This window comes from Antechinus flavipes, chromosome 3 (assembly GCF_016432865.1).
Source record: "Antechinus flavipes isolate AdamAnt ecotype Samford, QLD, Australia chromosome 3, AdamAnt_v2, whole genome shotgun sequence".
Taxonomy (NCBI): Eukaryota; Metazoa; Chordata; class Mammalia; order Dasyuromorphia; family Dasyuridae; genus Antechinus; species Antechinus flavipes.
Window position 1 is genome coordinate 254,778,585 of NC_067400.1, and position 72,089 is coordinate 254,850,673.

The 72,089-nt window shown below is 35.2% G+C and overlaps 1 protein-coding gene across 1 annotated transcript; it reads right to left on the reverse strand.

The window, feature by feature from the left end:
- Positions 1 to 29,373: 29,373 nt before the first annotated feature.
- Positions 29,374 to 31,706, reverse strand: OLIG1 (oligodendrocyte transcription factor 1). The gene has a single exon (XM_051984955.1). The coding sequence runs from the start codon at positions 31,581 to 31,583 to the stop codon at positions 30,855 to 30,857; it is 729 nt and encodes a 242-aa protein (XP_051840915.1). The 5' UTR covers positions 31,584 to 31,706; the 3' UTR covers positions 29,374 to 30,854.
- Between the last annotated feature and the right edge of the window lie 40,383 nt (positions 31,707 to 72,089).

Sequence of the window (72,089 nt, forward strand, 5' to 3'; positions counted from 1 at the left end):
TTTCCAGAGAGAATTGATGAACTCCAAGTAGAGACTGAAGCATATTGTTTTTAACTTTCTTTATTTTTCTTGCTTCCCCCCCAACATGACTAATATAAAAATTTGCTTTGCATGAATTCATATGTATAATGGGCTCATACTATTTGTCTTCATAATGGGTAGAGAAGGGACTAATGGAGGGAGAGAATTTGGAACTCAACAAAAATGAATGCCAAAATCAAATAAATGATTTAGAAAACAATCTCAAACTTTGATCTTCAATAATCAACCAATAACCAATTACTAAATGCCTACTGTTGCCATGTTCTGTGCTAGATGTGTGGGACACAAAAGTGAAAACTGAAAAATCTTTGCCCTCAGGGAAGTAAATTCAATCAAAAGAGAAAATGTGCAGAAAAACAAATAAATGTGTTCAGAATAAAACAAAAAAAATACAAAGTAATTTTTTTGGAAGGGGGAGAATGATGGGAACAGGAAAGTATCATATTTTTGTATGATTAAGAGGAAATGCTTGATAGATTTTGTTTAATAATGATAATAATGGTTCACTGTTTTATTTGCAAAAAAAATTTGCAGAACATGACATTTTCTCATTTGAACCTTATGACATATCTGTTGATATTACTATCTCTATTTTACATATAATGAAACAAAGACTAAGAGAGGTGAAGTGATTTATCCAGCTAGTTAATAACTGAGACAAAATTCAAACCCAGATTTTCTTAACTTCAAGTCCAGTATCCCAAATGATATAATGATGATCAGTCCACATAGTGAGAAGATCACATACTGAAAGTTGTGTTATGTAGAATGCCAGATGATAGGCATAGATAAACCTTGAATTCTTTAGGGAATGAGGTAAAAAGAGAAACTTAAAAATGAAAATTAAAAATAAAATTGGGAAAATAATTGTTTCAATTTGCATCAGAAAAACATATTTTTTTGCCATGATTTATCAAGCATTTGGAAGACATAAAGACTGAGGCAAAGATTATGACATTTCATATGTTGTAGATACATTTATAGATATATACAAAGGAAATATAAGAGTAGCCTTTATAAACTCTGGGGCTCCTGATCTCAACTCATGTTCAAAATGAATGTTGGATCTTGGATCTTCAGAGCAAGGCTACCTTTATATCTTCCCTCAATATTTTAGGCATAACACTGGGGATATCTTTCTCTACTGGCTGAACCTTATTTTCCCAAATATCAATTTTCTTTCTTTTTTTTTTTAATTTAATTTTATTTAATAATAACTTTGTATTGACAGAATCCATGCCAGGATAATTTTTACACATCATTATCCCTTGAAATCACTTATGTTTCGTTTTTTCCCCTCCTTTCCTCCTCCCCTCCCAAGATGGCAAGCAGTCCTATATATGTTAAATATGTTGCAGTATATCCTAGATACAATACACATTTGCAGAACCGAACAGTTCTCCCGCTGCACAGGGAGAATTGGATTCAGAAGGTAAAAATAACTCAGGAAGAAAATCAAAAATCAAATAGTTCACATTCATTTCCCAGTATTCCTTCTTTGGGTGTAGCTGTTTCTGTCCATCATTTATCCAATGAAACTCAGTTAAGTCTCTTTGTCATAGAAATCCACTTCCATCAGAATACATCCTCATACAATATTGTTGTCGAAGTGTATAATGATCTCCTGGTTCTGCTCATCTCACTTAGCATCAGTCCATGTAGGTCTCTCCAAGCCTCTCTGTATTCATCCTGCTGGTCATTCCTTACAGAGCAATAATATTCCATAACATTCATATACCACAATTTACCCAGCCATTCTCCAATTGATGGGCATCCATTCATTTTCCAGTTTCTAGCCACTACAAACAGGGCTGCTACAAACATTTTGGCACATATAGGTCCCTTTCCCTTTTTTAGTATCTCTTTGGGGTATAAGCCCAATAGAAACACTGCTGGATCAAAGGGTATGCACAGTTTGGTAACTTTTTGGGCATAATTCCAGATTGCTCTCCAGAATGGCTGGATTCATTCACAACTCCACCAACAATGTATCAGTGTCCCCGTTTTCCCGCATCCCCTCCAACATTCATCATTATTTTTTCCTGTCATCTTAGCCAATCTGACAGGTGTGTAGTGATATCTTAGAGTTGTCTTAATTTGCATTTCTCTGATCAATAGTGATTTGGAACACTCTTTCATGTGAGTGGTAATAGTTTCAATTTCTTCATCTGAAAATTGTCTGTTCATATCCTTTGACCATTTATCAATTGGAGAATGGCTTGATTTTTTATAAATTTGAGTCAGTTCTCTATATATTTTGGAAATGAGGCCTTTATCAGAACCTTTAATTGTAAAGATGTTTTCCCAGTTTGTTGCTTCCCTACTAATCTTGTTTGCATTCGTTCTGTTTGTACAAAGGCTTTTTAATTTGATATCATCAAAATTTTCTATTTTGTGATCAGTAATGGTCTCTAGTTCATCTTTGGTCACAAATTTCTTTCTCCTCCACAAGTCTGAGAGATAAACTATCCTATGTTCCTCTAATTTATTTATAATCTCGTTCTTTATGCCTAGGTCATGGACCCATTTTGATCTTATCTTGGTATGTGGTGTTAAGTGTGGGTCCTTGCCTAATTTCTGCCATACTAATTTCCAGTTATCCCAGCAGTTTTTATCAAATAATGAAATCTTATCCCAAAATTTAGAATCTTTGGGTTTGTCAAACACTAGATTGCTATAGTTGACTTTTCTGTCTTGTGAACCTAACCTTTTCCACTGATCAACTAATCTATTTCTAAGCCAATACCAAATGGTTTTGGTGACTGCTGCTTTATAATATAATTTTAGATCAGGTACAGCTAGACCACCTTCATTTGATTTTTTTTTCATTAATTCCCTTGAGATTCTCGACTTTTTATTGTTCCATATGAATTTTGTTGTTATTTTTTCTAGATCATTAAAATATTTTCTTGGAAGTCTGATTGGTATAGCACTAAATAAATAGATTAGTTTAGGGAGTATTGTCATCTTTATTATATTCGCTCGGCCTATCCAAGAGCACTTAATACCAAATATCAATTTTCAATGATTAGGACCCTAGTTTAACCCATTCACCTCAATCAACTTTTGTGAGGAGAGATTTACTGGTTGAGATGATATAGCTAGAAGAAAGATACAAGCTCTTCCTCCTAAAACCCAGGGGCATGGCCTTCTCTGTCTTATGCCCTAAACTTAATGGATTCCAACTTAAACAGTTTCTAGAGTATTTGGTTCTCCACCAAAGTTCACTTTCAAATGTGATACAGATAAATTCTTCCCTTTGGACTTCCTTTTATCCACTGCTATGCTGGGTTGAGCAGGTCACTTGGGACTTTATGTCATTGGGTTCAGTTTTCTACAAATTCTAGATTTTTGGTAGCTCTCTCTTCGGACTTTTTGAAGCTCACTAGGTTATCATCTAGCTTTTTGTTCAGTCTCTGATTCTCTTTCACCTATGACCGGAAAGAACAGACACAATAAGAACAGAGGCAACAGCAGGACCTTGTGCTTATGGTGTTATATTGACTTGAATGGAGAGAGCAGACTATCAGCTTCATGCGAGCTCTAGGTGAAAGGAGATCTGAGATCCCTTCTCTACCTGGAGGTCCACATCAATTTGTCTTCTTTACTGAATGCAAGAAAGAAAAAAAGACCAAATCACCCTCACAGAAAGCTTTTTTTTTAAAAATACACTTACTAATAAAAAATCCCTTTTTTCAACATTGTTCTCTGCCTATTTTTAGTTAACCACATATGCTAATTTACTGCTTGAGCATTTTGGGAAAGATAAGCTGTGTTGAAGCCTTGCTTCCAGATAGACATGTGTGATTTTGCACTGAAAGCTTTAGGAACTTTGGGAATGACAAAACAATTATCTTATTGGCTAATGAATAGGAAGTACCTCTATTGGGTATCTTTGAAAGAAGAGTGTGCACCCTCAGGTGCTAATTTTCTTCTTAAATGCAGCTCCACTTGTGATAGATGGAGAAAATCATCTTTCCCATGTTTTCCTCAGAAACAGAAATGGTTCATGTGTGACAAATATTGAAGGCACTCAACTAGCAAGCTATGCTGGTGCCTTGGAATTTTTTTGGAGCCTTTTCTGCTTTGTATTTTCTTCCCTGAATATAGGTGATAGAACAATAATCCTGAAATGTATACATACAGTCTTGGAGACAATGTATTCCTGGGTATGTTTGTCAGAGATCATTGGTAGCAGGAGGAGAATCTGCAATGGGGAGGATACCCCTGACAAGAAAATCAACTCAACCACTGGCTGTGTTATCTATCTGCCTTGAGATGGAATAGTCCAAGATGAGGTGAAATGTAAAATGGCTATTCATCAGCCTTGCAAATTATTTCATGTTCTGGTGTTTAAGTTTCAATGTCCTGGAAGATAATAGTCGTAGTTAATAATGCTGCTTAAGTTTTTCTGTCAATGCATGTTTGTAAGAGCCTTTTGTGTTAAACATTTATTTTGTGTAAAAAAAGAAGTATCTGTACCATACTTGATTTATATTATACATTGGATGCCTTTCTATTCATTTCCACTCTCATCTTGGGCATATGATAGACACGAGTCAAACCTCAGCTTCAAATAATTCTTCCTGAAGGTACTGCAATGGAAATAAAAAATAAACTTGAGGTTGCAAGAAAAGGAATGTGACTCTTTTTCTAAGTAATCTTTTCCCCACAAAACTGAATCTATTTTGGACTATGTGCACATTTCTAGAACAAAGTGGATGAATACCCTTAGCTTCCATGGGCCAAGCAATGTTTAGAGGAAAATGGAATTCAGTGGTTCTCAAAGAATGTAGTGTAAATTTTTCTAGGTGTATTATGAAATTTTAGACAGTTGGATTATTTAAGATTTAAGAAAATTTATGAATAATATTTAATGTAAATTTTACTTTTTCAGTATGTGTATTATTATAAATATGGTATTCAAAAAATAAAGAAAACTTATTTACAACAGCTCCTTTTATTGAAGTAAGTCTCCTAAATCTATAATGCTACAATTTCTGTACACTTGATTGCTCATACAAAGACACTGTGAAGATAAGAAATTTGAGAATCAATGATGTCATCAGTTAGGTTGGGGCTAAGATGGGGTAGAGATGAGACAGAGTTTGAGCAAGAATTGTTGTTGGATAGGCAGATGTTAGGACTGAGCAAGATTGATGATGGAGCAGAAAATAAAGACTGAAAGTGAAGCACAATATACATTCAGTATGGTAATCTAAGGGATCTTAAGAAACACAAGTCAAGGAAGGATCTATAGCAAAGGCAGATAGAGTTTTAGCTGATAGGCAAAAGTTAGGATCAGAGAAAACTCAAAGGATTTTTCTTAAGTCTTAAAGGACCTTGGGCATTTAAGAGAGATCCTGAGGACCTTGGACATTTAAGGCAGGAACTCTCAATGAGCCTGTGGGATAGGAGTGTTAATTCTTCTCATTGGATTGGGGCAGAACAGTCTGAAAGAGAAGGGGGAAAATCATTGATTTAACAAAGAGTCGGTGTCAGGTACTATGTTAAGTGGTTTACAAATACCTCATTTGAGCCTATCCACAACCTTTTGAGAGAGGAAAGTAAAACTGACACGATTAGTCCCTCCATTAAGCATACCTATAAAGCTCTTAAAATCTTCAGGATTTGTGGTGCAATGGAAAACATGTTGTATTTGGAATAAGAAAATCTAAATTCAAAACCTAGATCTTCTACTTACTACCTATGCAGCATCTATTATGTCATTAAACTTTTCTAGGCTTCATTCTTTAAAAATAAAATAGGAAAGCTATGCTCACAGATTGTTGTTTGTCCTTCATTTTCAAACAGGACCAATGACATCAGGAAGATGGTGTCTTGACTTGTAAGTAAATTGGATTTAAGGGAGGTAGGGCTGTGCAAAGTCATCAACCTCACTCTCCCCTTCAGTGGTCGACTGGAAATAACCCTAGGTGAAGTTAGAAACCTTGACCTTTTTAAGATAAAGTTTTTCCCAGGTCTCAGGTTGTCTGCTACAAGTGTCCTTTGAAGGCTCTCCCAGCTCTTAATCTATAATGCTTTGATACAGTGTTATGATCAGTTGTGTTTTTTTTTTTCTTCAAGAGGAAGAGTTAGCTACAATCTCTCCACATATCTGAAATGTGAGGATGCCATGCTATGCTTGTGTTGCATATTACATTACCAAGAAAGACTTTGACCTCATTTCTGGATTTCATAGCGTAAGATTTGTAGCCAGAAAATTTATTGGGCAGAGATGAAACCATTCTATTTGTTTTTTGTTTTGTCTTTGTATCCCAATTAGTTTTCATAGTTCCTTATAAATACAATTGTACTATGCTATCTGAATTTTTGTATTCATAAATTTTATCTTATCTTTTATCACCAGAAACAAAAGAGAAACAATTTACATTGAAGATAGAGAGCTGACTTTAGAGCCAAAACATCTGGGTCCAAGTTTTACCAGTAACACATCCTGTCTGTGTAATCCTGGACAAATCACTTAACCTTTCAATGTATAAGTTGAACAGAATGAGGCAACCCACATAGGTAAAGAGTTTCCTTTTCTGGGAATTTGTCCTTCATTTCCATTCCCTATTATCACTACACCAAAAAAAGCACTCAAATGCCGTAGCTCTTTATTATCTCTTAAAATCAAATACAAATTCCATTTGTCTTTAAAACCCTTCACAAGTAGATGACAACCTTCTCCTGTCCCTTGATTTATTATATGTGATTCTTTCTCATGTACTGTTTGATTCAGCTAAACTAGTGGTCTCAGTATTCCTCATCTATAATAGATATTCCATTCATCATCTCTGTTATTTTGTAACACTATCCCTTAGGCCTTGAATGCACTTCTACATCACTTCTATCTCTTAGAATCCCTGATTTTCCTCAAAACTCAGGTCAAATGATACCTCCTACATTAGGCCTTTCTTGTTGTCCCCAAATGATGCAGAAGAATGATGTCTAGTATTTCCCTGCATCATTTGTATATATTTTGTGCATAATTTGCATGTACTTATAAGTATACATACTGTCTCAACTGATAGATAGTAGCTCCTTGAGGGAAGGCATTGTTTCTTTTTTTTTTTTTTTGGGGGGGGAGGTCTTTGTGTTTAACTATATGTCAAATAGCACTTGTCATATAGTGCCTAATAAGTACTTGTTGATTGATTGAAGGATCAAAAAAATAAAAAATAAAAACAGTGTTATACAATCATAAGTAAGAAAAACAACTACCAATTTCTAAATAAATTAAATGAAGCGAACCCAAGGAGAGTTAAGCAAAACAAAAATTTTAAATGGATGGCTGCACATGATTATACATTTAATTGAGCTCTTCTGTTATTTTCAGACTGATAATGGAAAGGAAGACTTAATGTTTTAAGCTCAACAAGGTTTTAACCTCAATCAAGTAACACTAATACTGTATTTATCTTGAATTTTGTTGTCTGATGTTATCTTCGTTTATATATCTCTAGTCTTGTTTATTTGATTCTGCTTTTTTCTTTTACTTCATGTGACTTTTCATATTACTTTGCATTTTTGTTATTTAAAGCAAAATAATATGTCACTATATTAATATACTGCAATTTATTTGCTCAGTTACTGGACATATAATCTGTTTGAGGTATTTGCTTTTGCAAATAGTGCTGCTATGAAACTTTTTGTGTAGATGAGGTTTTCATTCTGTCAATAAATTACTTAGAGTATAAACCTAAAAGTGGAAATTCTAGGTCAAAAAAGATAAATATTTTTATACCTTTTATTGGGTAATTCCACATATATTTGCAAAATAATCCCAACCAATTGGTTGGAACCTATTCCTACCTCCATCAATATTGAATTATTAACATGACCATCTATATTGAAATTTGTCATCTTTTACCACCGTTACCATTTTTATAGATGAAGGATAGTAACTTAGAATTTTATAAATTTTCCTCTCTCTGAGATTATTAGTGATTTTACCAAGTGGCTTGTGATAGTTTGTGTTTCTTCTTTAGAGAATTGCTTAAATGTGTTTTTGACCATTCATTAATTGAGAAAAGCTCCTTAATTTTACAAATCTGTATAAATTCCCTATGGGTTTTAGATTACAATCTTTTCTAGAAATGTTTAATACAAGATTTCCCTACCCCAAAATCATTTATTATTATTTTTTAAAATTTGGCTGCACCTTATTTTTGCTTTTTATTTTTTTAATTTTTTCACTTTTTTCTCTTGAACAGTATTTTATTTTTCCCAATTATAAATCAAAACAATTTTTAGCATTCATCTGTACAAGATTTTGAGTTCCAAAATTTTCTCCCTCTCTCTTTCCCTCCCCTCTTCCTAAAATGGTAGGCAATTTGATTAAATTATGCATACTCTTATGTAAAATACATTTTCATATTATTCATAGGTGTGAGAGCAGAAATAGATCAAAAGGAGAAAAAATACAAAAAGAATAAGAAAAGTGAAAAAAGTATGTTTCAATCTGCATTCAAAGTTTATCAGTTCTTTATCTGGATGTGGATAGCATTTTCCTTTGTGAATTCTTTGTTCTACGATTTTTCTAATCAAAAGTGATTTAGAGCACTTCTTCATATGCCTATAGATAGCTTCGATTTTTTCATCTAAAAATTGTCTGTTCACATCATTTCACCATTTGTCAATTGGGGAATAAATTGTATTCTTGTACGTTTGACTTAATTCTTATTTGAGAAATGAACTCCTTTTCAGAGACTATTGCTATATTTTTTCCCCCTTTTGAGCCAATACTAATGATAAAATTCAAGTCATGCTCCTTGCTCAACCCTCTCATGCTTTCCTTCACTATAATCGGTTTTTCTTCTCTCTTCATGTGAAATAATCTACTCCATTATACCTCTCCTTTCCTTTTGTTTCCAAATGTACTCCTTTTTATCATATTTTTCTCATATCTTAATTTTTTCATCATTCCTTCAAATTCATTTTATACTTCTCCCTATATATATTCCTTTTAGCTGTACTACTACTATCAATGGTACAATTTTTAAGAATTACAATTTTCATTTTCCCATTTAGGGATATAAACAGTTCAGCTTTGTTGAATCCCTTATATTTTCATTTCCCTTTTTCATTTTTAGACTTCTCTTGGGTCTTGATATTGTTCTAAAAAGGAGCTCTTCCATGAGTTCTTTCTGGGCTTGAGACCATTTCTCAATTTTCTTTAGAATTTTGTTCATAAACTTTCCCAGTAAGATCAGGAGTGAAACAAGGTTGCCCACTATCACCATTATTATTCATTATTGCATTAAAAACGCTAGCCTTCGCAATAAGAGTCGAGAATGAGATTAAAGGAATCAGAGTAGGTAATGAGGAAACCAAACTATCACTCTTTGCAGATGATATGATGATATACTTAGAGAACTCCAAAGATTCTACTAAAAAGCTATTAGAAATAATTCATAAATTTAACAAAGTTGCAGGATACAAAATAAATCCACATAAATCCTCAGCACTTTATACATCACCAACAAAATCCAACAGCAAGAGATACAAAGAGAAATTCCATTCAAAATAACTGTCGATAGCATAAATTATTTGGGAATCTACCTGTCAAGGGAGACTCAAGAACTATATAAGCAAAAATACAAAACACTTTCCACACAAATAAAGTCAGATTTAAATAATTGGAAAAATATTACATGCTCTTGGATAGGCTGAGCAAATATAATAAAGATGACAATACTCCCTAAACTAATCTATTTATTTAGTGCTATACCAATCAGACTCCCAAGAAACTATTTTAATGACCTAGAAAAAATAACAACAAAATATGGAAGAACAAAAGATCGAGAATTTCAAGGGAATTAATGAAAAAAATCAAATGAATTTTGTTCATAGGGGTTTTGATATTGTTTTCCTTTCTGAGTTTGTGTCTTGGTCTTCCCTGCCACAGTAATTTTCTATAGTCAGATTGTTGTTGTTATTGTTGGCTCATCTTTTAAAACTTTTTTTGCTTTCTTTTAAATTTGAATTCTGATCCCAGGGTGAAAGGGACACCATCTCAGGCTTCAAGTGCCAGATTTTGCAGACCTTGGCTGTTTACCTGCTGCTGAACTGCTGTTGCCTCGAGATCTATAGCAGACCCTCACATCTGATGCTATGGTAAGTAGTGGGGTGGGGCGGGGGGGGTGACTGGTGCAACTGAAAACCATAAAGATCTGACAACTTAGTACTGAGCTGGGATCCTAGTGCTGATGTCTGGCATGTACTGAGGGTGGTGAGGTGTTTCTGCATTTCTCCATGGCTCCATTGAAGCACAAAGCAATCTGGCCACTGGAGGGTGCCTGTTTTCCTGGGGCTGTGCTGAAGATGATTCTTGGAGCTGGAGTTTGCTGAAGCATTTATTTGCTCTACTGCATTAGGACTCAGGATCTCCAGCAGTTTGTTGCTGGAATGCTTCCTGTTCCCCTTTTACCTAAGGGAGTCAGATCTTTCTGATCTTCCAAGTTCTTAGCCAAAAAGATTGTTTCAGCCCACCTCTTTGCTGGTTCTACTGTTACTTTTATAGAATTGTAATTGTCCATTGCTTAAATTTAATTATAAATTCATTCATTTAGAAAATATTTAATGACCACTTCCTATTTGCAGTGTATTGTTTTCAGATATGAATAGATATTAATAAAATTTTTTAAAAATGATAATTAACAAAGCCAAAATAAAACAGTCCCAATCTCAATAAATTATAGTTCAATGAGGAATAAAAATATGCAAATTTCTTCTTATAAAACAAGTACATAAGGGAAAGGAATAAATAAAGAGCTATAGAAAATCATAGGAGAAGAATATTACTTTTGACTAGAGTGATCAAAAGACATTTCATAGAAGAAATAGCATTTGAATTGGCTTTTGAACAACTGGCAAGATTTCAATAGATGGAGCCTTGATAGGGGAAGAGCACCACCCTTTCTACCTGAGGTAGATGGTAGTATGAAAAAGGCATTGAAGAAGGAAAAGAAGTCATATATTTTTAAATAGTCCAGGCTGGCTAGAGAATAGATTCTCACAAAAGAGTAATAAAAGTAAAGACTGGAAGGACAGATTGGGATCAGCATGTTAAAAGGTCCTTATGAGCCAAAGTTGATCCCATATTTGGGGCATCATGAATTAATCAGGGATTTTTATTGAAAGTTTGATATATGCCCATTTAAGTATATTAAGAGAAAATTAATATATGAAACACACCTTAAATTATTTTGAGGAACTTTCAAATTTCCATTGATTTTTACTTTTCTTTCCCGCTAAGTCAATTGGGGTTAAATGACTTGCTCAGGGTCATACAGCCAGGAAGTGTTAAGTGTCTGAGGCTAGATTTGAACTCAGGTTCTCCTGACTTCAGGGCTGGTACTCCATCACACCAACTAGCTGTCCCAAATTTCCACCAAGTCTAGCTCAGATTGATAAAATACTTTTCCTCTTCTGAAGTAAAATCTTTTTTAGGACAAACTTGGACCCTAAGAGACTTTTTCTGAAAGAGAAAATATTGTTTGAAATGGCATTGTATGACCTGGCCTTATAAATGATATAAATAACAGTTGCTTCCCTAATGAAATAGTCCCAAGACCTACAGGCGTCTGGTACTGTCTCCCGGGAATTGTGTAACTTGAATCACAAGTGATAGCTTGAGATGGAATAAAAAAAAAAAGTCCTAAATATGCTTTTTATAGTCCTTAACCTATAGGGAGTTATGAAAAAACACTCAGGCAGGGGCTTGCAGAGAAGGAAATTAGTCTTAGAGATTAAAAAAAGTTTGTTGAGGCATATTGATAGAATTGTGCACAGAATAAGATGTTAATCCTATGAATTAAAATATAAGTCATAAAGCTTGGAGTAGTCTTAAAGATCATCTAGTTTAACACCTCCTCCTCCACTCTTATTTCACATCTAGAGAAACCCTAGAATTAAAGAACCAAGATTATAAAGTTAAATAGTAAAATTGGGTCTAAAATAAGGATCTCCTGATTTCTTATCCACTTTTCTTTACACTATAGTTCATAGAAGACTAACTGGCAGAAAAAATTTAATGTTATTGAATTTGATAACTTTCTTAAACTACTGCTCATACAAATGGTATGTGCTACCTTGCTGGCATAGTGGAAGGAGTTCTGGGACTATAGTCAGAGAAATAGTTATTTCTCAGATACTTGTTAGCTGTGTAAGTCACAATTTCCATATGCCTCAGTTCCCTCAGCTATAAAATGAGAATCATAATAGTAGATATCTCCCAGGATTTTCATGAGGATCAAATTAAATAATATTTGTAAAGGGGTTAGTACACTGCCTGGAATATAGTATGTACTATATAAATATTTGTTTTCTTCCTATAGAGACAAGCCAAATCAATATGTTTCATATGATTGCCTTATAACAGAGCCATGATCCAATTGACAAAAAGATAAAAAGATATGATCTGTGTGCAAAGGGCTATAAATTCATGCATATCCTTTGACCTAAGAATAATACTATTAGGCATAAATAACAAAAGGAATTTGGAAAAAAAAAAGGAAAATGACCTACATATATAAAAATATTCACAGAAGCTTTCTTTTCAGGGTAACAACATTGGAAATTGAGGGAATGCCTATCAATTGGGGAATGGCTCAATAGACTGGTATGTGTTTGTGATGGAATATTATTGTTCAATGGGATATGGTGAGCAGGATGTTCTCAGAAAAAAACAACTATGGAAAGTCCTTTGTGAACTCAAGTAAAGTGAAAAGTACATTATACAAAGTAATAGCTGTTCTGGGATGACCAGCTGTAAATGATTTTGTTGCTCTTAGTAGTACATTCATCCACAGCTATACTGAAGGACTTATGATGAAAAATTCTATCCATAACTAGAGAAGGAACTGATTATGTCTGAATACAGATCAAAACATTCTCTTTTTCTCTATCTCTCTCTTTCTTTTTAACTTAGTTTTTCTTGAGCATTTTAATTTTCGTTATGGTGGAATATCTATGTTTTCTTTCACAACTTGACTTTTATGGAAATGTCTTTTATAACTTCACCTGTGGTTTCTTATTTATGAGTGGAGATAAGGGAGAGAATTTAGAACTCAAAAAAATTTAAAAACAAATGTAAAAATATTTTGAATATAGCTGGGGAAAAATATTAAATAAATACATAAAGCAGAAAAAAATTGAGTCAGTTTGATGTACAATAGGGCTATCAGTTTGGAAGATTAAACTAGAAAACATATGAGTGACCCTTTTTTTCTCTTACAAATTTAAATGTGGTAGGAAAAATTGTATAATCTGTGATGGAGGAAAATAGTATAATCACATAGCTCATATAAGCTGTGACATCAAAGCTATTCCTGTGAGTATTTCTACTATTCTTGGCTTAATCTGTTATGGATATATCCTGGGAGAAACTCAGAACAATTCCCTGAATATATATTCTTAGATTAGGGGCAGAATTGGTTTTTCCCTTTTGGTAAAGTCATTGATACTGAGATTATATTGATATAGTCCAGAACAATTTTCAATTTTGCATCAGGACTAATAATTCCAAACTCCTTTTCTGATTTTGTTAATGACCCCATGTGAATATCAAAGAGGCACTTTTAGGTCTTTCTAAATATTGTCCTGGGGTCTGTACTTTTGACCTACAATATAGCTGAGATAATTTTATAACAAAGATCTCAGGATATGGTATCTAATATTCTATGAGCTTTAGCCAACATGTATTCTATAGCAAAAATGATGATTAAAGTGAGGCTTCAGGGGAATGATCCAGTTTCAGAGTCAGAATGACATTAAAAGAAAAGTGACTTACTTAAGTTTATAACTTACCGAATCCCTAACAGCCCAACAGGTCTAGCATATGAAGTTGTTGATGGCAACAGTGGGGTATATATTTATGTTTTCTTCTTAATTGCTTTTTTATACATTCTAAAGTATCTAAAGCACAGAAAGTCATCTATCTTTCAAAATGTGCATTACTTTGTTATATAATTGAAGATAGAAGGATAAAAGGGCATTAGAGTTTATATAAGAGTTGCAGCATAATGATTTGTTAGATTTAGAAAGTTAGTGGGCATTTGGTCCATCCCCCCTGCCTTCAGACAGGATCATACTGCCAAAATGAAGTTAAGAGAGCCAAGACTAGTGATTGATGTCTGGTACTGACTTGACAAATGACTTTTCAAATAATCCTCACAGACTGTAAGGATGGTGACTGGAGATTATTTACTTTGAGTTCTTAAAATAAAAGGAACAACCCAAATGGACAAAAGTAGTAAGAATAGCAATCAATTGTCTGGGGAACCAAAGACACAATGGAGATCCTTAATCTAGTACTCTTTAGAGTCCCTTGAGAAGCATATGTTCACGTGATTTTTTTCTTTTAGTAACCCAATTTGCCTTCATCATATGCTATTTCATTTACTATGATGTTTAAAAAACATAAATATTTATCCCAATCTGCTGATCTCTCTCCCATTTGACACTGCAAGACCCTGAAAACATTCCCTTCAAACTACCAGCAAAGAGAAAGCCATCTTTTCCCCCCACTAAAAAATAGCAAATTGTTTTTCAGATCCATATAAATTCAAAAAGTGTACATTAGCCATTCTCTTGATCTGAAAGTTAGATAATTTGGAGTTGATTTTTTTGATAAAATTTGATAATTTTGCAAACAAAAATGTATTTCTGTAATCCATGATAATTGTTGAATGATTGTGAAGAATTTTACAAAAACTTTTATTTATTATTAAATCAACAAAAATTTATGATTTATTATGTAAAATCTTTGATAGAAAAAAATAAAAAAAGATGGCAAAACATTCCATTAAATAAGTGACTCTTTGCTATCATACCTGACCCAGCTGTTCAGCTGAGTGAAGAATCAAAGTGCTCAAAATTTACCAAGCAGCAGCAAGAAATGCTACCAAGTACTTCAAGAGAAATTACAAGCAAGAACAAAAATAAACTAGCAAACATGACTACTTGATGAAGCGTCTGAAGATCATTACAGGTTTAGCTAAACAACTTCCTTATGTTTAAGTAGGAAATTCCAAATTTGTTTGTTGGCATGGAGGGCTTCTTTCTTCTTCTTCTGATAACCCAGATCATTTCTGATCTTCTTGTTCAGTCATTTCAGTTTTGTCTGACTCTTTGTGATCCTATTTGAGGTTTTTTTTGGAAGAGATACTGGAGTGGTTTGCCATTTCTTTCTCTGGTTTATTTTTTACAAATGAAAAACTGAGGGAAACAGAATTAAGTGACTTGTGCAGATTCATAGCTAGTAATTGTCTGAAGTCATATTTTAACTTGGGTCTTCCTAATTCCACGCCTGGCACTCTATCCACTGAGATACCAGGTGCTCTTTCTGTGTTTATTATTTCATATCAATTCTCTATCTATCTATCCATCCATCCATCTATCTATCTAGTTTGTGAATATTTGTTGTCTCACTCATTAAATTCAGAGTTCATCAAAAGCAAGTATTGTCTCTCTCCCTTTTCTTTTCCCAACACTTATCACACAGTAGGCATTTGATAAATGTTTACTGATTGACCATGAATATGTATATATGTAACAAAGAAGATTCTGGAGAGAAGAGTAACTTCTACTCTCCTACTGATAATAGTTGTGTTCTGCACAGGAGGAAAATCAGTTTGTGATAATTATAAAGCTGAAAGAGACAGTTAAAGGTCATCCATTTTAAACCTGCACCTCCAACCATGTAAACCTACCTATACTATATTTAAATATCCTTTCCTGTATATGTGATTCCACAGGCTTTCTCAGCATCTTATTTCTTTGTATTGTTGTTGTTCAGTCTATTAGTCATGTTTGACTCTTTGAAACTCCATTTACAAGGTTTTCTTGGCAAAGATACTCAGTTGGTTTACTATTTTCTTCTTCAGAGGATTAAGGCAAATAATAGAGATGAAGTGATGTGGCTGGGTTCATATAGCTAATAAGTGTCTGAAGTTGAATTTGAACTCAGGTCTTCCTAACTCCAAGATTACCTCTGTATCCACTGTGCCACCTGGCTGTCTTCTTAATCTATTCCTAGACATCACTGTATAAAGACATGATCCTTGCTTTTTTGCTTGGCCATTGGGCAAGACAACTAACATCCATACCATTGGTTTACCATTTTTTAGAAAGTGTTTATCATGAGTAGTTTTGACATTTTGGAAGCCATGGTTTGACCTAGCATTACTAATTGGGTCCTGATTGATTCAAAATGAATGCAAATAGTAATTTTGGCTTGAGGGTCTTTCCCTTCCAGATTCATTCATTCACTTATTTATTTAGATTTTTTTTTGGACTAGGTGAAAGAGGAGATTCTTTGTCTCATTTGCTACCTAACCTTAATCACCGAATGGGTGCAGTCTCAGTCAAACTGACAAACTGTGAATGTCTTAATTTAAAAAGGCTAAGGTCTCTGCTTCATCCTGGACCATCTCCAGCTCTCTTGATCTATATCTTGCCACTGGACCCAGATGGCTCTGGAGGGGAAAGTGAGTCAGGTGACTTTGCACAGCTTCCCCTCACTCAAATCCAATTCACTCGTATGTTATGGCATCATCTCCCTGATGTCATGGTCCTTCTCGAGAACAAAGGATAAAGAACAACAAATCATACTGTAATAACTATAACAAGCCATGTTCAGGTGCAACTGTATTCTTCACTAATAGTATTCCTGACTAAAAACATATGAGGGAAGTAAGGGAAGGGAAAATATTTATCTTTGTGCTAAGCAATTTATAGATATTATCTTATTTGATTCCCACAACAACTTATACCCATTTTATAGTTGAAGACACTGAAGCATTTGAAAATTAAGTGATATGCCCAGTATCACACAACTAGTAAGGAATTTGAACTCAGGTCTTCCTTCCTTTAGAACTAGTCTTCTATCCCCTCTTGCACCTAGCTACCTCTATGAGTTAACTGTTATTACTTTTCAAGACATTCTATTGCACTTCAAAAAGATCAATCATTGCAACAAAGTTGCTCCTACATCTAGCAATGGCTTGTATATAATACTAGATTGTGTAAAATTTATGGCCATCAATTTTCAAATAGATCATTAGTTTTCAAATATAACACATTTCAATGAAGTTTTAAGGGAAAGATTTAAAGAAAATTACCATTAGACTTAATGCACCCAACAAACTCCCTAATGATTAGAGCTCTCTATAAGTGATATGGTTACTTTGAGAAATAGTGGGTTTCCCCTAAAAAGAATTCTTCAAGCACAGCCTAGAGAACCCCTTATCAGATAAACCATGAGAAATTTCATTTCTGATATTATTTGAATTAGATGGTCTCTGAGTCCCATTCAAACTCGGATTTTTGTGTATTTATGCAGCACTGTGAATTTATCACGAAAGAGAAGTTTTATAAATCTTCAAGATATTATATAAAATGGAAAACAATTAGCAATATCAACATAGATGAATTACGTTCCCAATGTTTTGTCCTCCAAATAAAATGTTTTTGAAGAAAAAAAAGTCATGAAATCCTCTTTAAAAACTCATTCCTTCAAATCCTACTAAATTTCATTCACTCACTCTTAGATGTAAAGGATGATTGAATCCATGATTTCATTCACCCCAGACTGCTGTTTATGCAAATGGCCACAAACTGACTGATATTGTTGTGCTCCTCCGAGCTGGGACTTTGCTGTCAGAAAATGACATAAAGTAAGCTTGTTGCTTCTGCTGCCAAAAGAGTTGAAAGATGGCAGCTTCTCAAAAATGCTATTGTTTGCTAGTCAATTGGCAGGGAGAGAAAAGCCCTATGAATTGTAGCCATTCTAACTTCTGTGGAAATTCTGAAAGATCATGCATGAACTAAGCAAGGTGGCAGTTGGCTCTTTATGACAATAGAAAAGCTTCATGAAAATTACATATAAATGCTAAAGGGAGATGGGTATTTTAGAATATAGCTTTTTTTTTTCCATCGAGTGAAGGCTGACTCAATGCTATTGGATGTTGTCCTGTGTCCTACTGTTATATTATAAGAGAGGACAGAGACTATTAAGTATGAATCATCACTACTCTAATTCTCAGTGTGATGATGCATTTTAATTTAAACAAATAATATTCTAAGCCACGGTGTTAGGGAGGGAAAAAAAGGAAGGAAAGATGGAAGGGAGGGAAGATGGGCAGAAGAGAAGAAATAAAGGAGTAAAGTAAGGAGGAAAAGGGATCTTATTTGGTTATGTTGTTAGAAGGCACATTTTCTTAAAGCTAGAAGATGTGAAATTAGAAGTCAAGAATGGAATGATTGCTTACTTGTCTTTATCTCATCAGATTTGTCCTTGGAGATCAACTATATCATCCGTTTTCTTTTGCACTTAGTACAACTGATCTTGGGTCTCAAAGTGAGAATTTTTCACTTTGGAGATCTTGTGGTTTCATGTCATATACCTGTTGTGTAAATGTCTTTTTGATGAAGTAAACAATTCTTTCCACAATGTTCTTTGAGTCTATAATTATTTCTAGGAATACTGATGTAGATTTCCAGCAGAATGACTGAATGAGAAGTTATATTTAATCTCAGCTCTTTGACATTATCTCAAAACAAAAAGAAATGTGCAAGGTATAGTAAAAGAACATAAAAGCATTTATTACAGAAGTAAAAGTACTAGAAAGTACTTGTAGAGGAGGAGAATAATCATTCAATAATCAATTCAGACTTCCAAAAAGAGAATGTAATGACCACAATAACCCTCAGAGTGGTTCAAAAGCCAAATGAAAGAAATGAAAAAAGAAATAAGGAATGAAATTAAAGTTCTTAATGAAAACTCTTTAAAAGAATTGGTAGTTTTGAACAGAATCTCAAAAAATTAAAAAAAAACAGCTTATGAAGAAAAATGGAGAACTAAAAAGTGAGTGATGATAATCAAAAATGACAATCACTCAAAGTTGTTCTTAAAACAATAAAACAATGTTGTTACTGTATACAATATCTTGTTGGTTCTGCTCATTTCATTCTTTATTATTTCATTCAAGTCTATCCATATTTTTCCAGAACATTAAGCACATAATTTTTTATAGCATAGTAGTATAATAGTTAGCATATATGTGCTACTTTAAAGTTTACAATACATTTTCAAATATTACCTTATTTGATACAAGAATGATTAGAGCAAAGAAAAATATAAAGTAGAAGTAGAAGATAAAGGAAGTTTCTATAATTAAAAACCATAAAAGCTGTAGACAGGGCTTGAAGAACCAGTCTAAAATCAATAGCATGAAAAGCCTGAATACCGATTTTATGTAAATATCAAAATAAAATGCCTCGAAGTACTGGAACTATAGGGTAAAATAGAGATTAGTATTATTGTGAGTATGCTATTTATGCTAAATCTTTTGGACAATTTCCTTTTTTATCTTCTACTTAGTAAAGTAACACTCACTATAAATGGAGTGAAACAAACAACTCCTGGATTTCAAATCTAAAGTATGATTTTATTACTTTGCAAGATAAAAGACTGTGAACAGTTAGAACAGTACATCATGATCGATAGTATCAAAAGCTAAATAAAACATCACCATCACCATTACACATTGCTTTAATCTGTCTAATAATCTTCAAGTAGTTACATACTATATTAATTCAACTCTATTTGAACTGGGCAAACCTAGCCACCAGTAGAAAATTTCAAAGCACATTTTCTGCCTGGAGACTAAAAGTAGCTGTAGGTAAAGCAGGAGCTTTCTGGAAGGTAGCAAGTTCAGTGAAAATCCTGTTAATTGTTTAAAAACTATACTTTTCTATAGATTCTACTTTATTCCCTCCTTCTGGAAAGTCACAAAGAAACTATGAAAAGTGACACAAAAACATAAAAGAATAAAAACTCCAATAGTCCCAATTTATCATCATATGATAATAATAAATCTGAATTCAGCATTTATGAACTGAATCTATCTTGTTTGTTACATGACGCCTTAGAATATAACTTAAAGGGCAGAGGCTATATGATATATCTACTTATTTCTTAGTGCATTATTAGAATTTGTATGATATTAAATAGTACATATAATTTATGTATTTTAATCAACAACAACCATTAGTGAGGAGTTTTGATTAATTTTATTTCATGCCATGTTTGGACCTTTCTTACCCTCCACGCTTAGTGAGACAGCACTCTATATGGAGTGAAACATCTCCTAAATTTCACTCAGTCATTATGATAGTATGACAATTTTTTATATAGGAAATGATAGAGAGAAAGAAAATTTCAAATATGTTGCTTTTTCTCAAAACAATGTGCTCTTCTTTTGAATTTAAAAATGCTTTTTAAAATATTTGCTGCCCTATTAATTTCAATTTTTCTCCTTACCCTTCATCTTTCCACTCAGATGGTTTGAAATTTCTTTGCATTTATCATTCTTTTCTGACATGACTTCAACTTAAAAAAAAAACAAACCACACAACACTCCACTATTCCCTAAGGTCTTAACCATGCATAGAAGCTTCTTGAGAACAGATTGGAAGAACCTTTTTAATAGTCTCAATATAAGGATCTATACCCCACTCATTTTCTAGGAATCCTACCTCTTGCGGAAGCTTCTTGAAGCAGGGCAAATAGTCTGTGATATCTTCTCTTTCCATCCTCAAGGGGAATGGGGAGCCTGAGTCCTCTTTTTCATCTTCTACTGCTAGGGCAACACCTCTTGGAAAGGATTCAAGAAAAAAAAAGTCACTCACATATGAAAAATTGTCAACAACAAAGTATCCCACAATGCTGAATGAATTCAAATGTCAAATAAGTTCAAATCGTTAGACATCAAAAGACTGAAACAGGAAAAGGAGAGTTATATTCTTTCATATAACACTGCTTTTCTTTTCATTTATGTGGCTTTAGTTTGCAAACTCTACTTTCTCTTTTTTGAAAAGAACATGAAAGTTTATTCCTGAAATCCCAATGACAAACATGTAATCACCAGAGAATTACTCACAGGATTTTCCTCTCCCCTTGTTCTTCTTGCTACTGATCCCAGCTTTCCCAGGGGAAATGGGAGTCTACAAGAAAACAATTCAGGAAAGTTAGAGCAATGGCTGCTTTAGCTGATGTGGAAGACATGAACTTTGTAACTGGTGAAAGAGTGGCAAAATCCAGTGGAGTAACTCTTCATAATTATCAACCCTCTTCTTCCCTCCCCCATCAATTAGCACATTGGATTTGTAATCAATAGGTCTAATTTCAAATGTTGACTCTGTTACTTATTATCTGTGTGGTCTTAGAAAGTCATTTAACTTCTTTAGGTTTCAGTTTCTTTATTTATGTAACCCATCATTTGGCTGAGCTCCAAAAGACTTGACCATCACCTAATACATATACTAAGGTTGGCCTATGGGAATACAAACAACCTTTCATCTCACACAGATGCCACTCTGGAAGTCTTGGGAGTAGGTTTGTATTAAGAGAATGATGGTCAGCAGAAACTGATTATGTTTGCTAAAAGAGGACATTGAGACATAGAAACTTGCTATTTTATTTTATAAGCTTTGCATTCTTAGCGGATGTGGAACATCACTGAAAAGTTAAAGTATATAGAATTAAATTGCAAATGTGGCCTGATAATAAACCACTAACATCTTGACCAGTGCCAAGTTTGAAGCTAATTGTCAGTTATCATTGACACAAACTAACAATCAATTCACCATTCACTACCTGGCAAAGAAGATTAGTGTGGACACAGATTATCTGCCTAATTTTTCTGGGATGTCTGGAGCAATGGTTGATGAAGGATTATAAGAAATGATATAAGTCAGGGAGCCAGATAGTTATGGTAAAAGACTCAAGTTTTATTTCCAAAAAAGCACTTAGCATTAAAACAATGGCAGAAGGTGGAACCATACAAGTGAGTGCTGCATTGGTCAGTCAATGATCCCATGAATGGTGCTAAGAAACAGTTGTACTGCTCAACAGATGTAACTCTATGGCCATGAAGATATTTTATATGACAAAAGAAACCCTAAAGCTAGTAATAATCACATTTTACTGGTTCAAGACAGCAACAAATATTAAGAGGGAGAAATTTGTTTTATTCAAAAAAATGTGTCACTAACTCAAGCAGTGCATACAGATAATCTGAGCATTATCAAACCTTTGGAGTTGATTTTTATCTATTTTTTTCTTGGAAGGGTATTGTAACAACAAGAGTTATATTTTAGCAGTAACTACTTATTTCACTAAGTATGCGTAACCATATTCTGCCAAGAGCCAGAAAGCATTCAAGGTTACAAAAGAATTGTGGAAGTATTTTCCAATGTATGGATTCTTGGTTAAAATCCATTCTGACCAAGGCAGCAACTTTGAGAGCAAACTACCCCAAAACATGGTTGACTTTGCAAACATGACATCTAGAACTGCCTTTTATCTACAAGAATGCCCAGAGCCTGTGTGTTTCAACCATACATTATTGAATGTATTAGAAGCACTGAAACCAGAGCAAAGAGCTCAGTGAATCAACATGTGCCATTTCTAGTACAAGTGTACAACTTTACCATGAATGATGTGACAAGTTTTACATTATATTTGCTGATGTTCAGTTGAGAATTATGCCTACAAATCGACTTGTGCTTTGAAGTATCAGAGGATAAAAAGCATAAAAATTCTCATAACAGTACATTTCAGCTGGGAAAGAGAGACTGAAAGATGCCTACCAGATAGCCATGTCTTCAGCTCAAAAGAATAATGCAAACAATGGTATGATGTTTGAGCTCATTGTCAAGCCCCATAACGAGTAGACAGAGTAATGAGAAACTAAATGTACAGGAGACATCCAAGAGAGCAGACAGGTATAGAAAACAATTCCATGCTTAGAGTTGGAGACTAGACAACTTGGAGTTGCCTGGACAATTCCAGACACTGGAAAAGACTGTTTAAAAATAGTTGCTGTGACCACTTATTGCCCATAAGAGAAATAACTAAATTCCCTTATTCTACACACACGCACACACACACACACACACCCAAATATGTGAGTTGTGTCTATTTTTGTGTATACATATGTGTGTGTGTGGGAGTGCTGGACATTTACTGCTATAAAAGCAAAAACTAACAAAAACTATCTTCCTCCAGTCACTGGCCCAGAAAATAATATTTTTAGTGAAGAACACATTGTGTCCTGGGCTCAATTCCAGCAAGGACTTCATTCATAGAGAGACACTTAACAAAGCATGGCAACACAAATTACCAGATTACATACTTTATAAATTCAGGTTAAGAAATGTATTTGTGTTTGTTTGCACATTATCTCTCATTAAAATATAAGCTCCTTGAGGGCAGCAAATGTCTTTTGTCTCTTTTTCTATTAGCCCAATGCTTAGTACATAGTAGCCACTTAACAAATCTTGATTGATTGTTTGAATGCAGGACTGTGATGAGGATTTTTATTAGCTAATACCATCAACTACTTCAGATATAGGGTCAGATAAACAAATCAGAATTACACCTATCTGAATGAGCTTCATCCAGATTAACTATCATGCTATAGGTGAAATTGAAGAAATGGTTATACATGAAGCCAGATGACAGTACTAATATTACTCATGTGGTGTGTGCCTTGCACGTAATTGTGTGTTTATACTCCATATTCTGTTATGTTGTTATCATTATGTTGCTGTTTGTGGCTAACAGTGTAACACTGTTATACAAGTATTATATTTCTGTATTGTAAGTTATGAATTGAATTGCTCTTTTTATTTTTATACACACTAATGCCTCAGTGCATTCTGTTGTTTTATACGCCCACTAATATCACATTACTAGTTTGCATTACTTTGCTTTTTTGTATTCTTGGAATATGCACAGAATTGAGTGATATCTGTGTGTAGTTTTCATATGATTCATGAAAGCTGATATTGATAGAAACCAGCACTAATCTTTCCCATAACATGTAACAGAGAGTATAAAAACAACTCAGGACATGCAGAGGCCAATGTAACCAATGTCATGATAAGAGCCATAGGAACAAAGGTGGTATTATCTAGGAATATTCAATACAAATCTCAGCAACCTCCATGGTAGGTATGTGGAAAGCCATTGAAAGATTATATCAATATTTAGTTATTATTCTCATTAGAAAACCTGACCACTATTCACTTGATTAAAGACAAATAAAATGAAATTTGGAGTAGAATCTAGAAAACAAAAATACATCAAATCCTTTATACAAAGTAAACAAAAATTAAAAGCAAAAATCAAAACATTACAGTATCATGAGGAATCAAAGAAATGTAAAGAAGGAAATAGTAATTCAAACTCAATAGCTAAAGAATGAGGATATGAAAATTTTCTGATTGTCTATATGGTCAAAAGAAGACTGATGCAATCAAATGAGAAACAGAAAACTTGTTTACTATCAACATGCTGTAAAAGAGAATAGTGAATGAAACTCTTAACTTCTTCCAAAAACTAGAAAGCTACAGATCCAAATAAGATTCATGTTTATTGATTCAAATGTGTCACACTCATTCCATAGAGTTTCACAGGCACATGAAATTCCAGGAAAACATTTTAGCAGCTCTCTTTCTGTTGCAAGCCAGATCGTTGTTTGTTTTTTTTTTTTTTAAACTAACAATCACTTTTAGTGTTAATAGTTACATTTGGTTATTTAAATGTACAGTTGATACACAAATAATAAAACAAGAATTTTTACATATATTTATATATTAGTTATATTTCAGGAATACAACTCATCATTTGTGGAAAAATACAAATTAAAAACAAAAACAAAAAATCCACCTCTAAAACTCAGTACACATGAAGATTGAAGAAGGGGAAGAGAGAAACATGTACAATGAGCTCTTCTCATTTTCTTCTTCCTTTTCTACTTCTCTTTTCTTCTTCTTAAACCTCTATTATGTCACATGAACCATGGTTTTCAGAATTGCTTGTAAAACCTCAAAACTCAGAATTGTACTGTCTTGGTGAACTGCAAATACTGTTTTCTTTTGCGGCAGAAAAAAAGTTTTGTTCCTTAAATGTAATTTGATATTCTTCTTTTTTACTTTTTGGTGCAGCTTCCCTGAAGTCTTTATGTTTGCTGTCCACTTCTTTGAGTTGTTCACCAGGAGAACTATACGATATTATGTTGCCTCAATCTATAGGTTGTTCTGGTGAATTGCTAATGATTGTAAGACCAGAACCATTGCCATGTGGGGAACTAGTGCCTTTGGCTTCTGGTGGGTATCTGGGAAAAGTGTACTATGTGACTTCCATTTGAAACACATTTTTATCTGTTTCATCAAAATCAGAAACATGCATAAATATCTCTAGTGATCCCAGCATTCTTAACAGAAAGCACCACATACTTATTACCATAAGATGAGGACATCAGCAATCTCTTCAAATATAGATCAATTGTGTTTCATTATTAGATATCATTTTGGACTTTCTGTAAGTATAGATTTTTTAGTGCCTTTACATTAAGTTGTAATGCAATACTAATACATAATAACCACTTATAACTTCAATCCATTGCATTAGGGTACAACTTGATGTTCAGCACCATTTGCACTAAAGCATATCATAGAGGGGGAGGGAGAAAACTGGCTTTTCTAATTTGTTCCTTTACATCCTGCCTTCCTACAGTAGTGAAACACCTGCCAAGTGATGATTATAAGCAGGGCCACTCTCCCACCCTGTGCTACTCCATCTATTTCTCAGATTCACAAGAGCAGTTATACAACAGTGGCCAGGATGCCAGCCTAATCAAAAATTTCCCTGAAATCCAATTGGCCAGAATTTCAGTATTCCAGTCATATCTTCACGGCAGTCATGAGGCACATAGATTGTCCACTGAATATCGCTTGGGTTGGCATTCACTTACTCTGTTGTTTCTATACATCCAACCCTTGCAATGACATGATTGGGCTTTGAGGGCATGGTAGTTATTATTATATTTTTTCCATGAAGCTTTCATAATAACAACTACTATTTATGTATCACTTTCAATTTGCTATGTGCTTTATATATATCATCCTATTTTTCCCTCATGATAGCATTTTGAGAAGTATGAGCAATCTTCCATTCATAGGTGTGATCTTACACACCATACTTGAAGGTATAATACTATTCTCAGCAACACCTACTGCATTTTAATCTTCCAAAAATATCATATGACTCTTGGGCACATTGCCTTACACTAGGCACTGTACTGGGAGCTACAACTGTTAGCTATGAATACAGCATGCAATTATTTTGTATATATTTGGTTGGACATAATTTTTGAATATCTACATTGATATTATTTTAGAATATAAGATCTTAAGAAAATAAGAGTTCTAATGAATGGATCAGCTTTTATTGCTTTGTAACAGACTATTATGTATAAGTTTTAAATATTTTCATTTTAAGTAAACTTTTATCAACACCTTTTGTTTTTAGATCATCATATTTCTCAATGATTCCTTCTTCCATTCTTCTCCCTTACATTGAGCCATTCTTTACAACATAGAATTTAGAGGGGGGAAAAAGCAGTTCAATAAAACTAGCCAAATAATTTCAAACATCTGCTCTTATCTGCTAAATTCATAGCACTACACCTGCAAAGAATGGAAGAACTTACTTTCTCATTATATCTCTTCTTTGGATCATCTTTGGTCATAATTTTACAGCATCAATTTTTAATTATTTACAATAAAGTTGTTGTGTCATTGTACTATTCATTTGCTTAGTTATGCTTATTTTATATCAGTCATAACATCCCGTGCTATTCTAAATTCATTAATTATTTCTTACAGAGTAATAGTTATGTTTGTTGTTGTTTAGTCATATCAGACCTCTTGGGGGTTTTCTTGGAAAAGACATTGGAGTAATTTGCCAGTTCCTTCTCCAGCTCATTTTACAGATGAGTAATTGAGGCAATAGGGTTAAGTGACTTGCCCAGGGTCACACAGCTACTAGGTATTTGAGGTCAGATTCAAACTCAGAAAGATGAATCTTCCTGGCTTCAGGTCCATGCTATCCACTTTGCCTTCTAGCTGGCCCCAAATAGTCATAATATCATAGATTTAAAGCAGGAAGGGATCTTAAAGACCAAAAAAATCTAATCCCATTAGTTTAGAGAAGAGGAAATTGAGGCATAAAGAGTGATTTGACATAACTAGTATGAATCCAAAGAGAGGATTTGAACTCATCTTCTTCACTATAGATCTAGTATCAGCTCCACTATACTACTCTGCCTCAATTTTACTACATAGTGTACTATACAACTTGTCTTGCTACTCCCTATTAAGCAGTTAATAAACCACAGAATAACAGGATTTCTGTTGAAACTAATAGCTTATCTGGGTCAGTCTGTACCTGAAAAAATAATCTCCTCAACAACATACCCAATAAATGGTCATCCAGTTTTTACCTCAATTTCTCTAATGAAGTATAACTAACTTCATACCAAGGCATCCCATTATACTTTGGAATAGTTCTAATCATAAGAAACTGGTTCCTTGCATTGTCTAAATTATCCTAAATGTAACTTCTTCCCATTGTTTCAAGTTTTTCACTCCAGGTCTCATCTGGGATTTAGCCATAGAAATTTAAGTGCTTTCCTGGAGGCTCAAATATAAATAAAGCTAATCCAGAAGGAATCACTTGCCTCCTTCTTCAGGCTTCTGACTTAGGGACCAACCACCATGGGCAATAGAGAGGCAGGCAAACTATGTCCAACTAAAACAGTGCTGTATCTTTAATGAATTATCTCTCGATATGGCTAAGTAAACTTCTTTTATTATCAGATGTTCTATGTCATTCTTACTTTCATTCCAGTCTTAAACTGAAGCTACCAGATCAGCCTGAGTCAGATGTGGCCTATTATGGGGACCAAACCAGTCTAATTTTTCTTTCAAATAAATGACAGATTTCCAAATATTTGAAGATTGTGGTCATGCCTGTCTTTCACCCCACTCCCACCCCTATCCCTACCATGTGAATCTTCTCTTCTCCAGGCTGAACACCCCCAGTTTCTTAAAATGATCTTTAAAACTATTTGGTTATGCTTTAATTTAATCCTATCTATCTTTGTCTAACATAATCTTTAGTTGTCTTGAGTGTGATGAGATTTGTATTTTTCTAGTCAATAACATTGTAAATATAGTTCCAGTGTTTGAGGCAATTAGAAGTATGGTTCTATCTTCTCCCCTTTTCCTTTATAAAGTTCAAGTTGGTTGCAGCGATATAACATCTCGCTGTACAACACCTATCATCTTATTAGTTCAGACAGGAACTATGTCATTCATTTTTTGTATCTCCATTGTTTTCAATTCAATTATTTCAGCAGTCAATAAATGTTTATTGTATACAATAAATTGTAGGAGATAGTTCATTTCTAATTTCATGTAAAACTAATTGTTAGAAATTTGTTTATTTCCCAGTTTGAGCTTTCTTCAGTTATTGAGGTCAGTTTCTTGAACTCTATGCTGGGCTATTGTTTATTTTAATTTTTAAGGGCTGAAGAGACATAATGACATTTTTAAAAAAATCAGTAATTTCTGTTGACAGAGTGATTAGAGTGCAAAAATCTAAAGAGATTATGAAATGGAATGGTTTAGCATTTTTTTCCCCTTTTTTTCTTTCTTTCTCATTTAGTCAGGAAGATGGTTCTTAGAATGAAGGGGAAGTAAATCTGATACCTGTTCCCCATTCTTAACCCTTTCCAATCTGTAAAGCTCATATTGCCCTTTATAATTGGCCCACTGAGAAACAACTTTAGAAAGAATAATCACTTAGTAGCATGACTTAGTAATATCACATGGATAACCTGCTATGTGATCCAAGTCACTTCATTATATCTCAACGCTCTGTACTTTTGGGAATTGACAATAAAATGTTAACTTTAACATATGTCAAACCATACAATTAACTATTTTTGAGACTGATAGAATAATTTCTCTTTCTCTTTAAATATATTAATGAAAAACAAATATTATAATTCACTGAGACACCAGCCAAAACTGGTTATGAAAGCTATAGAAAAGAGCATCACAAATTAGCTCTAGAGATAATAAATGTCCACTTAGATAGAGCAGATCTAGTATATAATTTGATAATTAGTTTACTTTATAACCTATTTTCCAGGTGAAAAACATTTGAGGGATGGCTGCCTTCTCAAAATTAAGCAATGATTTAACAGAACTGGTGGGATGAGAACTTCTTAGCCCTAGATTTCCATCGGATTGTCAAATTCTCGCCTGAAACGTAATTAACCAAACAAATAAACAAAATTGTCATCTGCTTTTTGAAATTCAAAGACTTACATATTTTTTTAAATACCAATTCCGTATTTCTTCAGAGAGTCAGAAAAAATCTTTAAATACAAACAAGTCAAGTAATTGTTTATTTTTTCTTATTTCTTTATTGTGATGATTCGATAGTACAAGAGGGAAAGAAGGTTAGTTTTAAAATGGGTTTTTAACAACAAAATCCTCCACATTAAAAATCCAAGTCAGTTCCTGAATTTAAAACCAAACCAAACCAAACCAATATACTTAATGCCCATTACAAATCAAGATCTGAAATCTATGTATTCTAATATGGGGTGAATAGGAGGAAACAGGACTGTTTATTTATTAAAACTTGTTAGAATCCAGTGTCCAGAACGGACCTACAGGAAAACTGCACTGATAGTTTTATTAATTAAAGGATCAACTTAACTATTTGCTTCCAGGCACTTTCAAGTTGTTGATGTTTTAATGAAATAAAAGTTAATCGAGTTGGTTTTTTCCTGTTAAGTCAGTGTGAGAGGCTTGTACCTATTTTCGGTAATCTAAGGAAACAGTTGCTTGAAGGGAGGGCATTATCTGGATGTATACCAAAGTCAAATGCTCGTTAGGCTAACTTGAAAAACTGGCGAAAGTGGAAGGCTCTTCGTTTCCATTCCTAAAAGGATGAATAGCGACGATCGGGGGGAAAATAAAACAAACAAAAAAGAAATTACACTTAAAAACCCACGAAATTCCCTGAAAAAATAACAAGCTAGCCTCAAAAGAAGGTAAACATCGTCTTGGACCAGCATTTCCAACAAGATTTGGATTTTTGAATGTAGTAATCTAGTTTGCTCACCCCTAGCGCTCTGCAGAGGGTGAAGCGAGCCCAAACGCTGCCTAACCCACTGTGTTCACAAGTAGCATTCTGTAATTAATCAGTCTTCACTAAGGGATCTTCCACAAACTCGAAGGATTTCTCTTTCCGATCCTCGTACTCACACTCCCCTCCGAGAGTCTGTCCAAAGCTAGAGAAAAGTAGACACAAAGGAGGGGAAAAAACCCCACCCCTTGACATCCCCTCTCGTAACATAAATGCCCGGGAACAGCTTATTGGAGATGAGGAAAGGGTTGCTTTCTTCCAAACAAAACAAGAGAAACGAACAATCCCGACATTTAGTGATGGAAAGAAAGGGACAAGAAATAGTCGGCTAGATCTATACTTGTAGGGCAGAAAGGGATAGAGAGGGAAAGGGGTCAAGAGAGTAAGGAGACAGAAAGAAGAGATCAAGCTGAACGCTTTATTTTAATCCACCCTCTTGCAAGTGGGAAATCTACCTGGTAAAGATCCACCCGAATTCAAAAAAACTATTTCTTCACTCATCACGTCCCCATAACTGTGCTTGGAGGGAGTCTCCACCTTTCTCATCCCCCTATATCCCCAGCAACGAGAGTCCTTTCACACCTCCTTTCACCTTCGCGTTCTTTTCTTGCTGTAAGTGGCTCCGAAGAGCCGGGATTGGAGAAGAGATGAGAATGATGTTGGTAGAACTATCTGTGGGGCAATGGTGACGGAGTGACAGACTAGGGAGGGAAAGGGGGGAGTCTCTTCACTTGGAGAACTGTGTCTGTACCGTAGCTAGCCCGAGGCCTGAAGGAATTAAATGCGGGAACTTGCAGATGGCACAAGTGCAGAGACCCGGACTGCCAGGAAGAGGAAACTGACCACACGGCGGCTCCTCCAGCGACAGGTACTTGCTGGAGTGTAACGTCTCCGGGTGGTTCACGCCCCCTGGGGCTAGCAGCACCGATCCCGGGGCGGCGAACAGGGGCAAGCCGGCGAGAAGCAGTCGTGGCCCGGGCCCACTCATCTCGCCCAGGATCCGCCGCAGTTCTTGCAAGGAGCTGCCCAGAAGAAGGATGTAGTTTCTGGCGAGGAGCAGCGTGGCGATTTTGGAGAGCTTCCTCCCCGGGGAACTTTGGCAATGGGCGGCAGAATAGGGCATTATGACCTCCCTCAGAGCGTCCATGGCCAGGTTGAGATCTTGCATCCTTTTCCTCTCCCGGCTGTTGATTTTCCTCCTCAGCTGCTGCTGTTCTTCCTTCAATTCCGTCTTGCCGCTGCTACTGTTCCAGTTCTCGCCACAGCCGCTGCCACCCTTGACATTTTTTCCCACGCCCTGCTGCAGCTGCTCCAGAGGCGGTTCCAGCTTCTCGTGCACTTGCTTGGGAAGGAAAGTAGCAGTAGCAGAGGACGAGGACAACTGCTGTCTATAGCCCACCAATTCATATGGGGAAGCCCCGAGCTGCACATCCCCCGGCCGTTGTTGCCTCAACATCTTAGGCAGAACTGCTTTCAAACGAGCCTAGAAACCTTCATAGTAAAAAGGGAGTAGAGGGGACGTAGGAGAGGGGGTGGTAATGTATGCGTGTGTGCGCGTGGCTGTGTGTGTGTGTGTGTGTGTGTGTGTGTGTGTGTGTGTGTACTCGCGTTTTTGCTCGAGGGGGGATTTTCCAAGCTGCTGGCAGAGGTGACAACGAATCCACACTTCAAAAGCTTCCGGAGTGTTTTGCGAACCTTCCCTGCTCCCAAGATCTGGTTGCGGGAGCTGCTGCTTGAGGATGCTGGGAGAAGGGCATAGAAGGAAGAAGTGTACTGACCAGAGGTCCTTTAAATCCAGCTCTTGAACTTGGGAAAAAGAAAAGAACCAACTGGGTCGAGAGCCCAGGCTGAGGCAAGCACTCATTGGCTGGGGCGCACACGTAGCTAGCTGCGGGTTGGAAGGGCGAGACTGAGCGGGTGGGGGTGGGGTAGAGGTGATTTTTGGCACCGCTGAAATAGTTTATTGTTAAGAAACTGTGTGATTCTCTCTGCCGGGGTTCAGGCAATCACGCGACATGATTCTCCAGGAAGGAGAAAGAAGAAGGCCTTTCCCCCTTCTTCCCCCCTCCCCCATGGAGTCGGGGTGTTAAAGTAGACATGATTTCCTTGTTGGAATTAGAAATCCAATGCTTCTACCCAACTCCCTTCCTCCCTCCTCCCGTTGCCTGCCAAGAGGCCAAAAAAAAAAAAAAAAAAAAAAAGGCTTATTTCTAAACAAGATTTCTAATCCTTGATATTTAATATGGTACCTTTTTTTTGTCTCCACTTCTATTTCTTTCTTTCTTTCTTTCATTCATTTTAAAATAAAGTATTGTAGACTTTTACAAATGCAAGAGTGACTTGGAGCTCTAGTACAACCTCTTCATTTTGGGGGGAAATATTTCATAAATGGGGAAAGGGTACAATTACATGAGTTTTTCTAGACGTGTGTTTTGTATATTCATGTTCTATAGTTACTTAACTTTGCCACTGTTACATCTAAGCTGGGATGTACCCCAAAATTGTCCATTTACAGGATTAAAAAAAAACACCTACAAACCCAAACTCCTAATATACACATAGGAAAGAAAAAAAAGCAACTGGAAATATAAAAACCAGCTAGTTAATAAGATATACTTGATGAGAAATATAAACACTCTGCCCTTTAAGCATTATATCATTTGATAGCATTCTAAAAGTACTGTAGTCTTTTATAACTACAGACTTGCCCATTGTGTTTGAGAATTATATTGTTGCTGTAGAAAGTCAAAAAGAAGGAAAGAATACACTGCTTTGCCAGATTTGTATGTATCCTTGACTCCAAAAACTAAGAGAAGGAAGATAAATTTTCTTCACATTTATGTTCTTTGAGTCTGAAATAGCCTCCTTGACATTAAAATACTTTTGATGACTAGCAAAAGGGGCATGTTAGAAATTACACAAGATTTGCAATTTCAGAAGTTATCCAGGATATCTAGAACCTCCTTGAAAAGCTGAACTTCACCAAGCTTTTTTTTTTAAGTTTTTCGAGACTTATAAAACATTTCCTACATCATCTCCTGTGAAAGTCTGCTTTTTCTCCATTCCTGCCCTCCAATGGGCAGATAAGCCTAATAGCCCTGGGAATAGCAGCTCCCAGAGTTCCTGCCCAATCATATTTCCCACCCAATTCCAGCCCAGTTACAGAAATCATTGTCCAGGAAAGCAACTTTTGGGGAAATATGACCTGCTGACTTCTCCTTCAGGTTCTGCAACTTACTTCCTGATCATCTTCTCCCATCCCCAACTCCCAATCATCAACTGCAGTTTGTTTGATAAAGTTCTTGGTGCCATCAGAGGGTTCAACATTAAAAAATGAATGTAAAAATGAATATGATTTTATTCATGGAAATGTCATAAAGACAATACATCTGCTTTGCTGCTTTGTGCAATGGGTCTTGCACAAGAAATCTCCTCTACCTATTGTCTCACCCTATAAAAATGTGAGCTCATGAGGGGGGCATGGCTTCCAGGAATAGGGAAAGAGGTAATAGTTCCACTGCACTCTGAACTTTTCAGATCTCATCTGTGTTCTCTTTTGGGTACCACAATTGCAGAAATGTATTAATAAACTAGAATGTCCAGTGCATGGCAACCACTATGGTAAGGGGTCTTGAGTATGTGTCATATGAGAAGTGACTGAAATAACTGGACATGTTTAGTTTGGAGAAAAGAAGGTTCAGTGGAGACACAGCAACTGACTTTAAATATTTCCATGTTGTAATGTGGAAGAAGGTACATTTAAACCTGATATCAAGAAAAACTTCCTAACAACTTGAACCGTTCAAAAGTGGAATAGCCTGCAGGAGAAAAGGTAGATTCCCACTTCTTGGAGCTCTTCTAACAGAATCTAGACAATCATTTGTTGTGGAGAAGATTCTTTTTGCACTGGCATTGAATTAGATTCTGATGAGATCTCTTTAAGCTCTCCAATTCTGTAATTTTGTGATTCTTTAAGAGCAAAGATGGTCTTGCTTTTCTATTTATAACCCCAGTGCTTAGTACTGTGCTTTACATAAAATAATTTCTTAAGAAATGCCCATTTGTTCATTTATCTCATTTAATGTTCAGGAAAGTTGGGTGAGAAGGCACTAATGTTTTGTTATTTTAGTTTATACATCATGAAATTGATACTTAGAGAGGTTTAACAGCTTGCTCAAAATCATACATCTAGGATGTTTCAGAGTGAATTTAAATCCAACTCTTTCAAAGCCTTGCACTCTTTTCACTATACCCCGGGCACCTTGAGTTTTCCACTATTGTGAGAGTTTAAGAGATGCAATATTTATATGAATAACTGCTAGGCCTTCTTAATCACTCCTGCCATCAACCTTCCCATTCTCTATTCTGTTCATACAATGTCCTCTTTCCAATTTCCAATTAACAAAAGTAAACTACCTCCAGCTACCCTGATGTCTTTATTCTCTACCCTATATTATATTTAACTATGTTCATGTTGTATTCTTTTGTGTATTCCCTTAGGGCAAGGATCATTCCATGTTTATGTTCATGTCACTAAAAAGGTTTTGACCTCCAATGATAAAGACTGAAAGCCATCCATAGTAGGCAGTTAGGTGATGCTGTGGATGAGGTGCCCAGCATATGATTAGAAAAACATGAATTGTAATTTGGCTTACTACTAATATCAGCTATTAGGATACCGGGAAAATCACTTTCCCTGGGCAAAACTCTATTTGCCTAAATGTTTTCAAAATTTTTCAAATCAGGGATAATAATAGCACCTACTTCACAGGGTGGTGGTGAGGAACATATGAAATAATAATTGTGAAGTGCCTGACACATAGTAAGTGCTACATAAATGTTAGCTATTATTATTTATTATTCATACTTACTCATCTTGTGAGATTCTTGTAGTCACCTTCTACAATGTTACTTCTAAGAATCCAACTAAGTTTCTGGAGGCCTCCCTTGACTTATTTTACCATCAAAGAATAACATTGGATCCCTCTGTCCATCTACACACATTTCTCATGTGAGGAATAAACTTCCTTTCCCCATCACATAGTAATTTCCTTTATGACCTCTTTTCTGTTCTTTGAAGTGGTGCATTGTTAAATGTTGCTGATTTTTATAGCTACTATGCACACTTTCATTGTTTGTTCATGATATTAATTTTTAATTCATTGGAGACTATTATATTCTATATCACTGTCATACAGTAACATCAGTAGACTGTTGGTATTAAAAATATGGACCTTTATTTTCATGGGAAGCTTGGAGTCATTAAAAGAGGTTTGCCATTTCCTGAAGGTAATTCTATCAGCTCTTCCTTTTGTCCATCACTTAACTGTACTGTCCCAGATACATACATAACATAAATACAGGCATATTTCATTTTATTATATTTTGCAGATTTTGGGCTTTTTACTAATTGAAGATGTGTGGCAACGTCATATTGAACAAGTCTATTAGCATCAATTTCTAATAGCGTGTGCTCATATTGCATCTCTGTGTCACAGTTTGATAATTCTTAAATATTTCAAACTTTTTCATTAATATTACATCTGTTATGATGATCTGTGATCAACGATCTTTTATGTTACTATTGCAATTGTTTGGGATGCCTTGAACCAGGCCCATATAAAATGATGAACTTAATTGTTAAATGTGTGTGTTCTGACTGCTTCACTGATCAGCTGTTCGTATATTTCTTCCTTTTCCCAGGCCTCCTTATTGCCTGAGCAAAACAATATTGAAATTAGGCCAATTAATTACCCTCCAAAGGCCTCTAAGTATTCAAGTGAAAGGAAGAGTCAATTGATACAGCAAATGTAATTGTCTTACTTTAAGAAATCACCATAGCCATTTTGATCTTTAGCAATCATTACTCTGATCAGTTAGCAGCCATTAACACTGAGTATGGTGAAACAGCCTGCAAGTAGGCATTTTGTTCCACCATATGAAACTCTTTTCCATAATAAACAAAACATAAGTAGAGTGGTATGCTATTCTTTATGTCTTCATTTCATTATAAAATGGTAAGTATGTGGTCCATTGTTGAATATTACTTATTGAATTATTTTGTTGACTATCCACATGGAGGATGCCTTGAATTCATATCGATATGACTCATAAACATTTTGTATAGATGGGGGAATTGGGAAAGACATCAGTAGTTACAAATGTTCTATTAATCATCTTTTAAGAAAATTAATATTATAAGGTCAGATTTCCTCCTTCCCCCATTTTTGATATTATCCCCTCCATCAAATATTTTATGGATTTCCTAACATCCTCAAAGTTGTGTTGCCTCCTACATAGATCTCTCCTATATACATTTGGTCCAAATCCAACTTCCTTTTCCATATTTATTTTCTTTGGGGATATTTTTTATTTCACCTATTAGCATATATAGGAAGTTAGGGTCCAAGTGAGATGGTTCCACTGTCCTTGCTGAGAAAAGAGTTTGGTATAAGTAGTTTTTATGGATCTTTTAAATTTTCTCTTATGTTTGTTGTCTTCTTTATATTTTAATTTTGTTATGGCTTTGTTTAGTTGGATTTATTGTCAAACTTTCCTTAAACAAGTTCTTCTTTTATTCTCTTTGGGTTTATGAGAGGATACTACTCATAGATGATTATCATTCTTCTTTATAAGACATTACAAATAATTTTATATTCTCACCCACTGTTGCCTTTGGCAGCCATCTCTTTTAGTCTGTTCAGTTAAGTAAGATTTTTTTCTGATCAAGATACTTCTGGAGCTTTTTAGAGTTTTCTTAGTTTAAATTAGTTAAATGTCTCTATAAAGTTATTATAGTTAGTTTCCTTCTTTCCTCCTTCTCTCCTCCCTCCCTCCCTCCCTTCCTCCTTCCTTCCTTCTTTCCTACCTCCCTCTTTCTTTCCTCCTTTCTTCCCTTCCTCCTTCCCTCCCTTCTTCCCTACCTCCTTCTTTCTTTCCTCCTTCCCTCCTTCCTTCCTTCCTCCTTCCTTCCTTCCTTCTTTCTTTCCTCCTTCCTTCCTTCCTTCCTTCCTTCCTTCCTTCCTTCCTTCCTTCCTTCCTTCCTTCCTTCCTTCCTTCCTTCCTTCCTTCCTTCCTTCTTCCTTCCTTCCTTCCTTCTTTCCCTTCCTTCCTCCCTTTATCCCTCCCTTCTTCCCTCTCTTCCTCCCTCTCTTTTCATGTCATCAATGCTTATTGAACCTCAGTCAATGAATCCCTTTCCTCCCATTGGGTGTAGAGGAGAGGGAACTAGGTAGAGATCTTCCTCACTTGAATTCCTACAGGGCAAGTGTAATGGTCAAAGAAATGTTCTGGAGAATGTAGACATTCGAGATGAAGTAACTAATATTTATTGAATGCTTACAATACATTGGACACAATTAAGGAAGCAGCACATAAACATTTCAAGCAGTCAGGATAGAACTCATAATCATTCTACCCAAACTCTCCCCTTTTTCTTAATTTCATTATTTTTGTCAGATGCACTATCATCTAATCTCAGGTTCATAATGTTAGCATTATCTTTAACTCTCAACTCTTCCTCATACCACATATCCAATCAATTTCTAGTTCTTTTTCTATTTTCATAATCTCTCTTGTATCTGATCCTTTCTCACTATTCATATAGTTATATTATTTTAGTTCGGGCTTTCATCACTTGTCACCTAGATTATTGCAGCAGACTTTTAATGGTTCTTCCAACCTCAATTCTCTCAACACTGGGCATCCATTCCACTGTTGCCAAAGTAATTTTCCTTAAAGGCAAATCTAATCATATGATTCTACTTAATCAACTCCAGTAGCTTTTCATTGCCTTTAGAATAAAGAATGAAATCCTCAGTGGAAACCCTTTTCACTCTCACCTACCTTTTTAGCCTTCTCAGATATTATTCCCTCTCTCCAGTATTGTAATTCAGTAGCCTGGATTTTCTGTTTCTCACACATGATATTCTACTTCCCATCTCTCTTTGATTTGGTTTAGAATATTTTCCCTTCTAACTTCCACCTCACAGTCTCTTCCTTTATGGGGTAGCTCATATACCATCTCATGTATGAAGTCCTGGACTGTTTTTTTTATTCAACCATTTAATTCAATAAATATTTATTAAGCACCTATTGTGTGCCAGGCATTATGCTAAATACATACTTTACAAATATCTCATATGATTTTCACAACAATCTTGTGAGATAGGTACAACCACATAAGTCCTACATATAAAAACAAAAACAGACCCTGCTCTCAAAGAAATTCCATTTTACTAAATATTCTTCTTCTCAAGGAAAACAATACAATTACTATTACCATTGCTACAGGAGAGATGACAATTGATTGTCCTGTGGCTTTATTCACTGTCATTTTAATAGCCTAGACCACTCTTTTCCTCAGTCACCATGATTTAATACATCATCTCAACTATTAATATTCTCCTTCACAAATAGCCTCAAATTTAAGTATTTTGTATTTTTTATTCACAATGTTTATCCAAAAAATATTCAGTCCTATTTTATTTTTCCAAATACATGTAAAGATAGTTTTATTTACTCATCTTTGCAAAACCTTGTGCTTCAAATTTTTCTCCTTCCTTCTCATCCTTCCTCCCAAGACAATAAGCAATTTGATATAGATTAACATGCAATTCTTCTAAACATATTTCTATATTTGTCGTGCTGCACTAGAAAAATCATATCAAAAGGGAAAAAGCCAAAAAAGGAAAAAAAATCAAGCAAACAAACAACAACAAAAGTGAAAATGCTTTGATCCACATTTGGTCTCCATAATTCTCTCTCTGGATATGGATGGTCCTTTCTATCCCAAGTCTATTGGAATTGTCTTGAATCAATAACATTGTTTAGAAGACCCAAGATCATCACAGTTCACAATATGTTTATGCTGTATGTACTTATCATATATTTTCTCCTGAATCAGGATGCAATCTCCTTAGGAGTAAAGATTGCTTCATTTTTTGTATTTGTAATTCCATTGCCCAGTATACTGCCTGGAACATAGGTACTCAATAAATGCTTGTTGATGGATTGAGGGACTGCATGCCTGAAAGTTAGTACATAGTCTACCAGTAATCAAGGAAGAGCACTGAATAACTAGATTTTTTTTTTTCCCAACAGAGCTTGGCTATACAGGCAGGCACAGGGGCAGAGGAAGCATTTGATGGAATTGATACAGCCCTGGCAGAGGCTGCTTATGTGAAATAGAAGATGGAATGGGTCCAGAGTACTGGGGAGGCCAAAGTTGGATGAATTGAGCTAGGAATTGAGTGAGGGGAGGGGATTCACTATCTGAGAGAATTGGATGAGAGTGCATCTGAGGAAGTTTGAAACAAACTCTTTTGAGGGAGGGGGTAAAGCATAACCCAGATGGCAGCAAATTCTGGATGGGAGAGTGGAGCCAAGGTAAGAGAACAACAGAGGCAGGAGGTCTCTCCTGTATATGCCCTGTGCTTCCAGGGAACATACAGTGTGACAGCTGACAGGAGTTAAAGACCAGTCTGTGGCTACTGACAGAGATGCTCCATGTGCCTTGTTTAGCAGTAAGCAGCTGCTGGGCCTTCATGTACTAGACGCATTGCTTCTCAGTTACTCACATCCACCATAACAACCACTGTTGTTTTTGCCTAAAGGCTGTTGTGTGCCTAGTCGTGGCTGCTTTTCACCCTAAAGGAGATGTCCTGTCGCTTTTCCTTTTTTTTCCCCCCCAAAGAAACTTAAAGTACTTCCTCTTTCCGCCCTCCCTCCAGCTTTGGCCAAGGAACTTTGAACTTTTAAGATTAAAGAGAATGGAAGACTTGTAGCATTGGTAAGGGAGTGGTGGTGAGTGGGGGAGGGTGATTTTAGTGCCTTAATTATATTTGCCATGCACCTTAGGTTTAAAGCACAAAAATAAGGACTGAAAGTCTCTGAAAAGGCCAAACAGTTCTAACATCCTTCCTCCACCCTTCCCTCTCTCTATTTAGATTGTAATGGAATAATTCACTTAAAAAAACACTCTTTGCTTTCTTCTAAGAAAGTTAACATTCTTTAGAAGTCTTAAGTTATCCAATAGACATTAAATTTTATTACACCACTTGGAAATAGAAGCAGCAATATGAAATATTTTATTCAAATTAAGTTTGTCCTGGGTCCTTCAAATAACATTTCTGACTGCCCTAAGGATAGACTGATGGGAGATGAAGGGTACTATATGTCTTAGCTTTATGTCTATGAGAATTTCACTTTTAGAGCTATAGAGAAGCAGGTGGATATTTTATTGAAAGGAAGAAGACTCATTCATCAAATTTTAGAGCTTGACAGAACCCTAGCCTTTTTCTAAGAGGAAGAATAGCAAGATGCCCTTGCTTCTTAGTACCCTTAGTCTACATTTGGATGGAAATAAACCCTTAATTGATAGCTCTGTGCCCTACCAGTTACTGATTTTCAATTGTGTGGACATCTTTTCATATTTCAAATCAGACTTACAAATGATACAAAGAGAATGAAAATTTATTTTGAGAAAATTAGAAAGTATGCTGATTTCATTCTTTTCCAAAAGGTAAGGAAACTATGTATGTTAGATGTGGGGCTATTTGAAAGCTACCATCTAGTCTTTATTTCTACAATATATAAAAGAAAATCAAGAGTTTTTCTCCATTCCTAATTAAAGGACAACAATCATAGAATCACACATTTAGAGTGGGAGGGAACTTATGGTTATCTGAAAGATCCCTCATTTTATAGCTGAAACCAAAGCTTTGGGAGGTTATGACTTGCCCAAGGTCACAATGCAAGTGGTACTGTTGGAATTGGCCCAATGACCCCAAAGACAGTATTTTCTCTACTTTGTTGTAAACATGACCATTATATTCTAAAATTTATGCATGGCAGTTGGGTCATTTTAATAAACACTGTGTGTGTATTGTATATGTATTTAGAACAAGAGCTTGGATTAAGATCAGGGTAATAGTACAGTTTAACATATGGCTTGATTTTTTTGTATTCTAAGCAAAGTTCTTACATTTGTTCCTCTTCTAGGCATTCCCAGCTAGGATGCTACATATCACCTCTCTTAATATCATTGCTGCTTTATGAAAATTTGTTTTTGAATATAGCTCTTTGCTGACTCTACTTCCAAGTGTATACTAATTTAAGAAAACATAAAAGTGATTTTTGTGATTAGTATTTTTCAAGAAAGAATTATGTGATTTTATTTTCTAAGGAGATAGGAGATAATTTAATTCACAGCAAAAGTAAATGCCAGGTTGGTATGCAAAGAAAGAGAATGAAAATATGTACAGGCATTTCAGTGAAGTTAAATGTTTTCTTTTATTTAAAAATCCAGAAACAAAGTTCAAATATTAGTACATACTTGATGTCTCAAGAGCTGATTTTCTGTAGAACAAAAATATTTTTTGAGACTCCCTGAAGTCAGAAGCTGAAGCCAAATGCCCCCAAAGCTTACACTGATACAATAAAAAGAGACAATTTGCTTGGAAGGCTGTGGCTAATTTATAACACAATGTCCAATGTCATGGTTAGTTTTGTTGCAAAAAATTTGGCAGTTTAGCTCAGTCTCAGTCAACCTGAAAAGATGTGAGCGAGTCTGGCTTATGCATCTTTTGCTTACTGGATGTTCCAAACGGTTTAAACAAGCCCTTTCATAGAGACCCACAGCCAAGTGTGCTCAGAGAAATGAGGGGGCAAAACAAAGGTAGCTCTGAAGTCATTTCCCTGTGCTGAGTCCAGCCATCCGGTTTCACTATTTCTCTATTGAATGGGCAAAATGCGACAGGAAGAACTGGAATGAAAGAGAACAAACAGGCCGAATGTACTAGGGGAGAGAATGGAAAGAGACGGGGGCAGTGAGCTGCTCAACTTTCATTCTCCGTTTTCAGAAAGGAATGAATGATGAATTCTAGAAACCCGAAAGGTAATAAAATATGGGTCACTGAAGCACTGTGGCCAAGTCCCTAAAACACCTGCAAAGGCAGGGGGTTCTCTAAGTCAAAGCACCCCCTCCGTTTGGCCAGTTAAGCACCCTGTTGTAGACACAGAAGGGGACTGTTCATAATCTCACCTGTTGTTTTCCCTTTTGGCTTGAGGTTCTTAGCCATTTTTAATAGTTCGTGGCTGGAGCTGACTCCAGATTAGACCACCAGCAGGAAAGAAAAAGGCAATAGGAAGACTTTCCAGAGAGCAGTTAAGGAGAGAAAGCTTTCCCAACTCATTCCCTTTTCCCCCCACAGGCAAGTGTTGTAGAAATATAACAGATAATTGAGAGTTGTCAGCTGGGAATATTGCACCATATTATTCTCAAGCCTTGCCCTGATCGTTTCTTAGAGATGAGAGCAGGGAGCTAATGGCTCACATTTTAGCAACACACTTTCTCAGTTGGTGGGTGATTTCTTTAGGAAGATTGCCATGAAGTGAAGTTACATCATCAGTTACTTATTGAGTTCTTGTAGTTTACAGATACTGAATGAAATGCTGAGGAAGAAGAGGAAGGGCTCAACTTCAGAGAAGGAGCTAGAGACATACCTCAACTCCATTTCTTTTAGGGTAGGTCCAGAAGTGTGGTTTCATTAATGTAGGGAGCTCACAGTCTGGGAATTCCCATGGACAATGTAGATCAGCAAGTTTTAGAGACTTGACTAGGAGTATTGAGATATTAAAAACTTATCCTGGATCATATAATTATTATGTGCCAGGGGCTTGACTTGAGCCCAGGGATAGACTCCAATTCTGACTTTCTATTCATTATACCTCATCAGCTTCCCACTTGACATTTCTCGTTTATGTTGAGTTGGACTACATGGCTGTTGAGGTTCATTCCAACTCTCAAATTCTGTGATGCTGTAATCCTTACTCTTACTTAAATTCCTAGTAGAGAGTCAGCAACTGCCCTTATCCTCTCTCTATAATTGAGAAGGAAAGAAGGGAAAGGAAAACACAAAAATGATGTACTTAGTTGTTTTTTAGGGTTACTCAAACAATAACTGATATTTGCATAATTATTTAACTATGTAAAACTTATTTTTACATAAACTATAAAACAATTTTGTATTAACTATCACATCACATCCTTACAATAAACAAGTGAAGTGAGCACTGCAAATATTGTTATTTTTGATAAATCCATGAAATTTACAGTTGGAAGGTATCTTAGAGATCCAACCTGACCATTTTCTGTTTTTTTTCCCCCCTGAGGTAATTAGAGTTAAGTGACTTGCCCAAGACCACACAGCCAGGAAGTTTTAAGTGTCTGAAGACAAATTTGAACTCAGGTCCTCCTGACTTCAGGACTGGTGCTCTATCTATACCAATTAGCTGTCCCAACCTGAATATTTTACAAATGATAAAACTTACATAGGTAATACATAGCAGAATATGGAGTTATTTTGGCTTAAAATTATTATTTTTTATTTTTTTTATTTAATAATAACTTTGTATTGACAGAATCCATGCCAGGATAATTTTTACACAGCATTATCCCTTGCAATCACTTATGTTTCGTTTTTTCCCCTCCCTCCCTCCTCCCCCCCCCCAAGATGGCAAGCAGTCCTATATATGTTAAATATGTAGCAGTATATCCTAGATACAATACATATTTGCAGAACCGAACAGTTCTCCCACTGCACAGGGAGAGTTGAATTCAGAAGGTAAAAATAACTCGGGAAGAAAATCAAAAATCAAATAGTTCACATTCATTTCCCAGTATTCCTTCTTTGGGTGTAGCTGCTTCTGTCCATCATTTATCCAATGAAACTCAGTTAAGTCTCTTTGTCAGAGAAATCCACTTCCATCAGAATACATCCTCATACAATATCGTTGTCGAAGTGTATAATGATCTCCTGGTTCTGCTCATCTCACTTAGCATCAGTCCATGTAGGTCTCTCCAAGCCTCTCTGTATTCATCCTGCTGGTCATTCCTTACAGAGCAATAATATTCCATAACATTCATATACCACAATTTACCCAGCCATTCTCCAATTGATGGGCATCCATTCATTTTCCAGTTTCTAGCCACTACAAACAGGGCTGCTACAAACATTTTGGCACATACAGGTCCCTTTCCCTTTTTTAGTATCTCTTTGGGGTATAAGCCCAATAGAAACACTGCTGGATCAAAGGGTATGCACAGTTTGATAACTTTTTGGGCATAATTCCAGATCGCTCTCCAGAATGGCTGGATTCATTCACAACTCCACCAACAATGCATCAGTGAGGGAGCTCATTTTTAAAAAATTATATTAGCAGCTATGATAGCGCAGGATTTCTTAAACTTTTTCCACTCATGACTCCTTTTTGTCCAAAAATCTCTGAGCATATAGGTCAAGCATTTATAGATAATAAACCATAATTTTGGAACTCCATACATTCAGTTATAAGAATCTATATGTGTTTTGACCCACAGTTTAAGAAGCTGGGATGTAGAGGATGGATTATAGAAGGAGAGACTCGAAAAAGATAGACCCATTAAAATTATTTCAGTGATCCAAGTGAGAAGTGATGAGGGCTTAAGTAGACTGGACACCATCTGAGTGGAGATGTGTGTTCTTATTGGAGACAGAAATGGATTTGAAAGTAGTTAAGACTTGGCATGCCTTTGGATATACTAGTAAAGGGATGGAAAAAAATCAAGAATGATTCCAAGGTTAACTGGAAAGTGGGTGCTGATACCCTCAATAAAAATATGGAAGCTTAGTAATAGAAAAAGCAAGCATTTTGGAGTCCAAGACTTTGGACTCTGATGTTTATGAATTGTATGGCTTTAGGCCACTTCCTTCATTTCTCTGAGCATTTATCCTTAACTGTAAAATGAAGGGCTTTGACAAGATTATCTCTAAAGTCCCTTTCAAGTTGAAATCTATAGTTCTGTGAAGATGAAGGGCAAATTTATGGGGCTGAACACATTAAATTTGACATGAAAAAGTAACATAGCAGGACAGAGTATTAGGCTGAATCTAATAAGGTGATATTCAATAGGGATCTTGATCATGGATCAGAAACAAATCAACATTATAAGTATAAGTTGGGGGAATCATAGTTAAACAGTGATGGTTCTAGAAGAGATTTTAGTGGTTTACAAACCTGTTATGAGTCAGAATATGATGCAGCAGTCAAAAAAGCTAATAGGATTGTTGGCTAAATACTGAGCCATAGTTTCCTTGAATAGAGAAATGATGGTCTCATAATATTCTCTATCCTTGTCAGACCTTTTTGGAGTATTATGTTCAATTCTGGGCACCAAAGTTTAATATGGACATTGATATGATGGAGATGTGACTGATATGATGCACCTTAAGTTCATGTAATATGAGGAAAAGGTAAAGGAGCTGCATGTTTAGTCTGGAGGAAAAAAAATTCAAAGGGATATTATCTTTATCTTTCTTCAAGTATTGGAAAAGGTGTCATTTGAAAGATTGATTAGACTAGTTCTGTTGGGGCACAGAAGAAAAAACAAAGCTCAGAATAACCCAGATAGCAGAAATAGGATCAGAACAATGAACTTGTGGACCTTGCAAAAAGTTAACTTTAAGCTTGTTGTCAGGAAACATTTATTAAAATTACTAAATTTGAACTGTCCAAAAAGTGGAATGGATTCGCTTCAAGAAGTAATGAGTTCTTCTTCCTTGGGCATCTCTAAGCTGAGAACAGACAACCACTTGTTAGGTATGTTAATGTAGGAGGTTCTTTTATGCATAGCTTGACTAAATAGAGGCTGATCTTCTAACTCTCAAATTCTGTGATATGTTGATGGCACACCAGGTGGAAATCCATAAAAGACAAAAGTGGGGCTAGATAGATGGATCTGGAAGTCATCTGCATGGATATAATAAATAAGTTAGATCACTGAGAGAATGCAGGAAAAAAAGGGTTCTATGACAGAACTTTTGGGGAAATCATGCTTGGAGAAAGACAATAGAGGAAAGTGTAAGATGATCCAGCAAAGGAAAATTTAGAAGTGATCAGAAAGGTAGGAAGATAATCAGAAAAATTTCATAGTACAGATACCAGGCCAAGATAAGGATGGCCAAGACTGTCAAATGGTGCAAATGGGTGACTTAGTTTGGAAAATGGGAAAAAAGTCATTTCATTTAGAAATTAAAATTTAGTTGGTGATAGAAAGAGAAGGGGAAACCAAGATGGTGGAGTCCAGGCTAGGACTCAACTGAACTTTCCCAATACTCCCTTCCAAACAACTTTAAAATAACACCTCAAATCAAATTTTGAAGTAGCAAGGCCAATAAAAGTCTAGATAAGCCCAAGGTAAGTTAGACAGTTCACAGGAGAGGTCTATGACACCAGAATGGGTATAGGCCTGGAGCATGGCAGGAATACTGCTTCAGAAACTCTCAGCCCAGGGATGGTAAAGAGGGTCAGATAGCTAATTTGAAAGAAATTACTAGTCATCTTTTGATGGTTCTGGGTGCAGCTAGCTCTGATTGGCAAGTCTATTGGCCATATGGAGCTCTGAATCATAGTACCAGGGTATAGAGGAGCACTTTTGGTTGGTTACAAGGGAATGGAGACCTGATTATAATTCCAGAGCCAAGAGGAGGACTAGTCCTTGTAGCTGTAGGGGAGGAAGGGCCTTTCTGGGTAAACACTGGAGCACAAATTAGGAAAGCAATGACAACTCTCTCAGGATAACATCACTCTGGAAGCACCAAGAACTTGCATACCCCCCAAATTATCTTTGAAAACAGCAGCAAGAAGCTTGTCATAGAGCCTCTCTACTTTCAGGAGGGCATAGCCCAACTTTAACATAAAGTTCAAAGTGAAGAAATAGGCTGGGATAATGAGCAAACAACTATAAAAAAAAGAAAAGAATTTGACTGTAAAAATCTACTACAGTGGAAGAAAAGGCCAAAATAGAAATTCAGAAGAAGACAATAATGTGGGAAAATAGCTACAGGAGAAGCCTTAAAGAAACATGTGAATTGGACCTCAAACCAGCAAGAATTCCTGGATGAGATAAAGAAAGAGATGAGAATGATAGAGGAAATATTAGGGAAAGAAATGAGAGTGCTACAAAAAGATTTATGAATAGATAATAAATAGCTGGGTGAAAGAAACACAAAAATACTGAAAAAAATACCTTAAAATAGAGTTGATCTAATGGTAAAATAAGGCCCAAAAAATTCATTGAAGAAAATAACTTCTTAAAAAAGCAGAATTGGAAAATAAAAAAAAGAGGCACAAACAATCCCTTAAAATCTAAAATTGAGCAAAGTGGAAGTTAATGACTCCATGAAACTTCAAGAAACGACAAAACAAACTCAAAATAGAAGAAAACTGTGATATACCTCATTTGAAAAATAATTAACATGAAAAATAGATAGAAGAGAAATAATTTAAAAATTGTTGAATTACATAAAAACCATGATAAAAAAAGTTTAAACATTATATTTCAAGAAAGTATGAAGAAGAACTGCCCCAAGATCTTAGATCCAGAGGATAAAACAAAAGTTGAAAGAATCTCTCAATTTCTTCCTTAAAAAGATTTCAAAAATTAAAAATCCCAGGATTTGATAGCTAAATTTCAAAGCTCCAAGTTCAAAGAGAAAATATTGTAAGCAACCAGGAAAAAAAAATCCCACAATTCATATATCATTAAGCCACAATCAGGATCACATAAGATTTAGCAGATACCACATTAAAGGAGGGGCGAACTTGGAATATGATACTCTAGAAGGCAAAGGAGTTAATATTACAACCAATTCTATGAGAACTAAGTGTTAAGAATCAATTTGACTGTTATTGGTTTGAAAGAATTTTTTTGAAATTAGTTAAAGTTGACATTTTCTAAGAACCAGGACTGGAGCATGTGGGAGAGAAGTGATCACAATCTCATCAGTCAATCCTACCTGTAACTGTTGTCATGTGATAAGTATATGTTTGTGGCCTTATCTGCCATTAATGGCGAGTTATTCTTACAAATAAAATGTGTTAATTTTTATATACATAATATACTTGATAAAAATTGTATGAGAAGTGTTCCAGGAAATGTTTTGGAAAGCAAAATAATTTTGTAAAATGACAATTTTCATACACAATTAGCCTTTCTAGGTGATATGAATGTTATACTATATAAATATTACCCAATAATGTCTGCTCAGATTTCCTAGTGTTTGAATATTTTCTATAATCTACAATTTCTTGAAAATGCTACTAAATCTAGTATTTCTTATTAATTAATGTTTTTAGATATCCATAATAATGAGTAAAGTGTATGAAAAATTTTGTATTTTAAAAAAGATAAAGGAAATCAGTCAGCTCATTATCATATTTTAAAATGAACATCACAACATATAATAATAATAAGCCATATATTCATCATCATAATTTTTGCAGAAAACTTTTTATAGAAATTTGTATAAATTTATACATTTTAAAAATAACTAACATAGAAAATGATTCACTATTTATTATGATCAGATATTATGATTTTAAAATATGTAAATAAAATGTTATGACAAAAATAGAATAACTTATGATTTCAAGAATTTCTGAAAATTTCCAGGAATTTTGATTTCTCATTTCCAAATCCTAAAGATTTGGAATGACTGACATCCAAATGTCACCCAAAAATTATGGGTGCATGATTCTTAGGTGGATATTCCTTATCTTGATGTAGCGTTGGTGGTGGGATTTAAAGAGATCAGCAACTATTGAGTCTCTCAGTGGGCGCTGGCTGGTAGCAAGAAGAATTTTCTAAATTGGAGGGGATGAACACTGATAGGAAGGTGAACTCAAGCCCTGACATAAGCAGCCAGAATCTTTAGCACCTACCTTTTAAGGTTGTTATAAGACTCACATAAAATAATAGATTTTGGTGGAGTTTTTTGTTTTTAGCTCTCCATATGGTGCCTTATTTTTGGTAGGTGTGATGTATGTGTTGATTCCCTTTTTGGAATTACCTGAGTCATGTCAGGTGGCAGTTCATGTCCTTATCAATTAGAGTAGACCAGCTAGGGACAATGGCACTGTGGCTATCAGCACCAACAAAAGGGGAGGAGTCAGGCTGGAGCAATGTCAGTATCTGAAACATCCCTATCAAATATGGCAAGGCAAGAGATAGAGAAATTTCTATTCTCTTTCCAGATAGTGACCAACTTGAGCAAATCTTGAAGGTTGGAAAACAGAGTGTTTGGTGATAGTGAGAATAGTCATTTAATTGTAGTGAAAGGTTCCTAGATAAGACAATAATAAATTAGGATGCTAGAACAGAGTCTTTCTTATCAGAAAATTCCTAGTTGTTGGTATCATTGAGTTACATCTAAACATTATCACATGTAGAATATTTGTCATTCCTAAAAACAATTCTAAGGATTGTCACAGTATTTAGTTTGGTTCTTCTTCTTCATTAATTATTCAAAAGTTTTTTAGAAGCAAACTTGGAATATACTTTTGCCCTGCATGCTCAAATATCATAGCAAACTTTGTGCAAGAAGATTTTGCGTGACTGACTGAGCATGTCTGTAGTCAGTCTTTCTTTTCTTTTTTTAATTAAGTTTTTTATTTTTAAAACATATGCATAGATAATTTTCAACATTCACCCTTGTAAAACTGGTATTGCAAAATTTTTTTCTCCCGTCTTTCCATCCCAGCTCCTCTCCTAGGTTGTAAGTAATCTAATATATGTTAAACATGTACAATTCTTCTAAGCATATTTACACAATTATCATACTGAGCAAGAAAAGTCAGATCAAAAAGGAAAAAAAAATGATAAAGAAAACAAAATGTAAGCAAACAACAACAAAAAAATGAAAATACTATGCTATGATCCACATTCAATCCCTACAGTCCTCTCTCTGAGGGCAGATGCCTTTCTTCATCACAAGGCTATAGGAACTGGTCTGAATCATTTTGTTATTGAAAAGAACCATGTCCATCAGAATTGATCATGTAATTTTGCTATTGGTGTGCACAGTGTTCGCATGATTCTACTCACTTCACTCAGCATCGGTTCACATAAGTTTCTCCACACCTTTCTGAAATCATCCTGTGATAAGAAACGATCATTTCTTATGGAACAATACTATTCCATAATATTCATATACCACAACTTATTCAGCCACTCTCCAACTAACTAATAGGCATCCACTCAGTCCAGTTGCTTGTCACTAATAAAAGGGCCGCTACAAAGATTTTTGCACATGTGGTCTTTTACCCTTTTTTAATGATCTCTTTGGGATACAGACCCAGTAGAGACATTGCTGGATAAAAGGGTATACACAATTTGATAGCCCTTTGGGCATAGTTTCACATTGCTCTTCAGAATGGTTGAATCAGTTCATAACTCCACCAACAATATTTTAGTGTCCCAGTTTTCCCACATCTGTTCCAACATTCATCATTATCTTTTCCTGTCTGTCATCTTAGCCCATTTGAGATGAATGTGAGCATCTCAGAGTTGTCTTAATTTTTATGTCTCTGATCAATAGTGATTTAGAGCATTTTAAAATATGATTAGAAATGGTTTTAATTTCTTCATCTGAAAATTGTCTGTTCATATCCTTTGACCACTTATTAAATGGAGAATAGCTTGTATTTTTATAAATTTGATGTAATTATCTCTATATTTTATTCAGTCAGTCTTTGACTCTGACATAAAGACTGAATTCTAAACCAAGTGTAGCCTTACTTGTATGCAACACATCTTTTAAAAAGTGGTTGTCACATTTCTCATCTCATTTTGTGCTGATAACATGCTTGTGAGTGGGTAGGAGAGATGGTTAGAGTCCTACATTTCTAAGATGTAAAAACTGAAGATCAGAGAGATTTAATGATTTGTTCAAGATCACACAATTAACTAATAGCAGTGCTAGAATTGGAACACGAGACTCTTTACTCCAAAGTACAATGTTTTTTTTTTTTTTCCTCTCCCACCCTCCTACAAAACACAGAAATAGGACTCAATACATGCCCACAGGCCTACTTTGACAGCTCCCTCACCAATTGTACGAATTACTTTCCTTCTCTGAGGATTAGTGTCTTTATTTAGGAGACTGGACTAGTTGATAATGCAGAAATCTTCATTTTTTTTCCCTCTCATCCCCAGTCTTCTCTCCTGTTGATATGAATAAAAAATCATGAATACGGACACCTAATGAGGGGAGAAAAGTTTGTTAGGAATTTCCCTCAAAGGCCTTAGGGAAGACCATCTTGGTTAACAGTTAATGTCTTTCTAGGCTGTAACCCATTTTATCCAGTGGCTTATATAAATCCAAATAATCTTAGAATTTCCCAGGGTTAAGTTTTGTTTCCCATTAGTTTTCTTCCAATGGAGGGCAAGGGATGCAGCTGTGACACCTGGTATTACTTCCCACATTCAAACAGAGACTAAGGTCGGGGCTGATTTCATGCTTTTTTCTCCAGTCTCTGACCTTAACTTCACTATAATATAGCAGCTGCCAAGAGGAGGAGGAAGGAATCATGATTATTAATAATAAATATAATATCAATAACATTTATGATTAACAGAGCTTGACTTAGAAAACATAAAATTGCAGGTACATAGGATTTTTGTGGAGTGAATATTTCATTTACTAAAGAGTAGTAGGAATGTGGTTATATTCTCCATATTCCTATGGACCCTATCCGAGTACAAAGTTGATAAATGAATGATGAATTCGTAACCTCTTTTAACAAAGGCAAGAATTGAGCTCATTATCATCATAAATGTTTAGTCTTAAATTACAGATAAGAAAAGAGTTATAGGAACAGGAAATGTTAACAATAGGATGTTATTAATATGATAGTACCATAAAAATGCATCTCTATCCACATAGGGTAGTATGACATACTGTCCCCTACTGGCCACTTTGAATTTTGCCATTATCATTTTGCTTAGAACTCACAAATCTCTTCTCAGCCCACCTTCTCTTTATTCTCCACTTCATGATGCATAATATGAACTAATGCAACTTAAACATGAGCAGTGGTATTAGGACTAAAATATGGAAGCAACCATTACTTTCCAACACTTCGATTCAAATTAAAAACAGGGAATAATAAACATGAAAATAAAATAAAAACAATTCCTTTCTTCAAGGAATTTACAATACCCAGGACCACAAATATTCTTTCTTTAGAAGATGAAAAACTCTGAGTAATCAAGACTCTGCTTCTTTTCTCCAAAACCTGGAATCATCTATGAAGCAAGAAATTTAGATTCAGTTTAGTTCTAGTCAATAAATGCTGCCTTCTGTATACAATAGCTGGGCTGGTTCCTTGTTTTCTTTCCATTCAAAAATGGAAATTCTAGTAGAACAGGGAGACCTCATTTCTCCTCAAGTGAGGAGGGCCTCATTTTTCTAGTTCTTTAATATTCCCTGGGTACCATGACTGTGATTCATGATTACACACTCCTTCTGACTGGTCACCAAGCTAAACAAAATGGAATTATTCCACCAGCTATGTCCTGGGTAGTGCATGTTATATAGTACAAGATATTATTCATTTAAGATTATCCCTTTTGTACCTTCTGCTCAATATGGCCACACACTGCACCCATTCCCCAACCCACATCCCTACACACTCTAACTTCTTCCTGGCCTGACTTGACTCTTCTGTCATGGGATGCTATTTAACAAACCTAAAACTGAGCAAATTATCTCCTTATCATATCCACACTTCCCCTCACAAAACTTCTCAAATTCTGTAAAGGAACATCACTATTCTTTCAGTCATCCAGGTTCTCTATCTTGATGTTGAGAATCAATTAAATTAAATTTAAAATAAATCAATTGCAAAAGTCTATTTGTTCTACTTCCACAATATTCTCTGATCCCTCTGCTTATTTCTTCCCATAGAGTCTTAAGTCTAATTCAGGCACTTAGCATTTGCCCAAACTTTTATGGCAGAATTTTATCCCCACTCTTTTCTCCAATCCATATTCCACATAGTTGCTAAAATAATTGCCCCTGTGCAAAGGTCTGACCATGTCCCATCTCTACTCTGGGACTTATTCTTATCCTTAACCCTTTGGTGATTTTTCTTTGGGGTATAGCTTATTGCCTCTTGCTTTCAGGCATTTGCACATCTTCTCCCCAGTGCCTGAGGCCATTAACTCCTCAGTTCCACATTCAGAATGTTTATGGGGCACTTCCTTCATTGATGTCTTGAAATGTTAATGTCTTCTCTCCCTCTCTCTGGGGTATTTCTCTCTCTCTCTCTCTCTCTCTCTCTCTCTCTCTCTCTCTCTCTCCCTCTCCCCCCTCACCTCAACTTTTCTTACCTTGTATTATTTTGATCTATGTACATTTTGTATTCCTCTGGAATATAGGGACATAAGGTCAGAAATGGTTTCATTTTGATCTCTGTATTCCTGATAGATAGTGACTTGCATATTACGTTCAATGCATTGAACACAGCACTGAGAATTGTGAGCTACTCCAGTATTTTGGTGTGGTACTCAGGTAGAGTAGTAGATAGAGTAGTGGATTTGGAGTCAGAAAGCCAATGTCCATATCTATAAGATGAGAGTGATAATAGTGTTTATGTGCCATGGTGGTTGTAAAGATCAAGTTAAGTGCTTTGCAAAATTTAAAGTTCTACATAAATACTATCATATTTTATAAATTATTAAAACTGTTAATATAATGAAAAATTCCATTGAAACAGATCAAATCTGTTATCCTTTTGATTCTTGTCTATATTTCTTGTTAAATGTTTGGTGGGAAAGGGCACGATCTCTTTAGAAACTATATCTCTTATAAGCCTGCAGAATATTGTAACAAGCAGTATGAAGGGAGGTGCTGACCATTGAGACCTGTGTCAGTGCCAAAGAGTAGGAGCCAGGAGCAAATGTTGGAACACTAAGGCAATATCTATGTGACTGGGCTTTGCAGGAGCTGCACAAAACAGTTTCTGGGAACCATTCAGCCAGCTGAGAACAGGGCTAGTGATTCCACACTTCTTTGTCCTTTCTCTTTCCCACACTCCCTTCTCAGCAAAGCTGTGTTTATCCCCCGATCTCCATTTCCTAAGAGTTTGCAGCAAAAGAAAGGCACCAAGGGTAGAATGAGAGAGACACAGATAGATGAGAGAGACAGAATAAACACATCTTAGCTGTCTGCATGAGATAAACAAATAAGAATTATTTCTTCATTTTTTCCAAAACTGGGAGAAAAACTTAAGCCAGGACCTTCCCAGGCAATGATTTTAGCAGCTTTGAAGGGAGACTATCACGTATGACTACTAGCACCTTGGACATTTCCTCTTCTGTTTTCCCATGTATAAAAGAAAATCATTTCTTTGGAAGGATGGAATTAAGTGAGTGACTAGAAAGAACATCACCTTCAAGGAACTGTTAAGAGTTAAGAACTGTTGAGAAAGAGTATAAGCACTCACTGGAGATGGGTCAGAGAAGGCAGAGAATAGCCTTTCACAGCAGCATAACATCTCCCCATTCCTCATCCCTACATATATCACTGTTTTAATGGGAATTACGTTGACATGGGCTGCCCATCCCAATAGTGTCCTTCTGGAACTATTGGCAAGGTAGATGTTAGGCTATAGGAGCATTTGGAAACTCCTTGAAGTGGAGAATTGAAAGCTAATACTGCTGATTGAATTGGACAATGCCCTTTTGAAAGATGAGTGACTTTTTAAAAAAAGAGATATTTCGCTGCAGATTATATCTACAGAAAACAAACAGCCTCTGAGGAGCAATGCCACATACCATGTTTCCCCAGGTGAATATAGCCAGACTCACAAGGTATTTGGAACAGCTGTGGATAATTGACAGTCCATGCCCAGATGAGACCCAGAATTATGCACACTATAAGCACTCAAATATTCAAAGCACTGAGTGTATCTGTATGGGGAGGGGGAAAAGTGGGAAAACAAGAAGATAAGGAGGAAAGAAAATTTTTTCTTTCTTATTGGAAGGGATCTTTGTTGTGTGTTGCTTTCATGGAATTAAATATAAACAATTCCCCCAACTTTTTTTTTTCTTAAAGCATAAGATTCTAGTTATGGAAGGTTTATGGACTAAAGTTACCATATATTTTTTAAATTCCCAAATATAATAGATGCTCTATATTTATAGGAAACATTTATCTTTATGGCTATTCTTAAACAAAATTGTAAAGCAAATAAAAGGAGTTCATCTTTCCATTATCTAGCTTCCATTTTCACCTGCTCTGGACAGCATCCCTGCTGTTCATCTTTCTGGGGTTTTCATACTCTCTCCCTTCCATCCTGTCAAAATATATGCCTGGTAGAGAGTCTAAACTGGCATCACAATGATATAGAATGTGTCCTGGCTCAGAAGTCAGAGATTTCCTGATTTCCTGGGACTTAGATCATCTAGTATGGGATTGTGGGATTGTGTGGTCCTCAGACTCCTAGGGGTTCCCTAGACTCTTTCAGAGGGATCCCCAAGGATAAAACTACTTTTATAATAATACAACGACATTATTTATCCACTCCAACTACATATCTGTGTGAGGCTAGATATTCTTCATAAATTTCAATCAAAACAACATATGTCAACAGATTAAACAGTTATTAGAAAACAGCTTTTGATTTCTATTAAGCCAGACATTAAAATGATTTCCAAAAATATGTAAAACAATGCCACTCTTCTCATTTTTTTGTTATGAAAATATAGTTGTTTTCATAAAAATTGTTATTTGCATTAATGTATAATTCAGTTTTATTTTTAAAAAGAAATGTATATTTTAAAATTTGATTAGTTTTAATTCTCAATAGAGTAAATATTGAGAGATATAGCTAATGTAAACAAAAAGTTTTTGCAAGGATCCTCAGTAATTTCTAAGAATGATAAGTCTTGAGGCCAAAATTTGAAAACCCCTGATCTAGTTCAACCTCCTTGTTCTATGGATGGAGAAATGGATTCCCAGTGCAACTGTGACTAGTCCTGGTCCAACAGGTAGTAAGTTGTAGGGGTGGGATTTCAACTCAAAGTGTCTGAATAAATATACAATGTTTTCTCCCAACCTCATATGCAAAACCCTCCACAATTTAGTCTCTAGCTACCTTTCCAGTCTCATATCCTTCTATTGTCCTTCTTGCATCCAGTGCTTTGAAAATGAAAATCGAATCTTTCAGAAGCCAGTGTGATTTTTTTATAGAGATATAATTTCTGAGTATTTTAATCATTTTTAAAAATAAGGCTAGCTTGTTATTAGTAAAAGAGATCAGTGGGATTCTCAAATGCCAAAGACAATCATGGTAAAAGGTTCACAATTTATATACCTGTGAAAGACAGGTATTCTGGAGCACAGCACCTTCTCTGATAAGGGTACACCATGCTGGGAAGTCCTGTGCCAGTTTCTCCCATGTCATGACATCAAGATTAGGAGAGTTATCTGGAGAGGGGATGGGGGTAAAGAGGGGAAAAATTAGAACAAAAGGTTTGGTAATTGTCAACGCTGTAAAATTACCCATGCATATAACTTGTAAATAAAAACCTATAATTAAAAAAAAGAGATTGTGAAATAAATTTGAGACAACTTAAAAAAAAGATTAGGAGAGTTAATTTAATGTCCTTCAAGAGGCTGAACTTTAAAATGAGGACTATAGAATAAGGGGAAATTCTGGATTTCCCCAAATCATTGGTTATTAATAATAATTTATTTTACCAAGTTGCAAAATGTTATATAACAATTTGAAATATATGTGACCATATTACAGAGCCAAGCATCTTGAACCTAACATCAGGAAGATCGGAGTTCAAATTGACCTTAAATACTTACTAGCTATGTGGGTCACCTCACTTTTGTCTGCCTCAATTAAGTCTTCTGTAAAATGGGGATAATAATATCTTCCATGATTATTGTGAGGATTAAATGAGATAACATTGGTAAAATGCTTTACAAACTTTAAAGTGCTATGTAAATGTGATTGTTATCACCATTATTCTTATGGTTATCTATTTTGTTCCAGTGGCTATGAAGATGCATGGAGCAAGTGCTGTGAAGTACTTAGAGCTGGGTCAGACATCAGAGATGCCAAGGTCATCCACTGCATGCTGGGCCATCAGCAGTCATTCTGACTTTTGGATGTCACTGGACTTGGATGACTGGAAGAGAGAGTGAGGCTGATGACTTTGTGTAACTCTACCTCACTTAAATCCAATTCATGCATGAGTTAAGACATTATCCTGCTGTGTCACTGGTCCCCTTTAAAAAGGAAGGACAAATAACACAACAATATATTCTCCTCATTATAATTCTGGTAAGTATAAGGAATTTAAAAACTGAAAAGCCAGCTGTTTACATTACTTCACTTAATTTTGAGGAAATTCTCTTAACTATTTTTTTCAACATCAAAAGCTTGCTTTGTAATTTTTAACAAGGAAAGTGGACCAGGAGCTTAATGAAAAATATCAGAGATCTTCTATACAACTTTCTTATATTTATTCATTGCAGTTTATAGATTTTGTTATTATTATGCTCAGATGTCAATTTAAACTTGTAATATATTGGAATTTGGAAAAAATCAATCAATCAATCAATAAGCATTTATTAAGCACTTTGTACATACTGGGCACTGTGCCAGATATTGAAGAAACAAAAATAAAACAAAATACTTTCTATGGCAGGGAGAGGAGGGAGAAGGGAGGAAACAATAAACAAATATATGGGGTACTCTAAAAGTTTTAGGAGAGCTTTAAGCTTTTAAAGCTTAAGTCTAATTAAATTATTATAGCAACAAACACTAAGATTTTTGGGATATCCTGTAAAAGTAGATACTGAAAACATAAGAAGTAAAATATAAAGTAATTGGATGAGGGGCAGAGATTACTAGTTTTGGGAAATTCCTAGGAAATTCAGAAAGGACTTGGGACAGCAAATAATTCTTGAACCAAGACTTAAAAGAGGCCAGACATTATAGAAATGGCATCAAACAATATTGGAATATGGTATTTTTGCTCTATACTATATGGGGTACTCGATACATTATTCTTTTTTTCTAGATGCAGAGAACATATCAGCAAACAAATCCATAATACTTAATAATACTGATTTCTCATTTTATGGATTATTCAAGCATTTTTCCTTTAATTGCCTCTCTCTTCCTGACTTTGACTATCTATTTGACTACCACAACACCAGTCTGTTTCCTTATTTTTAGCTGCTAATTATTGGGGGAGATGAATTTTCATAGTTTTTTGGGTTTACAGTAGGGCTATAATTAGAAACTCTGATGCTTGGGTCAAGTAGAAGAATGTATACCCCAAATCGCTTTGCAGGTAGGTTGGGAGATACTGGAAAGAGTCCTTAGATTTTCAGTTACAAAGCTCTCTTAAAGGGAATGAGTCCAGGACTCTGCCTTGTGGAGTGGAAAGAGGGACCTTAGGGTAGCTAGGTATAATCCTGGTACAGAGCAATTCAATTGATGCCAGACATCTTGGAAGCTGGGTTGAGTCCTCTTGGCACAGCATAGTTTGCAAAGAGAGGGATGGAAGTGTGAGTGGATGGTGATGAAATGATAGCAGGAACAGCAACAATATAAAAACTTCCTAAGCTACCCTTCAACACAAAAAACCCAAAACATATAAACAAAAAAAACCCCAAAGCACCTCCCCCAAACACTGATTTGCTTCTGTTGCCATCTCTCAAGTATTTAAGAGTGCTGTCCCTCTTTAGAATGTGACCATGGAACCTATTCCCTTTTTTGTACCCCTTAATTTCTGTATTGGGTGATCAGCATATCTCTAATTATAAGTGGCCTCTCCCTTCTTTCATTGTCATTATTCTGTATCTCCCTTTGTTAATTTCTATTGTGTGTGTGTATGTGTGTGTGTGTGTGTGTGTGTGTGTTTGCATGTGTACATATACAATACATGCACACATATATGTAATTAGTTGCAGACTTGGCTTCTAGTCCCAGATTCACCACTAATTAATGAGCTGTGCAAACTTAGGCAAGTCAAGCCATCTATATGGACCTAAATTTTATCTGTAAAATGAAGAGTTTAAATTCAATGATTTTTGCCAGCTCTGATTCTATGGCACATTAATTGGCTTGCTTCTACTTATATCAAATAATTTGTGATTTCACTGATGTGGGTATTCCCTTCACTGACACAAATTGGAACCTCTCCATGCCTCAGTAGATGATTTAATGAGCTGTTGTGTTGTTGGGTTTTTTTTTTTTTAATCATTACCTAATGGCCAATAGTGTGAGGATGAACTTTTCTAAATCTCGCTGGGATGGTCCCAGGATAACAGATACAAAGTCTAGATCTACACTTAAAGCTTTCTATTTTGCTAGAAAGTGCCATGACTTTCATCCCATAAACAAAGTCATCAATGAGGGATTTTAATTGAAAAAAAAATTATTGGCTTAAAGAGCAGGAGGAAACCTTAGAGATCATTTAATCCAAGCCCCTCATTTTACAAATGGGGGAAACTGAGTTCTAGATAAGCTATATATCCTGTCCAGGTTCACAAAGGTTTTCTGATTTCAAACCCAGTCCTCTTTCCATTGTACCACAGCTGTCTTCCAAGGTGTAAATAACTGGTAATATGTTACTAATCCCAGAGGTATTTGTATTTTGACAAGAGACAAAATAATGAAGTTCTCTCTAATTGTGGAATTTCAGGCAACAACAGAGCCCAGAATAGAGAAGGTATCATTAGGAAAGGGGTTATCTGTGCTCTTGATATCACATCATGGGGGATGGGGAGAGAAAGGGAAAGAGATTCTCCTACGTAAAACTAAGTTGAGATTCCTACTTATTTGTATTATTTTTCTCCACTAAGACCACCTCCCTTTATTAAAGAATAATGATTGAAAAACTTTTTTTTAAACAAATAACGTGCTCCTTAGAAATAAGGTGAATAACTACAAAATATGTGGGTATATTTTAGCAACTTTACCTCTTTTAGGTAGTGGAGTAGAGTGTTAAAGAGGTACCACGACGGAAAAAGACATGGAACTAGGAGGTTTGAAAGCCTGGATCCAGCCTGGGTGCTCTGGTTTCATCCAATTTTCAATCCCTCTTACTTTTTCTCCTTTTTCTGCTATATGCTTCATACCATAATTATATAGTACAGTAAGTTAATAAAACTGAATAGTATGATATAGTTGCTTTGGGATATATGATGAAATCAGTTCTGGAAAAAAAAATCTTCTCTACAGAGAACCTTAATGGATAGAATACTAACCCTGAAGTTAGGAGAATCTGAGTTCAAACCCAGCTTCAGATATTTACCAGCTGTGTGAATCTATGTAAGTCACTTAACCTCAAGTACCTCAAAAAACAAAATAAAACAACAAAACTTGTAGGAAAAAAGAGAACCTATGACCCACCTTTCCATTTAGCTACAACTTCTTTATGATTTCTGGTTTAATTTACAGTGAGAATATCAATGTTCATGTGACTCAATTTTTCTCATAGTATATAAAGTCACGGAACATAGAACATATATTTTACTTCTACTCCGTGACAGTTAAATTTTAAATGGTGTGATTCTTAGAATCCTCTGCTCCACTTTTTATCATGTGGCCAGCATCATTTCAACAATGGTAGGAGACCATAAAAAACTGAGTCATTTGATACTTGGTTGTTGTTGTTTTTTTGTTTTGGTAAATTGTCATGGCTTAAAGAATTCATCACCTGGCCAACCTACTAGTGATCATCCTCCAACATATATAGTAACTTAGTCCCTGGAGATCTATTTACAGCTTTTGTAGCTACAAAGAATCTGCAAGAGAGTTTGCTCCTAGTATAGCCTTAAAAAACATTGGGCTAGTATCATGTTTGGTGAGACATAGAATTTTTTTTCATCACTTTTCAAAAATATAATTTCAGAAAATTTCATTTGGTTATCTATTTTTTTCTGAAATATTATTTCAGAAAATATTTGACCACCTATTTTGCTTTACATTGTTTGTGATCACTTCCCTTCCTCTAAAAAAGTACTATATAGAAAACAATTACAGCTTCTATATCAACATCTGTTGCAGAGGATAAAAGAAAGAGAAAAAATATGAAGAACTTGAAAGAATCCTTCCAATTTAGTCAACTTTAACAGTCATTGACTTTCATGTGAAAGTGGACACAAGGAAAGATGGTGAATAATATTTTGAAAAACAAGATTTAGGATTAAAAAATGAGGAGACATAGAGGTTTGTAGACTATTCAAAAGCCATATATTTGAACATTATGAGTATTATCTTCAGGAAGAATTGAAAGATGCTGGGAATATCTTAACTGGGATGAACTGGTTATTAATATAAATATTTATTTCCAAATTTTTAAAGTTATGGAATAAAACAAGAATTTCTACAATATAGTACAATAAAAAGATGAGACAACAAATCTACTATGTACAACTTGCTATTCTTTTAAAATATATAACAAATTATTATGTAAATTTCTTTCTTTTATTCCCTTCCTCATTATTTCTTATAATAATGTAATATTTCCTCACAAACATATACCACAACTTGTTCAGTCATTCTGCAATTGATGGACATCTATTCATGCAATTGCTAGATCTTTGACACACAAAGAAAGTTACTATAAACATTTTAGAACATATTGATGTTTTCCTTTTTCCCTAAGCATCTTTGGAACTAGACCAAGTAGTGATATTTCTAGATCAAAGGGTATATATAGTTTAATAACTTTTTGGGCATAATTCCAGATCACTCCCAAAATAGTTGGGTCATTTTACAATGCTGCCAAAAATAAATCAGTTTCCCAATCTTTTCCATATCCTGTCCGATATTTGTTACTTTCCCTTTCTGGTAGATATAAATGATATATAAAGATGGCTTTAGTCTGCATTTTTCTAATCAATTACGACACAGAACTCTTTTATGTAATCATAAATTTATCAATTGGGAAAAGACTCAAATTCTTCCAGATTTCACACAAGCTCTTTATATATTTTAGATACAAGACCTTTGATAAATTGTCTACAAAATTTCCCCTAATTTTCCAAGTTAGCTTCCTATATGTAATCAGATCATCAACAAGTCAGAACAAATCTTCTTAAACTGTGGATCACAACCCCATATGGGGTCATGTAACTGCATGTGGGAGTTGCAAAAAATTTGGTGTCAGAAAAGGTGTCAAATATTCAGCCAAGATTTAATTCTTTATGTAAAAGTAAACAAGTGCATCCATCTCATTAGTATGCAGACTTGCTTTTTGTCTCTAATAAATGATAAAAATTATTTGTATATCAAAGAATTATTTTAAATAAATTTCTTTTTGGTTTATTATCAGTATATGTCTGTTTTCCATACCTATTTCATATACCTATATTCCCAGGGTTATAGTAAAAAATTTTAGGATGAAAAGTTTAAGAAGCCATGACTCAGAACAAAGGCAAAAACTCCAAATAAATATGAAAAAAGGATAAAAATAGGAAGATTGATCTGACCTATTCAAATACTTTGTTCATTTTTTTAAAAAAAGGATATGGTTAAAATTAAAGACATAGTCTCTGACTATCAATGCAAGAAATTCAACCAATTTAGTAGCCACAAGGAATCCAAAATAACCTAATATAAACTGTTTCAGCTTAAATTGTTTATTTATTAGCCAAGCAAAAACATAGGGCAGGCAAAGACAATACTAGTTTAGAGTACAAATTGGTTGTATTCTATTATAAAATATTATACAGAGGATGGTCAAGAGATTAAGCATAGTATTACTTCGGAAAATAGCAAAAAGTCATAAAAGAGGAAAAATAAGACTGCAGTAAGTTTGAGATGAGTTTCAAATTTTCCTAAGGGTGAAAGTGATGAAATCAGAAAGAACTCCTGGATTAGAAAGAAATCAGAAAGAACAGAAGACATTCATGCTCTAATCTTTTATACTGTTAGTCACCTCTTTTCCTAGATATTCTTTCCTTCCTTGGCTCTTGTTCTTTCCTGGTTCTTCTATTTGTCTAAGCCCTCCTTTTTTTTTTTTTTTTTCTTTTTTTTTTGAATCATTGCCTCTCTCCCCAGATCAAAACATAGCTATCCATTAAACTCCTCTTATGGATTCTCTGATCTTTCTCTATATTCTTTTTTAGCGTTCTCCTCTATTCCCATAGGATCAATTATCATCTCTATGTAGATAGTTCCTAGATTGAAATGGAGTACTCTGCCCCACTATCCTCACAGATTGTATCTTCCTCTCAGGATTTTAGGGGTGCCCAAGAGGAGTTGGAAACTTATCTAATCTTATTGGCTCAAGCTCCCAATAAAGTTGTGTTTCCTTCATTGGTTTTTTTTTAATTTTTTTTTTTTACTGATATTTTGTTTCTTATATTACCATAATATCCCATGTTTCCCTCCCTTCCCCTCTGCCTGAGAGTCATGCCATATAACAAATAGGTTTTTGGTTTTTTAGAGAGGAAAAAAAGTTCACTTAAAGTTATAAGGGTTAGATTTATATTTTCCTCCATCTATCTCTAAAATTGTTTTTTTTCTTTCAAGTAATGATTTTCTCCATCTTCTGCTATAAACACAGTATTGTATTTCTTTCTTTTCCTTTAATTTTTTAAAAGGTGGACCTGTTCCCACTGCCTCTCTTCCTCCTAGTCCTGATCCTCACGTCTCATTTGTTATCTCTTTTTCTTTCGAATTTTGTTTTTTAGTTCCTTTTTCTTTCTTGCCTTTATCTGGTTATATGTTTTTTTTTCTCTCTTTTTTCCTCCTAATTAGGTAAATAGACTTACTTCCCCTTGCTTTCCTCCCTTTCAGCTAGTCCTATTCATAGTTTAATTTCATTTTTGCTTCCATTTTCTTTCTTTTAAAAATAATAATACCTTTTTTATTTTTCAAAATACATTCAAAGATAATTTTTCATTTTTCACCCTTGCAAAACCTTGTGTTCCAAATTTTTCTCCTTTCCTCCCCATTTCCTATCCCCTTAGACACCAGGTAATCCAATATAGGTTAAACATGTGCAATTCTTCTAAACATGTTTCCACATTTATCATGCTGCATGAGAAAAATCAGATCAAAAGGGGAAAAATAAGAAAAAAAAACAAGCAAGCAAACAACAACAAAGGTAAAAATACTATGTTGTCATCCATTCCTTTCTCATAGACCTCTCTCCAGATGTAGATGTTTTGCCTCTCTTTTCAAAAAATATTTCTCTTACTCTCTTCATTGTCCATCTTTTGTTGTTGTTGTTGTTGTTGATTCTAAAGTGTCATTCTCTGATTCATAAACCCTATAATCATCTGGTCTCTCTCTTTACTCTGTATTCTTTATACAACCAAAACATCCAAGATAGACATTTTAGGCTTCTTTTTCTAGGTGCTTTCTGGGGCAGCTTTATAGAGTTTACTTTGTGAACTCTCCTTTTCCTATTGTGCCTTACTTTCAATATAATGCCAATTATTGCAGGTATCAGAGAGAACACTGCTTCAAGACAGAGCACCTTCCCTGCTTCCTCCAACTGATCTGTACCCTCTTTTGTTGATTTTTACCTTACTACATTTGCCTGGAAATCTTTCTGGTGTCTCCTACAACTGCCAATCTCTCTCAAAAGTTTCAACTACCCTCCTCTTAGGACAAGTAGACTTTTCAAACATCAAATCCTCATGGCTTCATTCAGTGTAAAGTCCTATACTCCCTTCTTTCATAAGAGAATTCATTAGTATAAATCTCTCCTATTTTTGAAGTAAGATTTCCTTTCTTTCTCCCAACCTTTTCAGCCCTTCCCTCCTTCTCACTAAGTCCCCTATAGGCTCTTCTTTTTTCTGAGATCACAAAAGTCACCTTCCTATTTTTGCTAGTCCTTATATAATGCATTGCTTACTCTTCTCTATCTCACTGCTATCTTTCCCAACTTCCATATACATTGCCACGTTATAATTGATGTGAATGATGTAGATACCAAATGATGGTAGGCACCAAAAATTGGGATTTGGAAGAATTCACAATGGCTATTCTCTTTCACAAAAGGTAGATTTATTTAAGGAAGAAGTTACAGACAAAATGAAGGGATAAAATAGACACCCAGATAGATAACCCTGGATTACATCCTGAGCTCCATTTTTCTTTAGAACACATTATTCCATTCCCTCCTCCTGTTTCTAATGGGTGCAGAATAGTCTTGCATTATTCAAATGTCCTTTCATTTGAATTGAAGGTCTTTCTCCTAATGACTTGCAGAATTTATTGTTTCTGAATTGAATTGATAAATTTAATCATTTACAGCATTGCCTCTCACTGGATGTCATCAGTGGAGTCAGACCCAAGAGTAGGGATCCAACCATGAGAAAGAAAGAAGTCAATTAAATTCTTTTGAAGGCACCATCATTTCTACTTCCATAGCTGCAGGTAGTTAACAGAACAGAATCAGTTATTGAATGTTTACATATTTACATATTTAAATTGAATGTCATTTTGACTCTCTTAGAAGCAGAGTCCTCACCTGAGATGTTAAGCTTATATGCCAGTCGTGCATTATATATATATATATCCAGCCCTAACTTCTTTAATTCCAACATGTCCTTATTAATATGCCCAATTTTCTGCTGGATTTCTTCACCTGGATGTTCCATAAATATGTCAGATTCAAAATGACCAACCCCATAAGCCAACTTCTCTTCCACACTTCCCCATTTTTACTTTCAATCACACAGGTGCACAATTTTGAAATTATTCTTCATATTTTCCTCTTTCTTATTCACTAGAATCAATTAGTTGTCAAGTTTTGTCCAGTCTACTTCCAAAACATGTCTTTCAATCTTCTTCTTCCCTCTATTTATGTGGCCCTCATCTTAGTTAAGTTTCTTATTATGTCTCACCCAGAATAGTCACTTGTAGATTTCTAAGAGCCCTCTGCTTTCAGTTTCTCCCTTCCAATTAACCAGCATTTGAGCAGAACATGAGAAAAATTGTCCTTCCTGCTTTCAGTAGACCATGTGTAAGCACTTGGGCTCATTGAAAACGACTAGATGCTTCCTACTTTGTTTTGGATCAGCACTGAAATGACTTAGCACTTTGGCATGATATGACAAATTTTGGGTGGTTCTTTGCCCCATAAGAGTAGGATGATGGAGTGCTTTATTATGTAAAAAGAAGAGATACATTCTGATTCATTATCTTTCTTTAGCTCTCCCATGTGGGAAGTCAGTGAGCACTTATTAAGTGTCTACTATATACCAGGGACTGTACTACATGTTGGGAATACAAAGAAAGGGAAAATACAGCCTCTGATCTCAAGAACCTCAATCTAAGTGAGAAAACAACAAACAACTACGAATGAGCAAAATATACACATATAGAATAAACTGGGGGAAGTCTCAGAGGGAAGACACTAAGATTAAGGTGGAAAAGACTTCTTACAGAAGGTTGAACTTTAATTGAGTCTAGATTACCTGTGAGAAGGTAGAGGATCACCCACATCTAACAGATATGATATCCAATTTGTAACTCTCCATTGTAATAATTAGCTCATTTTCAATCTCGTTCTTCTCAGGTCATTTTGATCCCTGTCTCTTCAATTTTAGGGAGTTTATTTTAGATGAAAAATTCTGAATTAGATCAAAACTGCTTTGAATATCCAGTTAGGGAAATTCCTAACAATGAGATAGGAAATGGTTCTCTGCCTAATCTTACATTTAAATCAATCTTTAGTTAATCCTTGAAGTTTTTGTGATTGAGGCAAAATTCAGTTCACTGGGAAACATTTAGGAAACAAAACAGTAGCTTATATAAAGTCTACGAATAGACAGGTATCTAAGCAGTTGGGAAGGAATTGACATTTTCTTGAGACTTCCCTTAGGGTTTTTCTATTCTGAGATGCTTATAAAGCAGCCAACATTTTAGATCTCTGCCTTCTCTGCAACTCAGTCCTCCCTTTGCTTCTTACAGATGTAGTGAAACTACCATACTTGTTTCCATCTCCAGAATCTAGAACCTGAGAATCTCTGTCTCCCATTCCTAAGATGGTTTCTTCTTTTTGTACAAATAACCAAGGGCATGAGACACCAAGTCTCCCATTCAATGGCTTTGATTGATTATACAGGCTCTGTTCATACTCAAACAAAAAGCATTCTTATCTTAAGGTATGAGTTAATAAAAAGTTTGATTTCTAAAATCCTTTTCTGCATAATACTTGGGACCTCCATCTCCACCCCAAATGGGCAACTTCAGACAGGTTACTTCAGATTCACAGTGGTTTGTGAATCCATAGTCACTCAAAACTACAATTCATAAGACTCATTGAAGGGTTGTAAGTCAAAATTCTGATGGTTAAAAACACTTAATGAAATTTTAACGAATTTACATTACATAGTAATATGTAATAGATATATTATAAATCATAAACATATTTAATATACAATTAAATTATAAATGATAAACAGAATTATAATATATAGTATATAATGACAATGTAGTAGAATATTCCATACTATGCTAATATAATTATATAATATAGTAATGAAAATGTTCTTTCCCCCATTAGCCTAGGTCAATGTATCCCATACACATGCCATCACTAGGAAGAGTGGACACACCTATTGTATACAAATATAGGGAACATATGAGATCCAAAGACCCATAAGAAACATGAGTCATCTTTGATTCCTCAATTTTACCATTTGTACACAATTTATTGCTGAGGTATTTTAGTTTAACCTTCCTAACATCTCTCAAATATGTCCCTTTCTTTCCTCTGATAATACTAGCATCCTGGTGTAGGATCTCATAACTTTACACCTGGACTATTGCAATAGCTTGTTGTATGGTCTTCTTGTTTTGTCTCTTCCCATTCCAGTTCATCCTCCACTCAGTTGCTAAAATGATCTTCCTAAAGTGAAGATCTGACTAGGTTAACCCCCTCACCCTGACACTAAATAAGCTCCAGAGGCTCCCTTTCACCTCCAGAATCACACATAAAATCTTCTATCTGGCATTTGAATTACCTCCATAATCTGTACATATGTACAACAACAACAACAACAAGAGAATGTGATCATTACTTATTCTGTAAGGTTTAACTCATACTTCTGATGCTCCAGGTGCACTAATGTTAGACAAGGAGTAAGAGAAAGAGATGAAATTTGAACCTATGCTTTCTTACTCAAACCTCTTTTTAAATGGAAAATGTTCCCTTTTTAACAATGAGAATAATAACATGCCTAACCTCATAAGATAATGATTTTTCATTACTAAAGGCCGATAGGCAGGACTATAAATGATGTTGTAGTAGGGCTACTTAAACTTTTCCTATTCGTGACTCCTTTTTGCCAGAGAAATTTTTACATGACCCTGAGTATACAGAGATATAAAATAGGTATGTAAATAAAACATTTACTGATTATAAATCACAATTTCATGACCCCCACATTCAGTTACATGACCCCATATGGAAGCTGGGTCGTTGAGGAGACATGGACTTAAGGTAGGGGTTTTACCCAAGTCTAAGATTTTGTGATTCCATTTTCTCTTTCTTTTCAGTTTAGGAAAAGGAGACTGTTATTGACATGTGCTTTTGTCATCAAGTTTAAATTCATATGCATATAATGCATTGGTAACAATTAGTGTCTAATCTGACATTCATTCATTTTGAAATGTACACAGTACACAATTGTGATGATATGCCATCCACATAACAACATAATAAAATGTAAGAATGACATCTTAATACCTTAAATGATTTTTTAAAGTGAATTTTATAACGATCATTATGACCATAGTTTCAATGTAAAGAATTTAGATTTTGTTCCTAAAAGCAGATAGCAGTATTATAAAATCATTTGATTGTAGTCAGAAGACCTGGGTTCAAATTTTCTCTCTGTCACTATCTACTTAAGTTCTGGCAACTCATGTCTTCTCGTTGGCCTTGCCCATAAAATGAGACAGCTGGACTAGATCATCTTTAAGGTCACTTTCAGTTCTAAATCCTATAAGACACAAAAATACAAGTGACAAGTGTCTTTGGCTATTCAGGAAAGTGCTACTTTGATCATTTGGAGGTCTTGGATTTCCTAATATTAATTTCCCAAAATTGGAATGTTACCTGGTAAGATATTTTACCCGTTACAGAAAGATTTTTTTTTCAGAAAGTAAACTATAGACATTAGATGATATATATTTTCTTTTTTTTTAAAAATAATCTTCAAATAATAAATGGAATGGAGACAAAACTTGACTTCTTCCTCTTAATTTTATTTTTTTGCCTTGCCTTGTCTGTCTACATTGAAATTTTTTTTAAAAAAGGAAACCTGAAGCTGATAGAGTAAATCAGATTTAGTTTGTCTTATTCCTAATTCATTCTACCTCCAATGTTGGGAGTTAAATTGAGTGCCAAATAATCCCAGTCAGTTGAAAAGTTGATCTGCCTTTCCATATGAACCATTTGTTGTTTCCAAAATACAGTGCCCTTTGTGGTGGAAAAATCCCAATATGTATATGTGCAAATCGGCTCTGACACAGATTTATTTTTGAAGAGCAATGAAACTATGGTCCAGCAGTTGCAGGTGACAATCCTAACAAGTCCCCAGGAGCAGATGAGAAGTTCATAGGCTGTTAATATACTGTAACCAATCCATGAATACAGGCTGATTGTATTCAAACGGTCCCAGGGCCACAGGTCCTTGGGAGAGCTTGCACTTGTTCTGTTTTTATTTCAATATAGTAGGAGCATGAAAGCATGTGGCAGGCTCTTGCTATTTGTTACAGGGAATAGACATATGTCCCTCACACTAGCTTCTAGAATATCTAATTAAATGACACAATGATTGTTTATACCCAGGGGCAGTTGCAGCAGGACATTGTCACTTTGTTGAGAGGAGAAAAAAAATGGAAATTCACTTTGAATTCATTATGATGAATATATTCAAAATATATTAGAATTAATTAATCCTGAGGTTTTTACCACTTCAGAGTAAAATCTAACTGTCATTTCCCGCAAATATCCTATATTAGATTTTGCAGTAGTATGGAATTTGCAGCATATTAGGAAATTTATAGATTAGTTGCTTTGGACTTCTATATCATTTGCTTCATTTTCATTTAATATGGATAAATTAGGGGAAAGTTCATTTTCATTGACCTTCATGATAAAAATTTCTTCAGCTGCCTTAGCAAATATATATGATAAGACTTCCTATGGGCTAAATTAATTTGCTACATTTTTTAGATGAATACAAATACAAATGTTTCAGTTTCTTTACTGTTACTTTGTATCACAGTAGCATTTCCTTCTCTCTAGTCCATCAAGCAATTAAGAAACAGGCACTTATTAAGCTCTTATTATGTGCCTAGGTCCTGGGGGATACAAATATCAAAGTTAGGAAGGGGCAAGTTCTCTTTTAGAAAATCTGACTTTGAGATGCCTGTAGAATAATTCAACTTTGTATCTCTCCAGATGCCTAAGAGTACACTACATATAGTAGACAATATATTTGCTATATTAATGTCGAATATAGTGATTTAAAAAAAATCACTGGTCTCAGAACTGTTACCATTTCTGAGGTTTGAGTCCCACTGTCTATGGGTTATTAAGCAGACAAATGATTCCATTTCTCCATATATAACTAGAAGATAGAAGGATGACTCCAAAGTGGTGAGCCAGGATGAGAAGTAGAATAAGCCACCCACAGCAGAAAAAAATAGTTCAATAAGTGTGGTGTTTTTCTTCTTTAAAATAATAATATGATGGTTCTCTCTGGGAGGAAGCAGGTTTCTCGGGGAAGTTATCTGGAGGCAGCCTTAGTTTCAGATGAAAGTAACAATCACCCAAAACGCAGCCAGGTGTTAAAAGTTCAGATCTTTTATTGTCTCCAATATAGCCTGGTTAGCTTAGAGGACTATTTCTTTGCTTGGTTCCAAGAGCTCCTCCGAATATCTCCAAATCCAAAGGTTTGTCCTTCATCCCATCCAGCACAAAGGTGAATCTGTCTTGCCTCTGAGAGAGGGCTTGTGGCTCTCAATCTCCCAGAGTGCTCTGTGTCTGTCCCAGCGTGCTTCTCTCCAATCTAATTCAGCTCAACTCCTGACTGAGTCTGCTTCTTATATATCATTTCCCAAAGGTTGACTCCTCCTTCTGGAGGCATACCTAAAGGAGGTGTGAATTCACAAAGTTACAAAGTTTGCTTTGTGAATCTCCCATACTTGTGAACTCCAATGAGTACTGGTGTGAACACAAGCATTGTATCAATTAGTTCTACTTAATACCTTGTTTCAGGTTCTGGCCCAATATATCTCCTTGTAAGATTAGATCAGTGATACTGAACCATGCTAAATTAGATAATTATTGTCTCTATCAATCAACTCTAATGACTTAACAATTTGTAAAGATTCCAACATCTCCCACTCTCTTTTGTTTTAGAACGTAGGGTGGTCATGACCTCCCTGACTTCTCAAGGAGATGAAACCCCCCCCCAAAAGGTGATCATGTCTTCCCTGACTGCTCAAAAAAGGAGTGAAAACACCATAAAAAGAAGGCGGTCACGCCTTCCCTGAGATCTCAGGAAGGGAAATGAAAACACCAAAGGAAATAGGAAGTCAAATCAGATTAGCGGGTTTCTGAAGGGGCTCACTTGAAACAGGTACACATAAATCCATCAATATGGGCCAGAATTTGAAACAGATATACATGGTATACATAAATCTATCAATATGGGAGGCAGTACACATAATGGCATAAGCACATAGCAATATAACACAGGCTAGTAGTAATGTAATGAATAACATGAATCAACCTGAGAATTTACACATGTCCATAAGTCCTAGAAATAGTCCAAAAGGAATCCATTGTCCATTAGTTCATGTGCCAGGAATCCAGTAGTTCCTGTAAGCTCTGAAGTACTTCAATAGTCTCATCAACAATTTTTCATCTCAAGGAATCCAATAATTCTTCCTGTTTTTTTCAAGAACTAAAACAGTCTCATCTAATGATTCCTGAAGATTTTTAAAAGTTCTTTTAACAGTCTCATTGTCAGCCATGCTCTTTCAGTGTCAGATGTTTCTTAAATCTCCTTTGTTTTGAAGTTTTTCTCTTTTTCTGTTTCATCTCAGGAAATCCAACGATTGTTGC

Coding starts and splice junctions, on each gene's coding strand:
- OLIG1 (XM_051984955.1), bottom strand. CDS start 31,583: ATGTTGAGGCAACAACGGCCGGGGGATGTGCAGCTCGGGGCTTCCCCA.